Here is a 71,633-nt window from a genome sequence, read left to right on the forward strand (position 1 = left end):
CTTGCTGGGATTTGCGCCCCCAAGATGGTAGAATAGCGAGTCGCACTGCTGCAGCGGCAGCAACTGGAGGAGCACGGTGGAGTGGTGCTGGACGGGAAGGCACGACAGCTGCTGCAACCGGCTGGGGTGATGCACTAGCTGGAGGAGAAGCAGGCGGGGAAGGGTCACGAACTATACCATCTACCAACTCTGGCTGGCCTCTCAGGAAGAGATCATCCCTGTGCCTGTAATGAATGCTTTGCGCCCTAAAACCCTGAAAAGTTAGAAAGCTAAACTTTCAGTTTCCTCTCAGTTGAACACAGTGACAATATTCAACAACTTAAAACAAAAAGGAAAACTCAAGTTTACCCATCTCATCAGTTCGCTCTGAAAGCCTGCAATCGAACGCTGGAAAGCCCTTGAAACACATCTAGCGAAACCTTGGATATGTCCAGATGGAATCCATTTCCATTAACCGCCCAGGTCACGCCTCTTGGGTTTCCGTTGAGAAACGCAGATCTCGGACAAAGTTTTTAGGCACAGATTGAAATTTTAATCAGTTCAGCGTTACTTGGCATTCGAATGAACAAATGGAAAAAAGAAAAAAAATCCAAAACTTTCATAACTTTCTCAGTCTTCAAAGTTACTGCAAAAGAGCCGAAGCTCAATCCAATTCCATCCAAACCTAATCTCACTAACTTGACTCACTGCATTCATTTTCTTTCCCTCCATTTTCTCAACAGCCAAACAGAGAACAAAAGATTCTCTGATTACCGATCAATTTCCAAGAAATTAATCACGCAGTTCATTCATAGCTCATTTTATCAAATGTGTATATTACCTACGAAAAGAACAACTTAATATAGCAGTAAACATTTTTGTTTCGCTCCCTTTTCTCGGCATCCAAACAGAGCACAAAAGATTCTCTGGTTACAGCTGAATTACCAAGAACTTAATTATTCAATTCATTCAAGCTCGTTTTATCAAATGTGTATAAATTAGTGATCGATTTCTTTAGCTCCATTTTCTCGGCAGCCAAACAGACCACTAATTACTAAATTTCCAAGAAATCAGGCAATTCAATCACAGTTCATATTCTATCGAATCTCACAAAACAAACATCAAATGCATGTGCGTACCAATTGTATATTACCTAAATCAAGAACAATTTCACAAAGGATTACCCAAAAAAAGAAAGAACGATTTCACAGAGGATTACCGAAAAAAAAGAAAAAAAATGAAAAGAGAAAGAACGATTTCAGAGCAGTAATCAGTTTTCTTTCAATTCGGAAAATCAACAGTTTATAAGGTTTCAGAGGTGAGATAAATTACCTGATTTGTTGCATGCTCCTGAAGCTTCAACTCCAACTCCAACTCCAACTCTGGCCTTTTGGACATTTCTTTGAGAGAGAGAGCGCGAAGCAGAAGTTCCAGAGTCTGAAATGGTTTTAGAGAGAGAGAGAGAGCGGGAGATGACTGAATTCATAACAGAATATCACACGTGCGAGACACTCGTGTCAGAAAATGGAGAGGGTGGATTCCCTGGGGCACTGACCATTCCAAGGACTTGTGCTCCCTTCTGTCTATTGCGAGATTGATGAGTTTGGGCTACGTGGAGCAATGTGGTTGGTTTAGCTCTGAGTAAAGCTCAAGTCCCACGGTGACGTCAAGGGTCTCACATCCAACTTTGGCCCTCTTGTACTCCGTCGCTGACTCCACACAACTTCTTTCTCTTCATGTTAATATCTTGCTAGCATTCGATAAGTTATGGCAATCGTTCGTTATTTTGGATAATGCATATTCATGCTTTGATACCTTTGTTTTTGTTTTCTGCTAGAAATGCTACGATCAATTGTTCAGGCATGTTTGCGTTTTATGGATCAATGCATGTCGGTTTTACTGATTTTAGATGGTTATGCAACTAATCTTACCAAAATCTTTGTTTACATTGTTATATTGTTCTACTTTGGCGAAATTACGTATTTAAAATTACTACTACCAACACGAATAGAGTTTTTGTTTAAAATATTAGTAATCAATGCTAGAAGCTTGATTTATGATATTTGGAAAATCCCTATCTGAAGACGTGACTAGAGGGTGTGATTAGAGATGTTTTTTTTATTCTTTTTCAAAATCCCTCTCTAAAGTTTAGCTAGAAATTCATTTAGAGAGAGTTCGTTAGAGATGCTCTTACACTTGCAATAATTATGTCACACCATTTGGATATCAGAAATTACTTTAAATGTGATTAATGCAATTTATATAAAAATATATAGTCGGTTCAGTATGGTTTTAGTTGGTTTTAAAAGTATGAAAATCAAACCCAAATAAAAAGAAATCCGTTCAATTTTTGAATTATTTGACATTTTTATTGGTCAAAATCAAACCAAACCAAAATTAATTGATTAAGTTTGGTTTTGGTCAGTTTGATCCCCACCCCTAATTTGTGTGTTGGAAAAAAACATTTACAAGATAGATCATATGCGGTTGGAACCGGTGTTGGTATTGAAAATTTTGACCGGTGCGAGATAGTTTGATATTGTAATTTTCAAGACCCGGTCACCCCTACACCAAATGGTTTCGATTTGGTATGATACCATTTTAGAGTATTCGTACCTTAGCCTCTTCTAAGTAAGAATAACTATATGAAACCAGTTCATCGCTATGTAGCTTTTTTTGTCCAATAACGTTGCTATATGCAATTTTTTCTGCACATAATAGTAAACTCGCTTCAGGTTAGTTTTGCTCATTCGAAATAAGAAATTCAATTCTTAAGCCCTATAACTAAACGACGACGTTGGCGCATAAACACGGGATCAAAGGAACATGTTACCCAATTTAATTTAATTTTTTTTCCCCTTGGCGCGCTCTGTTTGAGACTCAAGGAAATTCAAAAGAATCCCAATTCGACGCCGATTCCAAATTCCAATTCGACACCAATTTCGTTTCGCCCTAAACCTCTCGCCAATGTACTCATCCAAGTCGGCCGAGTTGGCGGCGGCGGCTCGGGCCGCGGAGCCTGAAGGGCCAAGCTTGGCCGAGCCTCCATCCCTCCACCTCTCCCTGGGAGGCTCCAATCCCAGGGGCCGCAACTCAGGCTCCAACACGTCAGCAGCCGCCGCCCCGCCGGCAGTGGAAGAGCAGTTCAGTTTAGTCGCCGGGCGTAACCCACTTGGTTTCTCTGCGATCATTCGTATGGCGCCGGGCTTGGTGGAAGAGATCAAGCGCGTCGAAGACCAAGGTGGTGCGCCCCGCATCAAGTTCGGTCCAGCGCCTAATAACTTCCTCGGCAATGTGAGTTTCTTGGGGGTATTTGAACTGGGGATTGCTTAAATTTTGCGAATTTTGTTGGGTTTTGGATTTCGTAGTGTTTGTGATTTGCTTGTGTGCGTCTCTGGGTTGTGCTTCAACTGTGCATTGCTCAAGGTTTTCGGCATGGTGCCGTTGTTTTATTCTTGTTGCTTTGTGAAGTGTCATAGAGAAGAAATTTTGGACATTGCTTATTTTCTTCAATTTTTCCCTACGTTCTGTACATTTGTCTTAATTTTGAGGGGTATTTTTTTCACTTGGGAGTATTGTCGTTTGTTTTTAATTTTTATTTTTTCTTGGGAACTTTGAGCTCTCTTGTGGAAATTGTACCTTCGGTTTGGTGTTGCTTTTATAGTTGAAATTTTGTTCCCTTTGGGGCAATTTGTTACTCTTATGCAGAATTTTTACTTTGTACACTAATTTCGGAGTTTTTCCTATAGTTTATCTGCCCAGATAATAAAATTTGAGTTTTTGTAAGTCCCTCCATTGGAATATTTGGAAATTTTGTTAATACTAGTTAATCTAGATGCAGAGATTAATCTTAATGTTAGCATTGCTTTGAATGGTCCAATATTGCTTCAGGTTATTGATCTGGGTGGGAAGGAATTTACATTTACATGGGACCAGGAAGTTGGTGACCTCTGTGACATTTATGAAGAGCGTGAAAGTGGTGAAGGTGGAAATGGTTTGCTAGTTGGATCAGGATTTGCGTGGTGCAAAGTTAATGTGCATCGGATCTTAATTGAGTCAACTAAGAACCATGTTAAACAGCAGTCAGAGGAAGCCTAGGCGTGCCCTGAGGCGAGCCTTTTAAAACATCCCACCAATTCACACAAGATGAGTGGAAAAGAATGAATGCGAGTTGTTAGGAGGGTGTAAGAGTGCAGCTAGGAGAGAGAGAATTTAAAACTTTTTCTCCAAGCTAAATTATGTTAAATAGAAATGGTGAGGGAAACGATCAAATAACTTTGGATATTGTGATAGTGCATTTGGAATTCTAAAGAATCCAACCCTGTTATAAAATCATACAGTGTCTTGGTTTCTACTTCTGCCACTTATCTCTCTCAATCTTGCCTTTTTAATAGGATTTTGAGAAAGCTATTGCAGATTCATATCCCAACTCTATAAAGAAATATGAGCCCACTATTAAGAAGTTAAGTGTTAGAAATACTTGATGATATTATTCTAATAACATTAAGTGATATTATATCTTCTCATTCAATTTTGACATCAGATTGCTAATTATCAAGCTCCAGGGAGATACGTTTTGAAATCAGGGGTGGAGTTAGAAAGCTCAAAAAAAACCTGTGTCAGAAAGTGGATGGTAATCTACTTTTTTGCCCAAAGGCTCATTCTGCATGATCAAGTCAATTGGTGGCAAACTTGTTTTCCTGTTACTCTGTCTTTTAGCTCGTACGGAATCTTGGTCCTCAGGAAATAGATGACTTGACACAATAATAAGCCAAAATATCTAAGAAATGTAGAAGGAATAAATATATTCCTGATACACAATAGTATTAAAGTTAATTTGTAGAAATATAGGACAATGGGCATCCTTTAGGCTGTTCAAATTCTCTTTGAGCATGCATAATATCACTAGAGATGCTTTACGAGTTATCTCCTTTATTTATCACACAGAATTTATTTATATCCTGTTGCATGCTAACTCCAATCATTCTGATTTGTATATCTAAGTTTTATGAATCTTTGGTTTTTGTATCTGAATGGTTTTCAATTCTTAATCTGGAAGTTGTAGTTGAGTGTTTTGAATTTTATATCCTTATGCCATCTCTTTTTTCCTATTTAAAGATTTTTAGTGCCTTCATATTTTGTACAATTTGTTCGACATATTCTGATCCCAAACTCCTTTACCTAGGATAATTTAGAATCTCAAAAGTACATTTTTGTCATTTACTTTGATGGCTGAACCTTTACCAATAAAGATCCTCGGACTATGGTTTTTATTTATACTCTAATGTGGTTGTACTTGTATCTGCTTTTATAAAAACTGATTAACAGTGGATCAAGCAAGGGTTTTCTACTATATATATTGATGCAAGTATATCACGGTGTATTATATTTTGATCACTCTTGTCGGTCTCTGTCTGTCATAATGTGCATTTTTTTATTTTCAGTTCTCCCGAGGAGAAACTTCACCAGAAACCTGCTCCTGATGGTAACCGTGATCAATTGCCTGCACCACACTTTGCGGAGAAAGTTTCTCCTAATAAGTTGGAGGAGCAGGTTCACGAATGATTGAATGCTACAGTCGGTCAGTTTTCAAGTGCATTGGTTAAAATTGATAGTCAACAGCATTCCCCTGATTTTTTTGGTGAAAAAAAGGGCTTCGACTATAATGAAGCATGAGTAGAAAGCTCTAGCGATACTGGGAGTGCCAGTGACAGTGATAGTGACAGCAGCCATACTGGAAGTGACAGTGGAAGTCATAGCAGAAGCAAAAGTCCAGCAAGAAATGGGAGTGGGAGTAGTAGTGATGGTGAAAGTGATGCATCAATAGCAATGAAGGTTTTGATGAGGATGTGGATTTTATGGCAAGTGACGATGACTAAGAACTGAAGCATAAATTGCAAGGCTCTGAACCAGGGTTTTCTACTTTGCCCTTCCCATGGAGAACTCCTGATGGCAAGCATGTGCAGAGTGGGATTGATGAGAAGCAAGATGATCATGAAGTTGACGCAGTTGAGATTGAAAAACAGTTGCTTGATGCTGATCAGGTTGCTGAATTGGCTGTAGTTAATAACTATAATCGTAATAAAAGTGAACCTCTAGAAGAAACAAAACCCTTTTCACCTGAGCATTGTGAGCTGCAAGGCCGCCAAAGTTTGGTAGACCTTTTGTATGTAGGGGAGAGCACAGCCAAGGATGACTTCAGGTATGAGCAATCTGACAGTTCTGAGAGGATATCAAAAGGTACATCCAAAAGGGGTTCTGAGGTAAAGCACACTGATGAGAAATCAGAACACAAAAAAAGATTACAAACAGAAATATCACTGCAACCTTCTGTTTCTGCTGGTAAGGGTGTCCATCTCCCAGAGGCTTCTCACAATTTGTCTCCTGATAGACTTGTTGAAGGTTCTCAGAAGGACCCTGTCTCTCAAATGATGGATAGAAATGGTAGGGATGGGAATATTGAATCTGGATCACTAAAGGCGTGCAACCAAGCATTTTCTGGCAGATATACTTCAGAGTTTAAACAATCAAGTCGGAAGCCTTTTGATCATAATTTACAGACAAATGTTCCTAATTCAGCAGAAAGACCAGATAGATATGCCAAGAGCTTAGGGCATGGCGGGAAGTACTCTGAAAAGAGCTCTCAAATGCATGACGGTTTCCTCTTGCAAAAAGATAAATTTCATAGAGATACTCAAAATGAGGATGGTTATGCTAATGAGAGAAAGGTTCCAAGAAATTCTAAGGAAGGTGGTACCCGAGGCAAACAGTCAGTGCCCTTGGATCCCCGCTATCAGAAAGACGGTGATATGGCTGGAAAGATCATGGGAAGTGCACAAGTTTCCAGCCTGTTATTGGGTCCTTAACCAAATGATAACAGCAGAAATGGTGCAGCCACGTCCCCTGTCGTTAATAGCAGAGGCAGTAAACTCCAAAGAGAGTTTTCAGACTTGGACGAGCTTCGTGAGCCCTTGCCTGAGGAAACGACAGTTAATAAGCAATTTGAGAGACAAAGTTCTTTTAAGCAGTCAGACAACAAAATGGGCACTTCAGAGAACCGGGTTTCTGAATTCAGTAAAGTGAAACGTGCAGGAAAGGCAAATTTTGATTCGGGTAGGCCATCCTCTCCAGATTTAAACTCTAAGTTTCCAAGTAATCAGGAAGGCTTGAATAAAAAGAGGAAGTACAAAGATAGCATTGAGGATTTAACAAGGTCTCAACACAGAGCTGTGCAGTCTGAGTGGCAACACCCATCACGAGTAGATCATCCTGATGTGGGGCGTTCGTTTAGCAAAATGGTAGGTCTTGGTAGTAAATCTAGACAGAGTGAAGCTGGAGGCAGACAAGCAATTGGTGTGGTTGAACATGGAGAAAGCAATAAGAAAGCAAGCCCAAGTGCTTCTCAGCAGCATGACTCAAAATGAGGGCTAGTTTGCCACCTCATACAAGAAAGTAAAAGACGTGCATCCAATATAATGGTGGATTCGACTGATGTACGAAAGAAATCAATGGTGGCAGAAGGCAATGACACTGATAGAAAAAAGAGGGATTCTTCTTCAGATGAGAATAGTTGTTCCTATTCTAAGTATGAGAAGAATGAGCCCGAGCTTAAGGAACCAATAAAAGATTTCTATCAGTAAGTGAACATACTCAAGCTTTTACAATAGTGAAAACCATCTGACCAGGCTTTGGCCTTGTTGTATTTAATCCTGGTTTTTGACATCTGAATTACATTATACTTTTTCCTTTTCTTATCTTAGGTACAAAGAGTATGTGCAAGAATATCGTGATAAGTATGATAGCTTTTGCTCGTTGAACAAAGCCCTAGAGAGTTACAGATAGTTTGAAGATTCCTTTCACTTCTTTTAAGGCAATGCTGATTCTCTTTTTAATACTTGTTTGATTAATTGGTTTGTGTTGATTTCATCCAAAATTGTGTCTCAAAACAAGTATTCCTTCTAAATGTAGGAATGAGTTTGAAAAGCTAGGAAAGGACCTTGATTATGCTATTCAAGGCACGGAGAAATTTTATAACATCTTGGGGCAGCTGAAGGAATCATGTTGTCGATGTGGAACGGTATGCTCTGTTCTTGATTTTCTATAGAGTCTGTAGACGATTGAACCATGAAGTAATTCAGCGAGACATTGCCTCACTGTTTTCTTGGTCAGATGTAATATTTTGATTATTCAATTTAAGTTGTACTTACTTTTGTTTTCATGATTCCCTTTGCCCAGTGTTGTTTGCATGTCTTCCAATTTGGCTTGAATAGATATAACAGTGAAGCTTTTTAGATGAACGCGTCTTTTAAGTTTTGAAGTTTGGTCTACCCAGCTCACCCCATAAGCTCAGTAGTGCATGTGTTTGGATTAATCCTGTATTTGATGAATAAGGAAATATTTGAGACAAATATTATGATCATATAAATAGCTAACATTGTGTTGCTAGTGATGTGGTGTTGGTAACTATTATTTTAAAAAAGTATTTAGATACTTATATTATTTTTCTTTCTGTTTTGTGTTTCAAGAGTATTTACAATGCATAAAGTGTTTCAGAATCATTTTTCTTGATTTTGTTACTGGTAACTTTAAACTTAACACTTGTGGTTTAATTTTTATTTCTCTAATAACTAATACTATCTTGTTGAGCTTTTCGGTTTGACTCAAATAATATTGTCGCTTGCAGAAACATAAGAGGCTGAAAAGAATATTTGTGGTACTTCATGAAGTGTGAAGGTGATTCACTCTTTCCTCGTCGTAGTTGGAGTTTCTCATAGAAATTATCTACATTGCACTTATTATTTAAGTTTTTAATTTTTTGTACAAGTGTTGTGAATATTTTCGCGTCTTCCTGCAGCACATTAAGGAAAGGATTAAGGACTTTGCAGTCTCGTACATGGAGGACTGAAGAGGGAATCTCATCCTTCTCATTCAATATAATTGAAACCTCACCTTTCGGGCCCAAGGGTGTGACTAGGAAGTTAGATGTTGAAAACAGCACAACAGAGTCCTCATGCTGAACTCATGTCGCGTTGAGAGAGCGTTTGCAGTTTTGCCATGCCCGCCCACCCAGTATACACCGTAAGTAGCATTTAACTTGTATGTTTCGTATTCAGGTCAGGCTTTTTGTTCTTGTTTTGCGTGACCAGGTCAGCCTATTCGGTTTGTTCGGGCTTCTGCACATTGTGCTTTATGTGCATATATTCGTATATCATATCATAACATACAGTGGAACTCAAAGAGTTAATCAAATAAGACTAAATCAAAGAGTTAATCTCAAGCTGGGTCGGGTGAGTAGAATAGATGTGCTGATGTGGTGACAAAATGCGCTATCGACTTTTGCATTGAGCAACTCTGGCCAAGGAAGGAACACTCTCAGCCTAGGGTGGTTATGCAGTTCACTACTAAGTTCAAGATCTTCTGTACCAGATTAGGTATCTTCAACTATATTTATAAAAATATAGGTATCTTGGAAGTTCATTAAATTATTTTATTATTTTTGGTGTTTAGAGAAACAAGGCTGTCCAAAGTTAAAACTTAGGTGTATACAAAACCACTCATGTTTTATTTTCTTTGATTTATTAAGTTATTTGGTGTCCAAAGTTAAAACTTAGGTGTATACAAAGCCACTCATGTTTTATTTTCTTTGATTTATTAAGTTGTTTTGGTTTTCCTAAAAAAAGAATAGAAAATAAAAAGAAGAAATTATTTAGTGGAGCTTGTTCCATGATAAATTCATAAACTTAACTTTTTTGCAGTATTCCACATGCATAAACATTGCTGTTTGAGAAAAATATATAGAAATAAGAAAGGCTACGGTGCTGTATTTAAAAATTAAAGTATCTTCGACTTAATGACCATATCGTATTTATTGTGTTGATGCCATTTTGGTGCCATATGCGATATCTTAATGGATCTTGTCGTGCCATATCCGTTAAAATGAACGAGTAATATGATCCGACATGAGCTCGACCCGTTAAAACTAACGGGTAAGATGACCCGACTTCTTACCCATTAAAGCAAAAGTACATTTTACTTCAATGAATAATCAAATGAAAAATGTCATACTAAATTAATATCTACATACCACGTTGTCACTAGATTAGTATCTACATTCCCTAAACCTTAACCATAAAATCCAAATGACAATGTAACCATAGTCAAAACGTAGGGGATGGATCACGAGTGTCCGCATAATTTTTTCACATTTGTATATTAATTATTATGAATTATTACACATTTTCAACTCCCCTAAAACATTGTTCATGAGGTTTCGAATTTTTTAAAAATCCAAACGACGATCTATCCATCGTCCAAGTGCATTGGTTAAAATTGATAGTCAACAGCATTCCCCTGATTTTTTTGGTGAAAAAAGGGGCTTCGACTATAATGAAGCATGAGTAGGAAGCTCTAGCGATACTGGGAGTGCCAGTGACAGTGATAGTGACAGCAGCGATACTGGAAGTGACAGTGGAAGTCATAGCAGAAGCAAAAGTCCAGCACGAAATGGGAGTGGGAGTAGTAGTGATGGTGAAAGTGATGCATCAATAGCAAGGAAGGTTTTGATGAGGATGTGGATTTTATGGCAAGTGACGATGACTAAGAACTGAAGCATAAATTGCAAGGCTCTGAACCAGGGTTTTCTACTTTGCCCATGGAGAACTCCTGATGGCAAGCATGTGCAGAGTGGGATTGATGAGAAGCAAGATGATCATGAAGTTGAAGCAGTTGAGATTGAAAAACAGTTGCTTGATGCTGATCAGGTTGCTGAATTGGCTGTAGTTAATAACTCTAATCGTAATAAAAGTGAACCTCTAGAAGAAATAAAACCCTTTTCACCTGAGCATGGTGAGCTACAAGGCCGCCAAAGTTTGGTAGACCTTTTGTATGTAGGGGAGAGTATAGCCAAGGATGACTTCAGGTATGAGCAATCTGACAGTTCTTAGAGGATATCAAAAGGTACTGATGAGAAATCTGAACACAAAAAAGATTACAAACAGAAATATCACTGCAACCTTCTGTTTCTGCTGGTAAGGGTGTCCATCTCCCAGAGGCTTCTCACAATTTGTCTCGTGATAGACTTGTTGAAGGTTCTCAGAAGGACCCTGTCTCTCAAACGATGGATAGAGATGGTAGGGATGGGAATATTGAATCTGGATCACTAAAGGCATGCAACCAAGCATTTTCTGGCAGATGTACTTCAGAGTTTAAACAATCAAGTCGGAAGCCTTTTGATCATAATTTACAGACAAATGTTCCTGATTCAGCAGAAAGACCAGATAGATATTCCGAGAGTTTAGGGCATGGCGGGAAGTACTCTGAAAGGAGCTCTCAAATGCATGACGGTTTCCTCTTGCAAAAAGATAAATTTCATAGAGATACTCAAAATGAGGATGGTTATGCTAATGAGAGAAAGGTTCCAAGAAATTCTAAGGAAGGTGGTACCCGAGGCAAACAGTCAGTGCCCTTGGATCCCCACTATCAGAAAGACGGTGATATGGCTGGAAAGATCCAGGGAAGTGCACAAGTTTCCAGCCTGTTATTGGGTCCTTCACCAAATGGTAACAGCAGAAAGGTGCAGCCGCATCCACTGTCGTTAATGGCAGAGGCAGTAAACTCCAAAGAGAGTTTTCAGACTTGAACGACCTTCGTGAGCCCTTGCCTGAGGAAACGACAGTTAATAAGCAGTTTGAGAGAAAAAATTCTTTGAAGCAGTCAGATAACAAAATGAGCACTTCAGAGAACCGGGTTTCTGAATTCAGTAAAGTGAAACGTGCAGGAAAGGAAAATTTTGATTCGGGTAGGCCATCCTCTCCAGATTTAAACTCTAAGTTTCCAAGTAATCAGGAAGGCTTGAATAAAAAGAAGAAGTACAGACATATCATTGAGGATTTAACAAGCTCTCAACACAGAGGTGTGCAGTCTGAGTGGCAACACCCATCACGAGTAGATCATCCTGATGTGGGGCGTTCGTTTAGCAAAACGGTGGGTCTTAGTTGTAAATCTAGACAGAATGAAGCTGGAGGCAAACAAGCAATTGGTGTGGCTGAACATGGAGAAAGCAATAATAAAGCAAGCCCAAGTGCTTCTCAGCAGGATGACTCAAAACGAGGGCTAGTTTTCCACCCCATACAAGAAAGTAGAAGACGTGCACCCAATATAATGGTGGATTCGACCGACGTACGAAAGAAATTGTTAAGGAAGATATCTGTATTAATTAGTCAATATTGTAAATTGATATTGTAGTTATTTACTTCCTTGTTTAGTTTCTGATCAAGCCTTGTTTATAGGTGATAGTTTAGGATCCTATTGACTGTATCATTGTATAAAGCTGTAAACCTAGTTGTTGAATGAAATATTTCGAAAATCACAATCCTATTCTATGCTTCTTATGATGGTACCAGAGCGATTGATATCTGGGAAAATAAAGAGCAAACACACAGACACCAAAACAACCCTAGTAAAACATAACCATGGGTGATAGCCTCGTTAGGCATGACTTCACATCCAAAGTGGGAGAGTCCTAATCATCCACTTTATCTCCACCATACGGACCAACCCGGTGCAGTCCTTGTGCCGCAGCCATTAGTGGAAGACAATTATAGTACATGGGTTCAATCCATGACCATGGCCTTAACGGTCAAGAACAAATTAGGGCTTGTTGATGGGACAGTCAAGAAGCCAAGTGAAGATGAACATGAAGAATTGCAGCAATGGAACCGATGCAATAATCTGGCTAAGATGTGGCTCTTAGGATCCATGTCAAAAGAAATCTCAGGTAGCGTCATCAACTGCAAGGATGCAAGGCAGATGTGGCTTGATTTGCAAGAAAGGTTTTCTCATGTGAATATTGTTCAATTGTTTCACATAGAAAACGAGATTCATGACCGTGTGCAAGGTAACATGACGGTGAGTTCATATTTCACCAAATTAAAAAGCTTGTGGGACAAACGGGATGTGCTATGTTCTATTCCTGCATGTAGTTGTGATACAAAGAAGGAAATCATCTCTTATGTTGAAACCCAGAAAACAATGAAATTTCTCATGGGTTTAAATGATTCTTATTCCACTGTTCGTAGGAATACCCTCCTTCTTGAACCTTTACCTACAGTGAACAAGGCCTACTCTCTTGTCTTTCGCCATGAGAGACATGCAGAAGTCTCAAGTGGAAAGTATACTTCCCAACCTGAAGCGACAGCTTTTGCTGTGAAGAATGGTGGCCGAGAAATTGAACCAAAGGATGGTGGTCTTTGCTGTGGAAAATGTAACAAGACAAATCATAGCACCAAAAACTGCCGTGCTCATCTCAAGTGCACCTTTTGTGGGTGGAAAGGTCATTCCTTCGAATATTGCCGCAAACGCAAAGCGGCTGCTGAAACTGAACAAGGCCACTAATCCACTTCCAAGGGCAACCAAGTTGCCATACACAACAAAAAAGATGGGATGCGAAACTTCCCTTTTTCCCAGGAAGATTGCAAGTAGATACTCGCAATGTTGAACAAAAACAGATCCTCCTTTGCAAATCAAGTTGGTAATTCCTTGAATAATGAAGAACTTTCAGGTAAAGCTTTTTCCTTCATGCATAATGGCATAAAAAATATTTGGATCTTGGATAGTGGTGAAACGGACCACATTGTTTGCAACCCTCATTGTCTCACAACGTCAAGATCTGCTACAAACCATAATGTTGAACTACCCACTGGTTCTCTTGCCACGGTCACCCACATTGGACAAGTTGTCTTCTCTCCCAACCTTGTGCTTGATAATGTTTTATGCGTCCCATTTTTAAAATTAAATTTGATATCCATTAGCAAGCTTGCACATGATTCCCTCTATATTACCATCTTCCTAAAACAATTTTGTGTTATACAGGACCTACGCTCAAGGAAGATGATTGGGATGGGAATTGAACGGGAGGGACTATACTATCTCAATCCACCAAAGAAAAAACATGCAACACCATTCACACATCCAACCATCATCTTTGGCATCAACGCCTAGAACATCCATCACAAACTGTTTCCATGTTATTTCCTTTTTTCCAACACAAATATTGTGATTCTAATAAATGTGTCATTTGCCCATTAGCCAAGCAAACAAGAACACCATTTTCATTGAGTTCCATATCCACTAAATCATGTTTTGAATTGATACATGTTGATATCTTGGGGGGAGGGGGGTTTATCATGTTCCTTGTATTTTCTGTTGCACAATACTTTCTCACTATTGTTGATGATTACACCAGGAGCACATGGATTTATTTGATGAAACACAAATCTAACACACAACAGCTCCTTGTACAATTTGTCCATTTGGTCGAAACCCAATTCACCACCAAGGTTAAAATGATTCGAAGCGACACCCCACCCTTACCTTCCCCACCTTCAGATATCCTTGCATCTTCCCCATCCCCAGCCATTCCAACCCTAACCCTACCTTCTCCATCCACACCACAACCAGCCTCACCAACTCCATCTGGCCGTGGAACACGACCTACCAAACCCTCTACCTTTTTGCAGGACTTTCATGTCGAGGTCTCTCTCCTGTCCAGGCCTGCTCCCACATCTTCTACAAAAGTGGTCCAGTCCTTGTCAGGTACTTCCCATCCTCTATCCATTTATTTATCCTATGATCGTCTCTCACCTCACCATAAAGCTTATACCACTAATCTCACCCTCTCAAAGAACCAAGAAGCTTTTTGCAGGCTGTTTGTGACACGTCCCGACCCCTATATTCCCCGAATACCCGGATAGGCATGTGCTGGCCAACCCCCGAGGATGATGAAAGCCATTTATTGAATACAAGAGTAATGATTAGGAGGAAATTTACATGAATAAATAATCATAAGGGAAATTAAGTGAATTAAACAGAGTTTAAGAAAATAGCTAGGGTGCACAGAACAAGCTCTAAAACAAGATCACAAAGAAAAGATCATTACAAGATATCACACAAGTGAATGATAGGCCGCTACTGGTAGGGAAATGCCTCATACGTTGTGTCGTAGTCCTCGTTTCTAAGACCTGAATGGGGGCGCAAAACAATGGTGAGTGGACCAGGTTCATATATACAATAATAATAAAACAGTTATCAAGATACTAACCCCCACAGTTTATATAAAGAAAACTACTAGCATAATAAGTGATAGGTTTACTGAAAACCCTAGCATGCCAAAAACATCTCAAAAGACATTTCGCGGAAATCAAAATATCAACCGTCTCACAGATTGTCTCGTAAGCATGGTGTGCTGCTAGTAAGATCACTGAATAAATATAACTCCCGACCCTACGCTAGAACCGTGGTCTCTGCGCCCGTAGCCAAAGATTACCAACTCCCTGCCCAATGCCTGCTCCGTGTCCCTCAGCCCGTAGCTAGGGATTATTTCTCCCGACCTAACTGCCAACACCAGATCCTTGCCCCAGGTGGCATAGTGTCCACTAGGTACACACAAATAGTTACGCCTCTCATAAATAACCACCTCATAGTATAAAGGCATCCATCATCTATACTATAAAGAGGGGTTTCTAAAACATGTTCTAGCATCCTATCATCATCCATCAGATAGTCTACCAGTTCATGGTTTTTATGGAAAATACGATATATTAAAATATAGCTCAATATAGGCCAACAATTAATTCCTTACAAAATAACGAGACGATAATCAACATTCAATAAACATGCTTAACATAAAATCAATCCATAAACTCGTAAGGCATGCTTTTCATTTATGCAATTAAACTATGAAATCATGTAATTTTAGAAGGGGTCTACTCACAGATACTCTGTAGCAGCAGAGTTGTGCGGAAAAAGGATTAAGGAAATCCCCACTAGCAAGTTCACCTAAGCACAAAAATGTACAATTTATCAAACTATGCCCAAACGGTAGAATTCCAGGAAATGGACGCCAAAAACGAATTCGGAACATCGAAATTGACTTAGGAGAGATTTTGGGTTTTCGGGTCCTAAGGTTTTTGGTTAAAAAGGGTTAGGGTGAAAAGGGGTGGTTTGAGCTTAAGCCCAAACCAACACACACACACGCACGGCACAACACACACACGCACGTGCACCACACACACTCACACATCCTTACACACACACACACACACTCACACGGTCACACATACACACGCTACACAAACACACACACATGCACAACATGCACACGCTTGCACGGCATGCACACGCTTGCACGGTCCACATACACACGCACACACTCACGCACTGCACAGCCCAAAAGCCTCACACACGGGGCCGGGCTTTAAGCCTTTTTCTAAATAAAAACGGCCCAAGACCCTTTGGGTCATTGAAATAAATAACAAAAAAATCAATTAAAAAGAAATAGAATGGGCTGGGTTTGGTCTACGGGCCCAAAGCCCGTGGGTGTCCTAAACAGCCTGAAGGCCTGCGTGCTGATCGGAGAAAAACGCCAGAAAATTGTGATCGGGATTTGTCCCGATTCCGACTGGACCTAAAACTAAGTAAAAACAGGAAGTTAAAATCATAAAAATGATGTTGAGGGAGAAGGGAAACAGGATTTTACCATAAATAGGATCAAATGGGGTCGAGATTGGCCGAGTTCGTGTACGAGCTTCGACGGATTTTCTTGTCGAGTTCTGGGGTTTAGAACACAGAAAAACCACAAGTTCAAACTTTGGTTTTCACACGAAGTTATAAACCCAACATGCAAACCCAAAAATTTAAAAGAAAAAGTAGGGATGAACCTCACCTGTGTTCGAGCTTCAGAGAGTTGAAGCTCTCGACTTCAATGGCAGAATGCACAGAGGTGTTCTAATGACGCATGCAGGTTTATAATTGAGTTCCACAAGCCCTAAGGATTCTAGATATGTGGTTAGTTTGTTGGATTTGTTTAGGTATCGAAAAGGAAAGGGGACGAGAGCTCTCGGAGCTCTGGGGAGAGTGGAAGCTTCTGAGAGTTAGAGAGAGAGAGAGAGAGAGAGAGAGAGAGAGAGAAAACTAAGTTTTTCAGAAAATGAGGAAGGAAGAGGATAGGGCTCATGGGTTGGGTCATTGGACCTAACCTTGGGCCTTAAGTTAACACAAAAAGAGGCTGGGTTGGCCCAATAAAATTTTAGATTATTTGGGTAAGGGTTATTACAGTCCGAGATCCTAACTGGTGCGATGCCATGCAATATGAAATTGCTGCTCTTCAAGCCAATCATACCTGGACACTCGTGCCTTTGCCGCTGCATACACATCCCATTGGATGTAAATGGGTTTACAAGATTAAGCTTAAACCTGATGGCAGTATCGAACGGTACAAGGCACGCCTTGTTGCCAAAGGTTACAATCAAATTGAAGGTGTTGATTACCGTGAAACCTTTGCCCTGGTGGCTAAGTTAACCATAGTTCGCATGCTTCTTAGTGTTGCCGCTATACAAGGTTGGCCCCTCCATCAACTGGATGTGAACAATGCCTTCTTAAATGGTGATCTCGACTAGGATATCTACATGACCTTGCCTCCTGGTTTTGGACGAAAGAGGGAGACTCGAGTCTGCAAGTTAAATAAATCTCTCTACGGTTTAAAGCAAGCTTCAAGGCAATGGTTCATTAAGTTATCCAATGCTCTCAAGGCCGCTAGATTTCATCAATCATGGTCCAACTATTCATTATTTGTCCGAAGTCGTCATGGTAACTTCATTGCTTTATTAGCAGGGAATAATCTGCATGAAATTGAAGAAACCAAGCAGTTTCTCTCTCAACGTTTCAAGCTGAAAGACTTGGGGCAACTCAAATATTTCTTGGATCTAAGGGTGAATCATCCACGACCAGTCACGTTGTTTTGTGATAATCAAGCGGCATTACACATCGCTTCAAATCCTATTTTTCATGAACGAACGAAGCATATAGAGATTGATTGTCACCTAGTACGAGAAAAGATTCAAGAAGGAATAATACGCACAGCTTACATAAGGACAAGTGATCAACCAGCTGATATATTCACCAAGTCGTTGAGTTCAATGCAGTTTGAAGTCTTACTTAGCAAGTTGGGTGTCATTAACATACACTCCAACTTGAGGGGGAGTTTTAAGGAAGATATCTCTATTAATTAGTCAATATTGTAAATTGATATTGTAGTTATTTACTTCCTTGTTTAGTTTCTGATCAAGCCTTGTTTATAGGCGATAGTTTAGGATCCTATTGACTGTATCATTGTATAAAGCTGTAAACCTACTTGTTGAATGAAATATATCGAAAATCATAATCCTATTCTATGCTTCTTATGAGAAATCAATGGTGGCAGACGGCAATGACACTGATAGAAAAAAGAGGGATTCTTCTTCAGATGAGAATAGTTGTTCCTCTTCTAAGTATGAGAAGAATGAGCCCGAGCTTAAGGGACCAATAAAAGATTTCTATCAATAAGAAAACCATCTGACCAGGCTTTGGCCTTGTTGTATTTAATCCTGGTTTTTGACATCTGAATTACATTATACTTTTTCCTTTTCTTATCTTAGGTACAAAGAGTATGTGCAAGAATATCGTGATAAGTATGATAGCTTTTGCTCGTTGAACAAAGCCCTAGAGAGTTACAGATGGTTTGAAGATTCCTTTCACTTCTTTTAAGGCAATGCTGATTCTCTTTTAAATACTTGTTTGATTAATTGGTTTGTGTTGATTTCATCCAAAATTGTGTCTCAAAACAATTATTCCTTCTAAATGTAGGAATGAGTTTGAAAAGCTAGGAAAGGACCTTGATTATGCTATTCAAGGCACGGAGAAATTTTATAACATCTTGGGGCAGCTGAAGGAATCATATTGTCGATGTGGAACGGTATGCTCTGTTCTTGATTTTCTATAGAGTCTGTAGACGATTGAACTATGAAGTTTTTCAGCGAGACATTGCCTCACTGTTTTCTTGGTCAGATGTAATATTTTGATTATTCAATTTAAGTTGTACTTACTTTTGTTTTCATGATTCCCTTTGCCCAGTGTTGTTTGCATGTCTTCCAATTTGGCTTGAATAGATATAACAGTGAAGCTTTTTAGATGAACGCATCTTTTAAGTTTTGAAGTTTGGTCTACCCAGCTCACCCCATAAGTTCAGTAGTGCATGTGTTTGGATTAATCCTGTATTTGATGAATAAGGAAATATTTGAGACAAATATTATGATCATATAAATAGCTAACATTGTGTTGCTAGTGATGTGGTGTTGGTAACTATTATTTTAAAAAAGTATTTAGATACTTATATTATTTTTCTTTCTGTTTTGTGTTTCAAGAGTATTTACAATGCATAAAGTGTTTCAGAATCATTTTTCTTGATTTTGTTACTGGTAACTTTAAACTTAACACTTGTGGTTTAATTTTTATTTCTCTAATAACTAATATTATCTTGTTGAGCTTTTCGGTTTGACTCAAATAATATTGTCGCTTGCAGAAACATAAGAGGCTGAAAAGAATATTTGTGGTACTTCATGAAGAGTGAAGGTGATTAACTCTTTCCTCGTCGTAGTTGGAGTTTCTCATAGAAATTATCTACATTGCACTTATCATTTAAGTTTTTAATTTGGGAGACTTTGGATGCGGTCTTTAGTTATGAATATTCTTTGATTGAAACCTTATTGGTTTTTAATTTTTGATCGAAGTCTCTGAAATTAATGTGATAATTTATTTCTATATACGTTATTATATTTTTTAAATTAAAAATTAGAAAATTTAGTTGTTTATATAAATGAGATTTTAAATAAAAAAACCATAATTTGTGAGATTAAAAATATTAAAATATAAATATACTATTGTGTGTGTGTCTATAAACATGGGTACATTCTTCAAAATCACAAAAAAGAAAAAAAAAAGATATTAGGTTTAATAACATTAGTAAATTTCTTCGATTAAACTTGACATGGATACATTTTAAAATCAAAGCAAAAAAAAACTGTACCCATATAAGTTTAAAAATGGATTACAAAAAAATTGAATAGATTATATATATATAAAAGGGGTACATTTTACATATAAGAAATTGGTATATTTAAGAATGAGTACATTTTAAGATTAAAAAGTTTTACATGAATGGGTACATATAATTAGAATGGGTACATTTAGCAAAATAAAAAGTACAAATAAAAAAATATATATGGGTACAAATACAAATAAACTTTAAAAAATATGGGCACAAAAAGAAATTAATATATGGTTACAAATTAAAACTTAAAAGAAAATTGGTACAAGTTAAAAAAGAATTACAAATTAAAAATGGATACAAACTAAAACTAAAAATATATGATAAAAAATTTAGTCATAAATATAAATATACTAACTATAACATTTTAAACATTAAATGAATATATTTAGAAATAAAAAAATATTTTATTATTAAAATAATTAAAGATGTTATTAATACCCAATAACCTTGATCAAAAATTGAAAAAGAATAGGATTTTAATTAATGGAGTAGCAAAATGAAGGATGAGAACCTAATTTCTCCTTTTAATTTTTTGTACGAGTGTTGTGAATATTTGCGCGTCTTCCTGTAGCACATTAAGGAAAAGATTAAGGACCTTGCAGTCTCATACATGGAGGACTGAAGAGGGAATCTCATCCTTCTCATTCAATATAATTGAAACCTCACCTTTCGGGCCCAAGGGTGTTACTTGGAAGTTAGATGTTGAAAACAGCACAACAGAGTCATCCTGCTGAACTCATGTCACGTTGAGAAAGCGTTTGCAGTTTTGCCATGCCCGCCCACCCAATATACACCGTAAGTAGCATTTAACTTGTATGTTTCGTATTCAGGTCAGGCTTTTTATTCTTGTTTTGCCTGACCAGTTCAGCCTATTCGGTTTGTTCGGGCTTCTTGACATTGTGCTTTATGTGCATATATTCGTATATCATATCATAACATACAGTGGAACTCAAAGAGTTAATCAAATAAGACTAAATCAAAGAGTTAATCTCAAGCTCGGTCAGATGAGTAGAATAGATGTGTTGATGTGGTGACAAAATGCGCTATTGACTTTTGCACTGAGTGACTCTGGCCGACGAAGGAAAACTCTCAGCCTAGGGCAGTTATGCAGTTCACTACTAAGTTCAAGATCTTCTGTACCAGATTAGTATCTTCAACTATATTTATAAAAATATAGGTATCTTGGAAGTTTATTAAATTATTTTATTATTTTGGGTGTTTAGAGAAACAAGGCTGTCCAAAGTTAAAACTTAGGTGTATACAAAACCACTCATGTTTTATTTTCTTGATTTATTAAGTTATTTGGTGTCCAAAGTTAAAACTTAGGTGTATACAAAGCCACTCATGTTTTATTTTCTTTGATTTATTAAGTTGTTTTGGTTTTCCTAAAAAAAGAACAGAAAATAAAAAGAAGAAATTATTTAGTGGAGCTTGTTCCATGATAAAATCATAAACTTAACTTTTTTTGCAGTGTTCCACATGCATAAACATTGCTGTTTGAGAAAAATATATAGAAATAAGAAAGACTATGGTGCTGTATTTAAAAATTAAAGTTCTTCGACTTAGTGACCATATCGTATTTATTGTGTTGCTGCCATTTTGGTGCCATATGCGATATCTTAATGGATGTTGTCGTACCATATCTGTTAAAATGAACGAGTAATATGACCCGACATGAGCTCGACGTGTCAAAACTAACGGGTAAGATGACCCAACTCCGTACCCATTAAAGCAAAAATACATTTTACTTCAATGAATAATCAAATGAAAAATGTCATACTAAATTAATATCTACATACCACTTTGTCACTAGATTAGTATCTACATTCCCTAAACCTTAACCCTAAAAATCCAAATGACTGTGTAACCATAGTCAAAACATAGGGGATGGATCACGAGTGTCCACATAATTTTTTCACATTTGTATATTAATTATTATGAATTATTACACATTTTCAACTCCCCTAAAACATTGTTCATGAGGTTTGGAAGGTTTGAAAATCCAAACGACGATGTATCCATCGTCCAATCGTAGAGGATGTGATCACGTGTGTTTGCATATTTGTTTCATATTTTTCACACTTCTAAATTAAACATTATGAATGTTTTAATGTAATTTGATTTTTCCTACAAAATACCAAAGCACATTAAAATTAAAAATAATTAATTTATAAGTGTGAAAAATGTGAAAAAAAAAAATGCAAACACTCGTGATCGCATTGTGACGACATGTCCCTTTTTTCACTGTAATTTCTTTTCCATTAGTGTAATTTGACGATTTTACCCTTCTTCGGCCAAAAGTGGAACCTAACGTGGACGTGATTTTTGACTTTCATTTTCTTTTTCCTGGTTTCGTACTTAAAAAGTACTCGTCATTACGAACGCATGAGCACGTGTTAGACTCGAATCGGATCTGTAACGAAAAAGTTACGCTCCGTTAAAGTACGTTAACCACGAGTACTTTTGTACACGCGCATACAAATTTACAATGTCGGAAACACTGTCAAAGAGGTAGATTTTGTACATTTTAAATTCTACAAAATCCTTCCCTTTCCCTAATTGGTGGATCTGGTCTTCTCTTCACCTCACACATCCACCAATAACTTTCCATGAAACCTTCCTCGCCACCACTCAAAAGTTATCACCATCATTTCATACACCCAATCAGATTTCTTCACTCTCACTTACACTCAACCAATCACAACTTAGCTTTCTCTTTCTCCCCGAAGGCTCTCTCTCACTCTCTTCTCTTTGCAACTCCCTCAAACGACCATCTTCACTCTCATTTACACTCAACCAATCACAACTTAGCTTTCTCTCTCTCCCCAAAGGCTCTCTCTCACTCTCTTCTCATTGCAACTCCCTCAAACGACCATCCCAACACTCAAACGTGATCTGCAACCTACACCATTGAACTCCCCTCAACCCCACAAACACAACCATGTAACCAAATCGCGATTTGGTTGAGTTTTGACTCACCAACTCAGAAGGTCCGACTCAGTGAGTTTTGGTTCAACGAGTTTCAAGCCAAGTCATGGAGTTTTGAAGATTTTAGAAGCTTCCTTACAACTCCCCGAGGTCCTAGGACAAGTTTGAAGAAGAAACAACCTCGAAACACACGGTTTTGAGGAGTGAAGTTTTTGGCTGAACCTTTCGAGCCATTTCCCGTCCATTTTTGGACTTCCAATAGGTACAATCATGTTTTACTCTTCATAAGCTTCATTTCCATATAAATTTCATGAAAAATGGTTGAGAAATGAAGAATATATGAAGGTTTGAAATTTTACCCATAAATCAGCGAAAATTTCCAGATTCCGGTGAAACCAGATGGGGGCTGGCGGTGGTGGCGACCGACAAGGAACACCGAAGAAGAAAACGGAATATTCCGTTAACTTTGACGAAATATCCTAACGACGTCAGGTAACACCATTACCATTTAATAGAATATTCTGTCACTTTAACGAAATATTATTAACGGTCGTTATGGCCTTTATCAGTCTCTGCCCACACATGGCGGCACGTAGGGCCGTGCAATAGGCAGCGCGTCCGGCTTCCGATTGGCTTTCTGTCAATTTGTGTAGGTCCGTGATGTCGAGTAGATCGTTTTCGTATATTCAAACCCTATATTTGAGCAAACTACGGAGATTTTATTTAAGTTTCCATATACGTGTTATTAAACTAATTGAATTAGTAATTTCACATATAGGGGAAATGTACTCCGAGGACATACGGGGCCAAGTAAGGCTCGGAGGCTTCGTTCCTACTACGTATTTGTGAGTGGGCATTTTGTTTTCACACACACACACACACACATATATATATATATATATATTGTATAGTTTCCACAAATACTTTTAAATTGGTTTATGCATTTTATGCCACAATTTAATTAGTCTTAAAAAAATGTTGTTTTGTGGTTGAGATTTATATATTGTCATGGCATATTCTTATGCATTTTACCTGTCCATAAATGTTGTACTGTGGTGAAATGCAAAATAATCCTACGGGATGCGGAGGTAAGTTCTGGTAAGTTTATTGTGTTGATTGGGATTATTTCATCATTATGGTATGCATATATTCATATAGTTAGCTCATCATTGCTGCACCTCGATGTTAGTGCTCCCGCCCTGGGCCAGGTCCAGTCCTTCACGTGATGTTCACCTTCCGCACCGCACGCTCGCCTTGGATCCAAGTTAGGTGCTAGCCTTGTTGTACGGGTCGCATTAGGCGACTCCGACTCGTAGGTGACCGCATAGCGCTAGCCTTCACGTGATTGTAGTACTAGAGCGTACATTATTACACCTAGCCTTGTCGTACAGGTCACATTAGGTGACTCTGACTCGTGTGCTAGCATAGATTAATGAGCAATAAGTGCAATCGTACATGTCACATTAAGTGACTCCAACTTGCGTGCTAGTATAGATTGTTAAGCACATGATTATATTTATCTTGCTATTGAATTATCCTGCTGTTAGATATTTCTGGGTTACTATTGGCATGCATTTGATTTCATACTTATACGTAGTACGATTTTCTGGAAACTATACATGTTTTACAATGAAGGGTTAGTATGTTCAGAAAACAAATGGTTTTTTTTTTTTTTTTTATTTTTATTTTTTTTTTATTTTTTTTTATTTTTTTTTTATTATAAATCCTTATTTTTGTGCCCACCACCCTTTTGTTTTTCACTCATCCAGGTTTAGTAGATGTGCTTACGTTTATACGAGGATTCTGAAAAATCTCAGTTGATGGTTATCTTCAATGGTATAACCTTCACCCTATTTACTATACTGTTTTTATGCTCTGACGTCACGTGTGAAATGAGTTCAATCCCGCTCACCCATGCACTCTTTTAATTAGGCACTTTAGGTTTAAATTTATTCACTTTCTCTTCCACTACACTAGACTTTATGGCTTCGTCACCCTCTAGGTGTCAGCCAGCACAACTTGATTTGGAGTCCAAGTGGATATTCCGGGTTGGGGTGTGTCAGTTTGGTATCAAAGCATAAGTTTGGGTAGTAATGCGTTCATCACACGCATGATGTAAGCATTCTTGGTTCTTGAACCTAAGTGTTGAAATCTTACCCCCTCGTCGAACACAAAAAACGTGCTATCTTTTCCCAAGTTTTGGGTACTTTCAACGACTCATCGTCATTTTAGAAAAATCGTTTTGGCAATCGCCCCTAGACTTTAAACGATGAAACTCTCTGCCAAGGAAATTCCATTTTGGGAATGAGTTGTTAGCCCCACAGCCAAGCAAATGCATCAAAGGTTTAGTATCACCAAGGATTTACCGATGAATCCTCTTGTTTTTCTTCCACTGTTTTTACCAACCCTTCGAGTTAGGAAACCATAAGAAGTTTTGTTTCTTTGGGTAGCACTTATAGTATATCATCTCTTAGAATTCCTGCGAAGGTTACTGCGTCAAGATTCTAGAAATGTCTTGAGCGACAACCTGGTGCTTAAGTGGTAGCACTTGACAAAAGATATTGTGTGGTCCCTAAGAGCATTAATATCTTCAAACGTACTAATGATCATTCTGGATCTTCAGGAGGAAGATCGACTCCCATTTAAGTTCGTTCTAAAGTAAATTATCAGCAAGTTCTTTTTCCAGCCTTGGGACTTTCCAATGAATGTTAATTCCCAGATTTTCCTTTCAATGTTGTACTCATCATTTGGGTGAGTATAGGCTTGCAAGTATGAGTTGTCATACCTTGAGAGTAACAGAATCCCAAAGGCAGTAATCAAATTCTCCTAGAATCAACGAACTACTTCACTTAACCAGTTCATTTCCAATAACCCGAAGCTTTCTACTCAAACGAGCTCTAAACCCGTAATCAGCATACGAAGGCATTACTAATTGACGACGATGTTCGATATCCAGAGACCGTTTACTAGTATTCGATGGTATGATTTCTGATACTGGACACATGTGCTAGTATCTGGGAGTGATACCTTTATGCCAGAATGTTGGTTCACAGTTTCAAAGTAACAAACGATATAAAAATATCTTAAGCACGTTAATTAGCGACGCAGCTGATAAATTAATTAAAAGTGGCTACTTGCGCCGAAGAAAATAGATCGTGAAAACTTAGGAGCAAACTTTGCATTAGAACAGTAAATTTGTGGTCGTGTTAACCACACTACCCATTTAGGTAACAGGAACCTCTTTGACCAGTCACTTTTTCGATTACTTTCATAGGTAGATAACGGAGTCGAAGCTTGAGCAATTTTCCCGCTGTAGGAGCGGAACGAGTTTTGAGAAGTTTACGAAAACCTTGTAGCACGTGGCGTAGAGAGAAGAAGCAGTATTGTACAGTCCAAGGACGTGTACCTTTGGCGTCATTTCTCAAAATTCTTTTGGAGCCATCACCAAGTAGTGAGGTGAGGTACACCTTGATCCATTTTGTGTATTATGCCAGTTCTTCATTGCGTCATTTCGAACAACTCATGCATCCTTAAGAGAAGATGACACGTAACTCTTATGGAGGGCCCTTGTCGTCTATCTAACCAAATACCTTGTTTAAGGAATCTTAAACCTATCCCCGAAGGCGAAAGGCCAAACCTTAGAATTGTACTTGGACCTCAACAGTTCAATCAGTTGACGGTTAAAAACCGTTAGTCCTACTTTGAGTTGTTGGTTTTTCCGATCAACTTTTGGAACCCGCGAGTTCTTTCATAGCCTAACGAAATTCGGAGTAGTCTTACCAACGAATCTCTCCTCAACTTCAGCATAAAAAATCAAGTGTTTGGGAACACCGACACTCAGCCTTATACTGTTCCCTCAAGTAACCATTGTTAAGTTGGTGCTTTCTTGGGAGACGTGATCTTAGTAAATGACATTCTTTTCTTTTCCAAAAAGGATTTAGTGGAAGAAGGTAGAAATTCTCGCAAAGCGTTGCAAAACTGAGAAATCTTTGATCTTGTCGATTTATCGACAAATTTTTAGTGATCTTTTCAGCTACAGTGTTTTTCCTCACTTACGACCGAGGAGAGTTATTTTAGGTTGGGTTGTTGAATATCAGTAAAGTTTCTGACAACCGAAGTGTTGTCTCACCTAACCTCTGTTTTACACCTTTTGATGACTCTAATTATCTCGAAATCTGGGATGATGTGTTCTTAGGATGTTTCAACTATTCAGAGGCAACATGACAGAGTATTGCTTTTATTTTCCAACGGTTAGAACCGTTCGAAACGAACTATATTATTCATGACCTAGAGTCAACAGTCATCACCTATATTTTGAAAGCTAGATGACACTTCTCTGTGGACAAATGTGTTCAGAATCTTTATTAACCTCACAAATTTCTCGAGTACACTTTCATTGGGAAGAGCTAAATTTCTGATAACAACAACAGAAGAACCAAACCAACGTTTACGATTGCACTATCTTGTATTACCCTGGTCGTGCAAACGTATTTACTGCTACAACAACAAAAGACATATCTACACTTGAACGTCTCTAGCTTGTCTTATCCCATTCTAGTCGAGATTCACGAGTATTGGCTTGACAATACCTACAAATGATCAAGTATCATTTGAGTGGTTATACTCACTTCCTGTATCTAAGTAAAGATAGGAAAATATCGCCATATGCTCCTAGTACGAGTATCTTGTACATGTAGAGATTTTGGTGATGTATGGTGATTATTGATTGACTTGACAAGTCAATTTGCTTTCCGTTGGTCCAAATGGACAACATTTTACACCTCTTGGTAAAATTGCCTAGTCTTAAATCTATTAGATTTCCTGGCGTTCGATTAGTATCTATCTGACTGCGATTCTATGTTTACCTCTCTATGTCGGAGGGCATTCCAGTTAACCTTGGGTACGTGACTACCCTACTACATTTCATTTTGCCTTAAAGCATATGCACTACCTAAGAGAACCGTTGACATTGGAAGTGCAGTCGTGACCATTAATTTCTCAATCATCCAGCAAATACTCGGTTGAACAAATCTTTACCGTGGTGATTGTAGTTCGATGTTATGATGTCGATCCAGTTATCTCATACTCTAGATTTGATGAACTTGCTTTGACCCTCAAATTCTCGAGTATTCTTCTAGCCCTCTCGACTTACTTTCTCACTAAATTCGGGAGAAGTTTCACTATGAAGTTGCTTGCTAAGGAGTTGCAGACTACATGATTAGATTATGTGGCAGGTACGTCACTGCAGTATCTCATTGTAATGTGTGTTTTACTTCCAATTTTTGGGAAAGCCTTCTTAAAGGCCACGTCTCGTAAGTTTTGTCACCGGCTACATTTCTTCCTCAGACTAACGACAAGTCTGAACAAACTACCCAGACTTTCATGGTGTGTTACGTTTATCTGCTCTATAGTTGTAGCATGATTGTATTAGACACTTATTTCTATTAGAACTACTTGTAACTACGGTTACAAAATTTTGGTCTTGGTTGTGACACTGTTGAGACGTAGAATGGAGATTGTTTGCTCAACACTTGTATGACAGAGGAGTTTTACAAACAAGTGTTCAATTGTGAGAGTTCACAATATAGAATTTTATTTTGTTGTTGTTGTTGCCCAAGTGGGTAGTGCGTGAGCACGGTAGAGGCTTGACCAAACATTGTTTGTGTATTTCCCAATGGGGGGCATGTTGGTAATATTACATCCTCGAAAATTTGTTACCTAGTTATCGTGACAACAGTGAGTTGTCGGTATTGCGGGCCGCAGACCGTAATATCAATAACTTATTCGTTGGATTCATTAAGTAAGTAAAAAGATAGGTCATTTTACGTTAGTGTACTTATTGTAGTATTTGTTGCTTGTACCTGTTTATTACTTGGGCTTGACCCAAGGATACTACGCATTTACTTTCGGAGTACAAAACTCTCGATTGCGTAGTTGAAAATTGCTATTTTCAGTTTTAATATCAATACAACTACTTTAACTTTATGTTCTTATATATATATGTGTGTGTGTGTGTGTGTGTGTGTGTGTGTGTGTGTGTGTATTTTCGATGGGATGTACATATAAATATTTTCGACGTTTTGTTTTTTGTGAAACCTATTATATTATAGTATTGTACTAAAGAAGAAGAAGAAGGAAAGTATGAGTTGGAGGCATGAAAGAGGAATCGTTACATTCCAATCACAACAGAATGTCATTTTCTCTTTTGTGCAACCGTTCTGACTTGATTTTTTCGTTACGTACATATATTTTATTCTCCTATCTTCGAGTTTTGTAACAAATGATTTCAAATTTCAGGGATGAAATTTTCTTAAGGGGGGTAGGTTGTGACGACCCGTCCCTATTTTTCATTGTAATTTCTTTTCCGTTAGTGTAATTTGACGATTTTACCCTTCTTCAGACAAAAATGGAACCTGACCTGGATGTGATTTTTGCCCTTCAGTTTCTTTTTCCTAGTTTCGTACTTAAAAAGTACCCGTCGTTATGAAAGCATGAGCGCGTGTTAGACTCGAATCGAATCTGTAACGAAAAAGTTACGCTCCATTAAAGTACGTTAAGGTGTGGGGTGCCTTCATAAGATTGAGGTGGTGTTAATAGAATTACCCCAAAGAAATTTTATTTTTGAGGGATGTGCAATGATTGGACCTATACGCGCATTGTCTGCAGCGGAAAAATAGTTTTGTGCTCCATATTGGTGTCTACGTTAAAATCGTCCATCTCTGTGGTCGTGCATTGTCTATCTTTGTTTGGCCTCTTTAATTTCTTCTCTTTGCATTGTTATTTGCATTGTTATTGTGCGAGTGGCAGGTTCATTTCAACATCATATTCATATCAACCGAACTACCAGTTTCATCCAACCAAACTAACAGTTAGACTACAAAATCCATTGAAAAGCAAACAGTCGATATCTTGTACGTTAAAAAAATTATTTCCTTACTGTTACATTGACCAGTAATTAACAATGCTATGTCTTAAGTATAAAATAGTAAAAAATTTACATATACATGATACGAGTAAAGTGCTTGTGACCGAATGTTGTCCGACTTCCGCTTCCTTGATGGGCAGGCAATGATTAAAGACTACGATTTTTGTTTTCCCATAAGCAGAAAGAGAATGATGGTGAACTGAACAAGGAAGACGCACAAAGTCTCAAGTGGTTCTTTGGCTGGAAAAAAATGTTCAGAAGGAGGGTACGTATTAGTAAAGAAGCTGAAATGCCTCTCACCATCGGGTCAAGACCTAAGGGCAAGGAGGGTTTCCTGGCTGAAAATCAATGTCAGCTACCGAATGGAATTGCAAATGAGAGACCAGAAACTGCTGCACAAGAAACCGAGCATGGTAAGAATATCCCCACCATGTCACTTCTTGTTAAATGAATCCTGCAAATGAGAGATCCAAGCACGAAACAGCCTCTTCAGGCCCTGAAGTTCAGGGTAACCCTTCAGGCGGCCCTTGGTTGTTGCCTGCAGATCCAGTGACCAAACCATTTGAAAAACAATAAACTAGCTGACTGGAAATTGATAAAACCCTAAACGGTTAATTAGATGGACGTTTAGGGATAATTACCTCTGGTAAATCATGGATAAGATGGGTGATGGTGAGAGCCATCAGAATCTCTTCATCATCGTTGTCATCGCCTTCGTCTTCACATTGGATTTCTGAGGCCAGGGATGATGATCTCCTACACATATCACTATCAAACACGAGTCGAGAGAGCTAGAACTTGTGTTTGAGTGTTTGTCCACTGCGGCGTGTTCGCTGAGTTTATAGTGCCTCGAGAAGGTCGCAAGGGTTAGGTTTTAGGGACTGATCTTATCTAGTCCAGATCATTTTGTATTTTTTCTTGTTTTTATATTTCTCTTTTTTTTTTATCAACTTTTTTTTTTCCTTTCGAAAAAGCTGATATAATTATTCATTGCGGATCTATTTTCGTTAAGAATTTTTTCAATTGGTCCCGTGCGTCAAAGTATCAAATTGAAAGAAGAAAATTTGTATTTCGGTTGTTATTTGTTATGTCAAAAAGAAAATAAGACAATGGGATATCTGGAACCAACCAAAAAGTGGATAGTTGTAAAAAAAGATTGAATAGTTGAAATTTGAAATTTTTTTTTTTAAAGGAAAACTAATGAAAATGATTTGAAAACTTTGAGTTTTAACGATATAGACAAAATAAAGAGTAAAGTGAATAGTACCTAGATTGACTTTTTAGTAAAAAATTGTGGTTTTTCATTACAATGAACAATACCGGGAGTTTTTCATTAAAGTTCCGTTTTTTTAAGGGACTACATGCATGGATATAAACGCTCTTTTTGACAACTTTACAAGGAGATTACGTGCATGCTCATGTACGTTTTTGCTCATTAAAAGCCTAAGGGAAAACTTTGATTTTAACAGTAAAAAATCCAAGGTGAAAATAGACAGAAAAAACTTTGGTGAAAGCATATATATGGTTTGAAAGTACATAATAAGCTAAAACACTTCGTCTGAACGGAGGCAAATCAACATAGGGACCCAGTGGTCCTAGTGTCACGGGCCGTATGTTGCAAACAAAGAAAATGCCCAAGACATCATATATCCAAGCCCATTAAGCCTTGTCTTCATAGAAGATTCTGGAACGTCCCGGAGAAATCAAGAACATGGCGGAGCATTCAAGATGATCTAGGGCATTCCGGAATAATCCACACAAGTGTAGATATTTAAGCCTCACCTAGAACAATCTAGATTAGGCAAGTTGTATCTAGAACTATTCTAGATATTTTTGGATGTAAGTAGGGAATTCTAGAACCCTCCATTGAGGAGGTTACTTAGGCCTATAAATAGGAGGCAAGGCCATTTGGCCAAACCATCCAAGAATACAAGAGTTGTAAGCAATTGTAAAGCTCTCCTAAGTTTCAATACAAAGCTTCCATTCTCCCATCTTCTAAGTGATCTTAGCATTCTCCAAGCTATCTTAGCTTTCTTTGTGATTCAATCCGGGGAAGCGAGGCTTCAAAGGCTTACTTAGCTTGTTCATCGAGGTTTCAAGTCTAAGTGCCGCACGGGCGGAAGGCTTAAAGAGTCATCCCGTGACAGCTGGTATCAGAGCCAAGCTCGTGAATCACTTGAAGGGAAGTAAGATATGGCAAGTGGAGAGATGGTGTCCGGAGTCTCCGACCCAAGGGAGCGTACTGCCGAGGTCCAAGATGTTGCCAAGAGCAAGCCAAAGTTAAAGGACTTGCAAGCATCAATGGAGACCATGGAGGAACGACTCGAGAAAGTGGAACGAACCATACTCGAGTTCGATACTAGACTTGATGAGGACGTCGTCGACAAGGAGGAAATCCAAACCATGGTGGAAGATGGTAAGGATGAACTGCGTGGCTTGGTGGAAGGGCTACGAGATGAGCTCCTTGGCGCCCTCAACACCATGGCAGACAAGATGCGGAGGGAAGTCCAGGTTCACCTTGACAATATGGAGGCAAGGATTGTGGCGCTTCAAGAGGAGATAAAAGACACAAAAGAACTTAAGGGAGATGTGGCGTTTTGTAAAGAAGCAGTCGTGAAGCAATTCGTGCAAGGGCCGAGGGAAATCAAGGCGTTGGACTCCAAGGTAATCGACTCCTTTAAACCCAAATCCTATAATGGGAAAAGGGAAGCAAAGGAGCTCGACACATTCGTGTGGAACGTGGAGCGATACTTCAAGTACCTGAAGCTTGAAGATGACGAGTCCAAAATCGCAACAGCAACCATGTTCTTAGCTGACAATGCCCTTATGTGGTGGCGTCGCCGGAGCATGGAGATTGAACAAGGTACGTTCTCCCTCACCACTTGGGATGAATTTAAGAAAGATCTTATGTTACACTTCTATCCCCAAAATGCCAAGTATGAAGCCAAGGAGAAACTAAGGTGGCTCAAGCAAACGGGGAGCGTCAAAGACTATGTCAACACCTTCGTGAGTTTGTTATTCGAGGTGCCCAACATGCTAGAGGAAGACAAGCTCATGTACTTCATGAGTGGACTGCAAAATTGGGCCAAACTCGAACTACAAAGGAGACACGTGCAAACATTGTCTGATGCCATTGCCGCCGCCGAATCCTTGATTGAGTTTAGATCAAGCCACCAAGGGGATTCCAAGTCCACGGGGAAGAGGGGTAACCATGAGAAAAGTGGGGGAGCACATAAGCCGAAGGATAAGGCTGAGACAAGCAAAGGGGCTGAGACAAGCAAACCGAAGGAGAAGAAAGTCGATAAGCATGACAAAGGCAAGGGTAAGTCTTGGCAACCCACTTGTTACTTATGCAACGGCCCTCACATGATGCGAGATTGCCCACAAAAGAACGCCCTTAAGGCTATAGCTTTCAAGGAGGACAAGGCCGAGGAGAGTAACGATGCAAGGATGGGATGCATCCGTCTGCTGAATGCCATCCAAACAACCCTTCCACAACCTAAGGCTCAAGTTGAGGGAGGATCATTGTTCGTCGACGTCAAGACTGGTGACAAGACGACGCGTGTGTTGGTGGACACGGGAGCCACCCACAACTTCATGACGTCGGAGGAAGCTATAAGGCTTGGCCTCCGAGTCACAAAGGAGCCCGGTAGCGTGAAGACGGTAAATTCCGCTGCCACCCCCATCGTCGGAATTGCGCGCAATGTACAAGTAGACATTGGCGCATGGAAGGGAAAAATCGACTTCACCATTGTCAAGATGGACGACTATGGCGTAGTCATTGGGTTAGAGTTCATGGACAAGGTACGAGCCTTTCCCATTCCCTTCTACAATATTTTCTGTATCTTGGACGAAGGAAGACAACCTTGCCTGGTGCCATTGGAGAGGCAAGCCAAGAAGCGTACCCAGCACTTGTCGGCAATGCAATTTGCCAAGTCCTGGAAAAAAGGCGAGGCCACATTTCTTGCAACCCTAATGTTGAATGAACGGGAAGAGAAGTACGGGCCTTTGCCGAAACAAGTGGAAGCAGTCCTTATGGAGTTTGCGGACGTGATGCCTAAGGAACTGCCAAAGAAGTTGCCACCAAGGAGAGAGGTCGACCATGCGATTGAGTTGGAGCCTGGTGCTAAGCCTCCCTCCAAATCACCTTATAGGATGTCGCCACCCGAGTTGGAGGAATTGAGGAAGCAACTCAACGAGCTACTTGATGCTGGCTACATCCAACCCTCCAAGTCCCCATATGGTGCACCCGTCTTGTTCCAACGCAAGAAAGAAGGTAGCCTAAGGTTGTGCATCGACTATAGAGCATTGAACAAGATTACCATCAAGAACAAGTACCCACTTCCGTTGATCGCCGACTTATTCGATCAACTTGGTGAAGCAAGGTACTTCACAAAGTTAGATCTTCGATCGGGATACTACCAAGTGAGGATAGCCCCTGGAGACGAATCGAAGACGGCGATGGTGACCAGATATGGATCGTTCGAGTATAAAGTCATGCCATTTGGTCTAACCAATGCCCCTGCAACATTCTGCACATTGATGAACAAGGTATTCCATCCTTATCTTGACAAATTTGTCGTTGTTTACATTGATGATATTGTTATCTATAGTAAGACATTGGAGGAGCACGTCAAGCACTTGCGCATAGTGTTCAAGACCCTTCGGGAACATGAACTCTATGTCAAGAAGGAGAAATGCTCCTTCGCCACACAAGAAGTAGAATTTCTTGGCCACAAGATAAAGGAGGGGAAACTTATGATGGAAGAGGGCAAGATCAAGGCCATTCAAGAGTGGGAACCGCCGACCAAGGTACCAACACTACGATCCTTTCTGGGGCTAGCCAACTACTATCGGAGATTCATTAAAGGGTACTCAGCTATAGCGGCACCCTTAACAGACCTTCTTAAGAAGAACAAGGCATGGGAATGGACGGACAGGTGTCAAGAGGCCTTTGAGAGGTTGAAGAAGGCCCTAATGGAGGAGCCTGTACTAAGGTTGCCCGACCTTAGTAAGCCATTCGAGTTGCACACTGATGCTTCCGACTTTGCCATAGGAGGAGTGTTGATGCAAGAGGGACATCCAATAGCCTATGAAAGTCGCAAGCTAAACAGTGCCGAGAAGAGGTACACGACCCATGAAAAGGAGATGACCGCCATCGTCCATTGCCTTAGAGTTTGGAGGCATTACTTGCTTGGTACCCCCTTCATCATCAAGACGGACAACGTTGCCACTAGCTACTTTCAAACCCAACAAAAGCTCACACCTAAGCAAGCAAGGTGGCAAGAGTTCTTGGCGGAGTTTGATTACAAGCTAGAGTACAAGCAAGGAAAGGAGAACGTGGTGGCCGATGCTCTAAGTAGACGAGTAGAGTTAATGGCTACGGTACTCAAGCCGCAAAGCCATCTCTTGGGCCGTGTCCGAGAAGGTTTATCACATGACGTCCAAGCCAAGAACATTGTGGAGTTTGTCAAGGAGGGGAAGACAAGAAGGTTTTGGCTTGAGGACGGCTTGCTATACACCAAGGGCAAACGGATCTACGTCCCAAAGTGGGGAAGCTTAAGGAGAGAAATCCTGAAGGAGTGCCATGACTCAATGTGGGCAGGACATCCTGGCACTCACCGCACGTTGGCTTTGGTGAGCGACGCTTATTATTGGCCACAAATGCGGGATGATGTAGATTCCTACGTAAAGACTTGTCTTGTGTGCCAACAAGACAAAGTGGAGCAAAGGCAACCGGGAGGACTGTTGGAACCGCTTCCCACCCCATCAAGACCATGGGAGTGTTTAACCATGGATTTCATCACGCATTTGCCCAAGTCTGATGGATGTGGATCTATCTTCGTCGTGGTCGATAGATTCACCAAGTACGCCACTTTCATACCCGCACCGGTGGAGTGCACAGCCGAAGTAGCTGCACGCTTGTTTCTAAAGCACGTGGTGAAGTATTGGGGAGTCCCGAGGAGCATAGTCAGTGATCGAGATGCTCGCTTCACGGGTAGATTTTGGAAGGAGCTCTTCAAGCTACTTGGCTCAAAATTAGACTTCTCCACCGCTTTTCACCCCCAAACTGATGGACAAACGGAGCGGGTTAATGCATTGCTGGAGACTTATTTGCGGCACTATGTTAGTGCCAATCAACGAGATTGGGCTAAGTTACTTGATGTTGCCCAATTCTCTTATAACTTGCAACGTTCGGAGTCGACGGGGAAAAGTCCGTTCGAGTTGGCTATAGGGCAGCAACCCTTGACCCCGAACACGGTCGTGACTGGCTACACGGGGAGTAGTCCAGCCGCTTTCAAAACCGCTAAGGAGTGGCAATTAGCCCACGAACTTGCTCGAGCTCATTTGGAGAAGGCTTCAAAGAAGATGAAGAAATGGGCGGATCGTAAGCGAAGGAATGTGGAGTTCCAAACCGGCGACCAAGTCTTTGTGAAGCTTAATGCGTCTCAGCACAAGAGTACTCGTGGCTTGCACAAGAGCTTGTTGCGGAAATATGAGGGACCATTCCCCATCATCAAGAAGGTTGGCAAAGCCGCTTATGTCGTGGAACTCCCACCCCGTCTCAAGTTTCACCCGGTGTTCCATGTGAGCAACTTGAAGCCTTATCATGCAGACAATGAGGAACCAAGTCGAGGCGAGTCTCATCGAGCACCTCCTTTGATGACGGAGGCATTTGACAAAGAAGTGGAGAGCATTGAAGCCAAGCGTGTCGTGGTGCGACCAAGACAACCAAAGCATGTGGAGTACTTTGTCAAATGGAAAGGGCTACCATACTCGGAAGCGACATGGGAGAAGGAGACGTCCTTATGGCAATATAAGGACTTGATTGATGCATTCGAGAGGCAAGAGTCGACGAGGACGTCGACGGCTTAAGTGGGGGAGGATGTCACGGGCCGTATGTTGCAAACAAAGAAAATGCCCAAGACATCATATATCCAAGCCCATTAAGCCTTGTCTTCATAGAAGATTCTGGAACGTCCCGGAGAAATCAAGAACATGGCGGAGCATTCAAGATGATCTAGGGCATTCCGGAATAATCCACACAAGTGTAGATATTTAAGCCTCACCTAGAACAATCTAGATTAGGCAAGTTGTATCTAGAACTATTCTAGATATTTTTGGATGTAAGTAGGGAATTCTAGAACCCTCCATTGAGGAGGTTACTTAGGCCTATAAATAGGAGGCAAGGCCATTTGGCCAAACCATCCAAGAATACAAGAGTTGTAAGCAATTGTAAAGCTCTCCTAAGTTTCAATACAAAGCTTCCATTCTCCCATCTTCTAAGTGATCTTAGCATTCTCCAAGCTATCTTAGCTTTCTTTGTGATTCAATCCGGGGAAGCGAGGCTTCAAAGGCTTACTTAGCTTGTTCATCGAGGTTTCAAGTCTAAGTGCCGCACGGGCGGAAGGCTTAAAGAGTCATCCCGTGACACTAGGACCCTCTGAATTTCAGGAGAAGCACCTATGATCGACCATTGGGGACCCCTTAGTGGGTTGCGCGTGAACATTTATTTTTAATATTATTTACATTAATGGGAATTAGGCTAAGCATATAATAGGTCAGCTATAATAATTTGATTCGAATATGCTTTTGGAGAGAATCGAACATAAGACCTCTCATAACATCTTCAAAGGAAATGTTAAAATGTCCAAATCGGCAATAACAATAAAAAAAAACAACTGTAATGTTTTCCAACCGAGAAGTCCAATATAATGCAGCATGACATGGAATAGCAGCCCTTGCTGTCAAATTTGACAACAACGTTAAAAAAAAATTTATTAATTTTTTTTATCAAATCTGCAACTCCACCTCTCACTCGAACCTGAGAAGCGCCGCTCGTTCTTCTTCTTCCCTTTTCTCATAACCAAACCCAGAAACTAACCTCACGATCTCAACCTAAAACCCAAATGTAAGACTCCATTTCGAAGGATGTCAATCCTTGAAATGAAGAGTTTGGAGGAACTCGGATTAAAAACAGAGGCATTTAGACCTTGGTCACCTCCTTCAATGGCGTCCATGGCCACCCTTTTCGTCAACATCCAATACCCCTCTCACTCTTTCCCCAAGCCGTCATCTGCCCATTTCGTCCCCGTCTTCAAGCTTTCAACCCATCTCAGGTCCAAGCCCAGAACCCGCCAAAGGCTCCGAATTTCAAACGGGTTGATCGAGTCGAACGGCTAAAAGCTGGTGGAGCTCTTCGTCGAGGAGTTGAAGAAAGGTGAGACGAAGAAAGAGGCGGCGGCGGTTCCCAGGATCAAGCTTTTAAGGATCAACCTCCAATGGGTTCACATGATTAGTGAAGGCTGGTCGAGCCCTCTCCGCGGATTCATGAGAGAATCCGAGTTCCTCCAAACTCTTCATTCCAAACCCAGAAAATAATAGTTTAATAAAATAAAAAGAAAAGAAAATAGTGTAATAAAATAATATTTAATTTGACATACCAAGTGGAGATCAACATTTTGAAAGATGTCAAAATGCCACATAGGCTGTCAAATTCAAATTTTATGTTTAAAATTTGACATCTCATTTGGAGATGCTCTCACTGTCTCACTTATTGGTAAAGAAGAATATCAATAGAACGTAGTTCTAAGTGTTGGAAAATATTAGTATGTAGGTTTATTTTAGTATTTGAGTTTTGCTTGTTAGTTTTGAATTTGGGCCTAGCCCATTCGAGTTAGGGTTTCTTAGTTTTAGTTCTCTATAAAGATAGTTTGTAATTTAGTTTAAGAACTAAGTTAGTCACGATGTAGCTCTTGGAGTTTTGTAGCTGTTTCGGCATTCTTGTTTGTTTAATAATATTCTTGTTAGTCTTGTTCGTCGCGCACTTTGATATTCAACTTGGTATCAGACCAAGTTTGATCCTTCGGGATCAATCTGCTTTGGTTTGGTATCAATTTGTTGGTTGATCTAATTTAGGTTTGTCAAAATTGTTCGGATTTTAATTTGACTTCCGCTTATGTTCGATATGGAACTGAAACGGCGGCTAGTCGTGCTGTAGTCTAGAGATTGAAATCGTGAATTGAGATTTCATTGACCTGCTCTGACATACCCCAACACCGATATCCCCAAATATCAGGGTAGGCACGTGCAGGCTAACACCTGAGGGTGACGAAGCCATTAAAAACATGCATACCGATACAACATGTAATTAGAAAGATATAAACTGATACAGAATCGTGTTCAGAGCATACAACTACTAAGAATAATATGGAAGGATTACTAAGAAAAGATATGAATAATGAAATGATACCTATACTGAGAAAACTCGAGAATAATTAAGCTGAAGTGCCCTGATGCTGGAATCATGTGCCTCAATCCTAACTCCTGAGGGGGCACAAAACTAGAAAAGATGAGTGGACTAGAGTTTATAATAATAATACTAATAATAAGAAAACTGTTTTATTTCTGAACATAATAACCCCCTGTTTTGAAAACATCTATAATACTACATATAGGTTTTAGAAAAATCCTAGCATGCCACGCAAAACCTTTGTAAAACATGTATGTGTAAAACCATGCTCAATAATGCTGAAAACGTCGCCCAAAGGTAAATTCATAAATCACATCAATGAAGTGCTCAACTAGGGTTATCATAGTCGTCCGAAGGCAGTACCTGTCGATCACCTGAAGGTAAAGCTGTATAACATGTCCATCACCCGAAGGTGAAGCTGAATTACCTACCCATCACCCGTAGGTGAAGCTAAAACAAATAGCATAACATCCACACTGACACTAGCCGTGGCTAGTGAAGCTGTCCGACACCGCTTTCAGCCGTGAAGCTGGGGGTATAATATATATATATATATATATATATATAGATATATATATCATAACTCTCTCCTCCATCATCTGTGTCCTATGGCTATAGACATAATACCCGTGGTGTGTGGATGTGCCGTATGATAACCCACTAGATAAGTACTAAAAACATGTCTCAAAAACTCATATTAGATCTCGGAGTTCAAAACCTCATTTCGTAAATCCATAGTAAATCATAATCTTAAATCCCCAAAATAACTTATATTCATATATAAAACATATTTGTAAATCCAAGGAGTTTCATATACGCAATTCTAATAATTCATCATCGTTATTAAATGTAAATTCGCTAAATGATAAGTATTCTGTAAAGCTATTTTAATTAAATCATGAATTCCATATAATCCATAATTATAGAAAATCCAGAAAACATATTATAAAGCAAATTTAATGCATGAAATATGAAATGCATGCTAGGTTAATAATTTGAAAAAATATATAGTTAAGAAGGGGTCCACTCACTAGTTTTCCATTGCCGAAAGTCGCTCGAACTATCGAGAATGTGATCACTTCCTGCCAACGCGCCTAAACACAATTAGGAACCTTTTAGTGAGACTCTACTAAAACATTATAATTTGGGAAAACAGACGACGGATTCAGATTCGGCACGTCGAGGAACCTAAGGAAGGACCTCGGATTTTTTCCCCATGCGCCGCCGCGAGCGGCGGCCAGCCATCCCGACTCGTCGGAAAATCCAACAACTCCAAAATTTCCCAAATTTTACAAGAATGAAGATCTCGATGAGAGGAACAACTTTCACACCTGCGACTAAGGCCAATTTGGCCAGGAAAAAGCCCCAATTTCACTAGAACCCGTCGGAAACCTTAACAAGGGTGTTTCTTGATTCGTTCTCAAATCGACTCTGATGCTCCAAAAAATGATTAGGCATTGTTCCTGAGCTCAAAGGAAGTATATTGGCGGTGGCAATCAAAGGAAATCGTTGCAGGAATGGCAGATTCGCCACCGTGGGTGCCCTCGAAGCCGTGCATTCCATCTTCACGAATTAAGGCCTAATTCTCTCGATTTTAGGTGAAACGTGAAGAAGGGAGGTCGTGGGGTTGATTCTAGGTGGTGGCGATGGTCAATTCGTCGGGAAATCACCATAATCACCACCAGGTTGTGTAGAAACTGTGTTGGGTAGGCGGGGAGGAACCAGGTCAAGGGTGATCCGGTGCTCCTCCTCTCTCTCTTTCCTTTCCCCTCCTTTTTCTCCTCTCTAATTGGTCACTCGCCCTCTCCTTTCTCCCGATTGGTCTTCACCTCTCCCTCCTTTCTCTCCTTTATCTTCTCTTCCATCCGTCCATTTCTCCTTTCCTTCAATTTGGGCCACACACATGACTTTCCAGATTTTGCTCCAAAAATCTAGAGCCTTCCAGAAAATGTTCAAATGACCATTTAGTCCCTAACTTCGTTCATAAATAACTCCCTTGTTATAACTCCGAATTGCGTTCCGTTTACGCGCCACGTGTTTGTAGCGACGAGTACTACCCAAATACGTCAAGAAAACAGATTTTACGTGACACGACAAGACGGTCAACAAAAGTCAACATATTTTCCTCGAAGGGTATTTTTGTAAATTCATATTTTAAAATTATAATAACTATAATTTTTAAGGACGGGTCGTTACACACTCACACTACACGTACCGCACCACCTGTTTCACCTGCCCACGAGCGGTGCTCCCACCTTCATCTGTACCCACTCTTGACCTACACCTTGACTCGTACCGTACCCGCACCAACTCCTACGTGTCGCAATCTGTATGCAGTCCCCTTCTGCAGTTTGTTTGCTGCAATTGGCTTTGCACGAATTGAAGAAAGGCCACAGGAAGAAATAAAAGAAGTTGACAGTGAGAAGTTAGAGTGAAGAAGAAAGAACAAAAAAGAAAATAGAAAAAAAAAAACAGAAACAGAGAAAAAAAAAAAGGAAAAATGGAGCAAAGGAAGAGAAGAAAAAAAGGAAAAAGGAAAAGAAATATTTGGTTTTTTGTTTTGAGAGGCCCACACGGGCAAGAAGGAAAAGTGGTGGACTTTGTTTTAAAGGCCCACACTGTTTGGGTATTTGCTGTTGTTCTTTATTATGATTACTCGAGTGTTTGGATTTGTGACCACTTGAGTGATGTTGTGTACATGATGAATTGGATTTTTTGCTGGTTTGTTCGGAAGTTCACAATTGGCGCTGGGAAAGTTTGCACTAGCATTGGTATTTGTCTTGCACTGGCACTATTATGGGAATCTTGCACTAGCACTAGCATTGGAATCTTGCACTAGCACTGGCATTGGAAACTTGCACTTGCACTGATGGAATTTCATATTGGAATTGGCATCGAAAATTGGCATAATGGAGCTTGCATTCGCATCTGCTTGTTGGCAAACTCATGTTGTTTACCGCCATGAGTTTGACCCGGGGGGGGGGGGGGGGGGGTGTGGTTGGAAAATATTAGTATTTAGGTTTATTTTAGTTTAGTATTTGGGTTTTGCTTGTTAGTTTAGAATTTGGACCTAGCCCATCCTAGTTAGGGTTTCTTAGGTTTAGTTCTCTATAAATATAGTTTGCAATTTAGTTTAAGAAATAAGTTAGTCACGATGTAGCTCTTGGAGTTTTGTAACCATTTCGGCATTCTCGTTTGTTTAATAATATTCTTGTTAGTCATGTTCGTCGCGCACTATGATATTCAACTTGGTATCAGAGCAGGTTTGATCCTTCAGGATCAATCTACTTTGGTTGTTCTAAGTGGAAGACAAATTCTCCTCCCCATGTAGCATCGGTACCACATGAGGCGACATCGTACATTTATCTACAGTTAGACGGTATACCGAAGCAAAGCGGATGGCCCCAGGAATGCATATGTAGAAGTTCAAAATCAGGTTGGGAGTTCCAAATCTTTGCCTGCTTTCAATAGAACAATCCCATGGGATTTTAAGTTTCAGTATTTGATTTGTAATAGTTTTGTTTCGAGGAATGGTTGTGATTGTTATAAATTCTAAAGTTGGTGGATGATACAACCACAACCATCCTTAACATTTCCATGTAACCTATGGTGTGTAATTACATGTAACTTACGACCCCCTTAAGTTTAAATATACACAGCTAATGATCATCCTAAATGCTTGTAACATTTGCCTCTACATTATTTATTATGGTTTTTAGTCTATAAAAGAGCTCTTGATACACGAATAAGATAATATTTGGGAGAAAATTACATTATCTTTCTCTACTCATTTCTCTCTACGAATTTTTGTCATTGAACTTCCCAAAGAAAATGTCATGGTAAGGAGCTCTTTTCAGCAAGTACCTTAGAAATTCAAACAAACTTGACTCACTAGAAAACATCAACGTTTCTGCAATGAAAAGTTTCCTTGCCAAGGTGGTGTGGAATTTTTCCTTGCTTCTAACCTCGTCCGTTGGAGATGCTCTAAAAACACTCAAAAAAAAAAAAAAAAAAAAAAAAAAATCAACCAATTCCAAATGCAGTTCTCAAAGAACATTGTGATCTTTCACCAACTAGAAATATTGGAAGGTCAGGATGTCAGTCGATCCTCCTAAACTGGTAGGTTTACTTACTCTTGCACTGTGGGTGAAACAATATAACCATGGAAGATTCAACAAATGGAGAATTCCGGGACTTCAAGACAATGGTCAGTTTGATTTCAAGTTTGAACCTTGCAGTTATAAATAGAAAACAATGACTCGTACATGCTTTCTAGACAATATCTTTCTTAATGGATTTCATTACTCAAAACAACTCAAAGTACACATCAATAAGACTTTTGGAAAAGAATGTGTATACAGTGAGTAATACAGTACTCTATTTTTACAAACAAAAATCTTTTACATCGAATAACTGACACCAAAAGGCGAATGAGAGATATAATATATTGCAGATGGATCATTTATTTACAAAACAAAAGGAAGAGACATGCAAACCCATATATATATATATATATATATATATATATATATATTATATGCATATCAAGTTACCTAACACCATCTCTCATGCGTAGTAGTCCCCGTGTGTGGGCAGATCTGGACTGTATAAGTGAATAGCCCTGTTCGCTAACTTGATTAAATTGTAAGTGAAGGAAGGTGTTTGGAGTCTTCGGACCACAACCTCCTGGAACCAAAGCTCCTAGATGTCCGAGGACAGTTCAAGATGTCAGAGCTCTCATCAGCAGTTGTTTATGAGATTGCCTACATAGTTAAATTAACAAATGGAGCATCTGGATGGGAACTCCCTGTTACACTCAAAATCAAACTCCCAGGGCATGGCAGAACAGAAAAGAGGCGCCAATAAAGTCTACTCGAGAAGCCAAGTGGAGTGTGGATAAAGCTTATTGGTGGCAGTTTTCAGTCCATGGCAGGAGAAACTGGAGAAGTGATCTTTGATCTTTATAATCGTGACACGCCCTAGAAATGGCCTACTGTTTAATCACAAATGAAAGCTTTAGCTAAAATTCCTAAATCCTAAGCATTATAATAATTTACATGTTGCAATTTGTTTGAGTGCATTTTGCTTATCTGGAAAAGGATGCAGTAAACATACCCACAAAAGGTCAGAATTATTCTGGTCATGCTACGTGAAGCTGATGAAGATCTTAACCAATGTAACCACTGCCTTCACGGGTTCACCACCCTGCAGTATAATTGACAATAACTCTTCCTTGGCTGCCAACCAACAAAGAGGAGCATACTACTGTTAACACTATAACACTACGATACATTACTTTTCTAAAACAAGATAGAAAAGAAAGAATTTCCTTGAATACCTCAGACTCAAAATTCACATTTGCTCCAGTATCCTGCTAACATGTATGATTGATGTCGTTCAACTTAATTACATCTGATCTGCAGGTATATGAGTATTTACTAGAGAGGAACCAAACTGCGTAAACAAACACCTTAAGGTGAGATTAATCTATGATAAGAAAACAAAACAAAAAAGCAACCTACAGATTAAATCCTGCATGTTCGATCTGTTAAGAGCACCTACCAAAAGATTTGTACATGGACGCACAGAAACTCATTTAGATCCCCGAGAACCAATTTGTAATGAAGTTATGATTGACTTATCAAGTCACCGGATGGAAAATTGACTTCACGTTGTAGTGCAAGCCTACGTCTACTAACTGACAACTCGCTTGCGAAGAAAACAAAGATGATGTCCTTCCCTATCTTTTTACGTCTTTAAAGATCCACTTGTTGGTCTCGAGACATAAGGTCGTTGACCAATGACTGCAAAATATGTGTAGCTTCAGATGCTCTCCCTTGATGTAAGTAATCATCTATTATACGTGAGAATTTGACAGCAGTTTGGAATTCCTGATCCTTCAAGTTAAAAGGGATGATACTCTTCCATTCCTTGGATCTTCCTTCCAAGCAAATACCATGCAGCAGACCAGCAAAGGAAAAAGAATCTAGAAGGATGCCATTATTAACATACTTTTCACACAGCTGTAATGCAGTTTTAACCATCCCATGATGGCAAAGGCAAATGATAATGGAATTATAAACAGCAGCCTTTTGAAACCATCCATCTGATATCATCCTTCTGAAAACCCCCAGAAAAATAGATTTTTCATTTTGTTGGGACTCGTTAACTTCCTTTGGAATCGCACCAGGTTCATTGTTTGTGAACCCATTTACCAGATAATGGAAGGTGACGTCATTAGGAATGCACTTGTTCTTCAGCATTAGTTCAAAAAAGGAGGCGGCATTTACAAGGTTACCTTCCTTGCAAAATGTTCCAATAAGTATGCTATATGTGACTACATTTGGCTCCAAGCCAATGGATTTCATCTCTTTGAAAGTTTTTACAGCTCTGCAAGAATCTCCCTTGTGGCAAAACCCATAGATCAAGGAGGTGTATGTGACCACATTTGGCTTGCATCCCTGTTTGACCATCAGTTCAAAGAAACTTAGAGCAGCATCCAAGTTATGCTGCTTGACATACCCATCAATAATTGTAGAATACGTGAATCCATCAGGACGATGATGCACTTTCCGCATTTTCTCAAAGCAAGAAAGTGCATCCGTCATCATTCCAAATTTGCAGAAACCCTTAATCATAGCATTGTACCCCACAACACCGGGGTTTAGACCCTTTTCAATAGTTAACCCAAATATTTTTTTTGCTTCCTCAAGGTCACCAATTCTGATTAGCCCGTCCACCAGAGTGGCATAAACATATGCATCTGGTGGTACATTTTGGTCAAGCATCTGACCAAGCAGCAACTTGGCAGTAGGAAGCCTCCCCTTCTTACAAAGGCCACTCATCAAAACATTGTAAATGTGAGCATCAGGGACTACTCCACTTTCCATCATTCTGTCCCGAACTGTCATTGCAACATCGACTTCCTCAGAAACAACAAGTCCATGGATGAGAGCTCCATAAGAAACCAGATCAGGTTTGTATCCCCTTTCTGAAATCTTAGTAAACAAATCCAAGGCCCTTCTGTGCTCCTGTTGTCTGAAATAAGCATGAAAAAGAGGAGTATAACTAAACTTATTTGGCACCAATCCTCTCTCCATCGCGTGGTTTATAAACTGTTCAGCTTCCTTAACCTTCCCATCCTTGCATGAATTATGAATCAAAATATTGTAGGTTGTAATATCTGGCTCACAACCACTCTCAATCATCTGCTTTACTGCCTCCACTCCTTTAACCAAGCTACCATGCTTACATCTAGCATCGACAATATTATTACGTACTTGAACATTAATATGCAAGCCTCTCTCCTTCATTTCCATGAAAAGCCGATCAATCGCTTTAAACTTTCCTTCTTTGCAATACCCATTTATCATAGCTCCATAAGTTTCCAGAGTGGGCAAAAACCCCTTCGATTTCAACTCTTTAAAAATCACATTAGCACTTTCAACATCACCTTTTTTGCAATATCCATCAATAAGCGTATTGTAAAAAACAACATTTGGAACACAACTCTTTCCCCACCTATCCGCAATTAATTTTCTACCTTCCTCAACCTTCCCTTCCTTACACAACCCCTTCACCATTATACAAGTACTATAGTTATCCATACACAAATGCTCACCGCCACCTCTCTCAGCCATTTCGTCATACACCCGGCGTGCAACGTCAACTCTCCTATTTTTCACAAGAACATATAACAACGAATTACACGCGAAAACACTCGGAACTACACCATACACCTTAACCACAATATCATACAAGTCAAGAGCTTTACCAACCATCCCAGAATCCGCATAAGCTCGAATTACAAAGCTCAACGCATCATGGGTCGGCTTTACTTCTTCCAATTTCACCTTATCCATCACCAAATCGATCTCCGAAAGCATCCGAAACCTCGCCAGAAGCTTCAAAAGCGAAGAATACGCAGACCCATCTGGAGAGCAGCAGTAGGGTCGCTTGAATGCCCAGTCAAAGAACTTCAAACCCAAATCTACATCGTGCACTCGGTCCAAAACGAAATGGGCAACGTCGGAAACAAGCGTTTCGGTTTCGGAGAATTGGGTTTGGAGAGATTGCTCCCAATGATGTTGGGTTCTGAGGATTTGGATGGTGTCATTGACTAGTCTCTTGACGTGGGGAGGTGGTGGAGAAGAAGAAGAAGTGGGCTTTCGGTTGTGAAAGGGTTTGATGCGAGAGAGAAGGGTTTTAGACATGTGAGAGTGAAGAGGTTTTGGATTTCTTGAGGCTTTCTGTGAGTGAGTTTTCAGAGGTTTGAAGGTGACGCTGCTCTTGGATTGGAATTACAGTCGCTGCACCCTTTCGCTTCAACAAAAAGGCGCTAAACTTAATTTTCATTTCAAATACTAATGCTCCTGATATCAAAAGTCTCCACGACACTCCGGACACGGGACTTCGACGGAATGAATTCATAATTTTATTAACGTTTCTATTTAATAATATAATGTCACGTAAATTTTTTATTTTTTTTATTTTTAATAATATTGTATTATTAGATTAACATGCCACATTGAATTCGTTTTATATAAATTGTTCTCAACACAACATCTCACGTGGCATGGTTGAATACCTAATATTGAGTCATCGACAAGCATATCAACTATCCACACTTGCATAGCCGTTGAAAATAATCTATGTGAAGAGTGTGTACTAGCAGCCTATTGAATGGTTGGACAAAACATATGTTCAGGCTCGTCTAACCGAGAATGCATCTTATTGGCAAACCTTAACTTCCGAATTTTTTGTCCAAGTATTGTCTAAGTTAAAAAAATGACATGTGTTTATACAACTCGTGCTATGTTTTAACTGGACAATCCCTTCCATGCAGCTTGCAGTGTGGCGTGGAAGTCCACACCCAATCGGTTTCTAACAACTAAAAAACACCACTAACTACATTTAGCATAAGGACTGATTCTTCGGGCAGTTCTGAGTGCTTCAAGAACTTCAGTATGCTTTTCTAAAAAGCACTTGGTTTTTTAATAAAAACTTCAACATTTTTTTTAACATACGATATTATTTAAATTAAGAATATTAAAGTGGATTAAGTCTCATAATGGACTAGCCATAATAATTTGGTTCGAATTTGCATTTGCAAGAATCGAACCTAAAACTCTATCTTACAAGTGAAGATAAATACTACTAGACCATAGTGCTTATGAGTTATGAAATTCCAAACAAGCCTACATTCTCAAAGAATTTATTCCCCAAACCAAACAGACGGAGATATAAATGGAAAATTTTGGATAGGCAGAACACTTGTTCAGAATTCAGTGTGATAACTTAAGAGCAATCAAACAATCTTCTCATCTTCTCTGACACTCAAATTCCAAGAGCTGAAAAGAGATCTACGATTTCATGCCAAGCATACAAGCGTAATAACTTCGGAAGGACAAGATCCAGCTCATGATGCAGCAACTCCTCATCCTCTTCAGACTTTCAACTTCTATTTCTTTTCCCCGGAATGCACCAAATCAAGTGTTATGAATCGACGCCCTGCCTGCTGCGCTCTGCTCCCCATTGTTGCCTACGGCCAAGATTTTAATCAGATACATAATCCACTCTACCCAGAATATGAAAAACTCATCTACCAATCATTTCGCTAACTGTTACACATTTAACACCAATTCTCAATCAAATGATCCACTCGATCATAGACGCACACAACAAACGAAAGCACATGTACACGTACACTCACCACCAAATCAAAAACAAAAATGAAAACCTGTACATTAGATTTATTAACCTTACCCAAAGAAACTGTTCAGCACCTCGAGAGGCAGGGTGGCAGATGATTGGATTTTCTGTACAATAAAATCATATCAAATAAATAATTTGATTATATTTTCGGAGAGAATAAAATGAAAGTAACAAATCGGAATTCATGTACAAGAAAAGTCTAGCCAACTAGCCATGTGAGTTATTTCCTATCGACTCCTTTTTATAAAAAGATCTTGACGCTTTCATGTCCAGCTAATCCACATTATACAATGTGCACCATAGTAAAAAGCTTTCTCAACACAAAGTTTGGAATTTCAATCGATCTTTAAATGTTCTGAGGTGATGTCTAGGTGCCAGATCCGAACATGGAAATGAACTTCTACAGCAGGGGGAGGGAAGAGAAAAAGGTTTTCCTTCACATTTGTGTTAATTTTTTAAAGGGATTAGAGAAATATACACACTACGAACAGGGCTTAGAGAAATATCTGTGTAACAAACACGTTGTACTCAAGTTAAGGCAAACACTACCAGTCCAAGAAATAGGAAATACGAAAAGGTAAATACTAGCTGTAAGGCGAACTCACACCGTATGAAAATCATGCATCAACGTGCTAAGGAGGATACGCAGATATATATCAAGTAAACATACACAACAATAAAATCAGCATGCAGACAAGTGGGTAAGCAACATTTGAGCCAGCATTTTTTCATTAGTGTGTGAATAGCATATCCTCTTATCTATCTTCCAAATTTAGGGTATTCTCAAGCCACTCCCCGGCCACATCAGATAAATTTTCGTTTTACCTTCCATCCATTCAGCATGTACTATGTTAAGTCATCAAAAGATCTTTTTTCTTATGCATTCTGCAGTGTAATATAAAACCTATACATGTTTCTAATCTTGTGGTTCATTAAGAGCTTGAGAAAATGGTCGAGAAAACATGGCAAGTTTGGGACATAAGAACAACACTCACAATTTCCCAGAGGTTAGTGGTTCAAAACCACCAAAGCTTCAAGTTAAGATCAACTAATGGTTGTGCACCTAAACAACAACAACAAAGCCTCATCAACTAAGTGGGGTCGGCTATCTAAATCCTAGAACGCCACTGCGCTCGGTTTGTAATGGTTGAGCACCTAACTAAATAAATTATCCAATGGCAAATCTTATATCCTTATGTGTTACTCCGAAGCTGCATAAGTTATAGGCCTTAATATAATCAACAGCCTCTGATAATATATGTAAAATTAATTATTAAAATACTTGTTTCATCAAAATTAAATATTTTAAATTACCCATACAAGAATTCTATGACATCTAATGGGGATGACTTTGGCATTATTCCCTGACCATTCTGTTCTTCACCACCAAATCTGAAAGCATTGAACAAACAATCAAAATCATAGACGCTAATTACCCAACAGTATGCAAAAAGGGCTAACTACAGCATTAGAGGAGAGCCATTGCATAATGAACTTACAACAATTTTGGGTGACAGCTGTCCATTCAAAGCTCCATTCAACTGAGGTGGTAATACAAATTATTGAACATTGAAGAACCAGGATGTCACTTTCATATGACTAAAAAAATCATGTCAATTGCTCTGCAGTTTCACAACTGAATAGGTGAAAAGAATACTAGCTCTTGTTGAGCTGTCCAGTTATGTAATCAACCACTTTTCAGTTTTCCCGTCCACCATCTTATTTCAACTCTTGGTCAGTATGGTTTGCAAAGCACCCAATTGTTTTGAAGAAAATGGAGGCGCCCTTTTTCGAACCAACACCATGATTGCCTTAGCCTTACCAAGCTGGTTTGCCTTCTTTAGGCCTTCAAGCAATGTATGAATGGTATCCACATTCGGAAACCAATTCTTTTGCATGCAATCTTTACACATAGTATATGCCAACTCAAAATCTCCTCCTTTACAAAGATAATGAATCATGGTCTGATAAATTTTGACATTGGGCTTGTATCCCTTTCCATGTAGAGCAGAATACACCCTTTTGGCCATTTCAAGATACCCCGCCTGACAAAAACCTTTGATGACCAAATTATAGGTAACCTCATCGGGTGTTATCTCAATATTCTGCATCAAACCCATCAATCTATTCGCTTCCCAGGCTCGTCTCCTATATACCAGATACTGGATTCTAACATTGAAAGTCGCAAGATTAGGCAAACAGCCCTTCAATATCATAAGATTCCACAAACCATTACCAATTTCCCACCGGTTGTCCTTATAAAATGCTGACATCAGTGTTGTGTATGTAATGACGTCTGGTTTTATCCCCAACTTCTCCATCTGTACCATTATCTGATATGCTTTAACCAAAATACCCATTTCGCAAAAAGCCTTTATGACAATATTGACCGAATATGTATCCAGTTCAATGTCAAACTTCTCCGGAATCTCACTCAAAAATGCCTCTATGGCTCCTAAATCACGGGTTTGAGTCAGAACCTTGAGTGCAGTGTTGAAAGATTTAACAGTCCTAGAACAACCATATAAATGCATATCACAAAAAGTATCAATAGCATGCTTAGTCATCCCAGCCTTACCATACAATGTTATAATCCTCATTATAAACCCTTCTCGCCGACCTTGGGGAAGGCTCTTCTGATGCTCAAGCAAATGTTCAATGTAATCAAACCGGTGAGCTCCAGCAAGCCGAGACACCATGTCTTCAAATGCAAACCGGTTCTCAATGACAAGCCTATTGTGCGCGTTGGCCTTAAACAAATGAAACAGCTTTTCCGGGTCTCTCTCAGCTTTAAGCTTAACCAGGGCAGGCTCTTCCAACGGTTTCGTATTCAAAACGCGATTGGAGGCAGCTGCAGGGCAATCATTCGAGGTTATGGCAATGGCGGCATTACAGAATCTGCGACTTGTTCGCAGAGAGAGCATGTTTCAGGAGTTTCCCAATATTAATGCACATCCATCCATCAACATCGGCATTCTACACAAACCATTACGAATAAATATCGAAAACCCACTTCAAAATTTGAGGAACCCAGAAATACAAACGCCCAAAAGAACCAGAAATCACAGACTTTATCATATATTGTTCAAATTTTCAGAAACTGGAACATACCCATTTGCTGAAATTGAAGGGTTTAGGCACCCACCTGAAAGGAGCTTCAATGCCCGCGTGCAAAAGCAAAAACCCAGAAATGCAAACACCATCAATGAATCGTATATCCTCTGTAACCAATTTAAATTACCAGAAGGTTAGAGAGTGAGAGAGGGAGGAGGTTTTAGCATTGGGGATCTGAGGGGGACGTTATTTGGTTAAGTGATTAGAGTTGGCTGGGATTCTCTGTCGGGGTGGGGGTTTTGGCCTTACTGGGGGTTTAGGTTTTCTATAGGTTGGGTTTGTGTTGTGCTTGTGGACTGTGATGGTACAGCGTGCGGCTCCATGGTAAGGGAGCGTGGACTGCTCAAGTACACATTTTTGGTGATTGGTTGCTAGGACAGCTAAATTAAAATTATTAATGGGAACAAAGAAAAATGAGAAAAATTAGAAAAATAATTTCCCTATATCAGACATCGTGACAAGAATTGCAAAGACTCAATATGTCTAATGGTTAGAATCTTTCTTTTTAACCTACTGCGTTTCGAATTCAAACTCTCTTCCCTAGTTTTTAGTGTTGATTAATGTGGAATCACGTTTGTATTCAAAGAAATATTATGACATGAATCCTTCAAAAATATAAATTGTTCATTGTTTTTTTCCGTGAAAGACGATATGTATTTCATAATGCCCATGGGGCTAATTAGTACAAGGTAGAGAAATGTCCTCCATAAGAAGATCATTTATAATGACAGGAGGTTCGTCAAACCAAGTACAATTTCCTCCCCCATAGAGGGCAAAACAAGCCAATTTATGGGCTACTGAGTTAGCTTGACGGCAGACATGGGCAACCAAAGCTTCAGTGACCATAGACAGTAAGACTTTGATGTCCTCGATGATAGGTCCAATGAGAGACAAATTCACCGAAGGCTCCTTCATTGCCGATATGATCTGAAACGCATCACTCTCGATAATAATCTTGTTCAAGTCCCTTTCAACCACCATTTCAAGACTCACTCTCATGGCCAAAGCTTCCACCTGGATGCGTGAGAACACGTCTATGAACACGTAGGTAGCCGCACCCATAAAAGATCCTTCATCATTCCTGATGATAACTCCTACACCTCCTACGTAATTCTCCTTCTCCCATGCTCCGTCGACATTTAGCTTCAGTCTACCCGACGGTGGGCAAGACCAACGCGGAGAACCAGCATGAACAACCTGTTGGGACGGAGAATTGTTCACCTCCTATGAATCCTTCAAAAATATAAATTGTTCATAGATAGGAAGAATGTTGTTGGTAAAAGCATTGTCCATCCATCTTATTGATCACTCATTGATCTCGATTTCCCGATGACTTGTTCATCCATTATTTCGTATCCTCGTTGCATAAACAAAACATCATGTGAGGAGATCAATGATAGAAATAACACATGGACGTGTAGATGAAACAAAAGTGTGCGAAAATCCACTTTCAAAATAAAATATTTAATGAGATTGGTGGTACCTATTTTAGGTAGGAGGGCAACTGGATACTTGATACTCAAGTACATGTTATAAAATACGTTCAATGTGGCATTCAAAAATTGGAACACCGTGATGTGATATTACAAATTCATGTGTTATAACTTAAACGGATGGTGGACTTATAAACATTGTGGATCAGTAACATCACTTGATGGTGCTAAAATGTTACCGAAAAATTACTTGAAGCCAAATTTTAGTTGAGGAAAGAAGAAACTTCAAATGGAAGTTAATAACATTAACCAACTATTCTGCTGTAATATATCATGTAAAGGTGTCTTGTACAGTTAAGAACTTTAGCAGATTCGAGGGGAGGATCAGAGCTTCTGGCCGCGACGAACGGTTCATTTGAAGATCGACCACCCCGGGAGTTTGATTCATTTAGTCCTTTGATGTTATAACAAGCAACCCCAACGCGCCAATTAGAATATACTGAACAAAAGAAACAGAAGGGATTAATTGGTGATTTGAATAAAATCATTTGTTTCTGCATGTTTAATAAGACCATTTTCGGAGGAGAAACAAACCTTAATAATAGGCTTTTCAGTCATGATAATTGTCACCCACCCGACATAAGGTAAAAACCTGAAAATGATAACGGATTGAGCAAAAGTGCGATAACAACATGAAAATGATAATCACTTGACTTCTATTTTCTTTTTAAGAAGACGAGGGAAAAAAAGGGTAAGAATAAAGACGATAGAATTAGTCAATTAGGTATGGCTTAATTCGTTTCGCTAATCACTTTGGGTGGCTTCATTATGAATACAGTGAACGAAGCAATTAAGCTTCAAGACTATCACTTCAAATACTGATCCAGCAACAAAATATGATAGTTTACCCATGTTCCATAGAACAGAGGCAATAACTCTTTTTGTTAATGGGAAACAAAAAAATGAGGCAATGGTAGAGTTCTTACCCTACAGCTCTGCCCATGATATGATGCCGTTGTAGCCACAGCTGACCGTTAGCATAAAGAAGCCTGTCATCCCCATAATTGTTATCTCCTGAGGAAACAACAGATAGAGAGGGGGTGAACATTTGAGTGAAAAAGGCAAGTAGCAAAACATAAATCGGACAGCATGTTTGAAACAGCAGAAGTACTGAGGTAAAAGAAAAAAATATGAATAGTTTGTGATACACTTTAAAGAGTTTTAATTATCAAGACTTTTAAGGATTATATCACACGTAACAAGTATTTACATCTATTCAAGAAATTGGCACCTTTTGTTAGGACATCAACTTCTCCAGTATCTTTTCGTTCATGAACCTGCAAAATCATTGATCAGCAATGTTTACACGACCACAGATGGTTATAATCAACTAATTGTGGGAAAAAGCAAGCGGGGTCAATCTGGGAACCATCTAATATACTAACTCTACATCTGGTCTGCATGTGTGTGTGTGTCCGTGTGTGGACCTGGTTCCTTATTTGGTATGGTCCTTTTGCAGAAATCTCAACTTAACCTAATTAGGTCCAAGGTGTATGCCATGAAAGACTGATACTATGGCTATCATTTAAACATAATGCAGTAAACAAAATGTCCACTCTTTGAGTTAATATTGATGCTTTTGATCGTACAACATGTTTCCTTGAGATATAGAGTAGTATATTTGCTGCCAATTTCATTATTCTATTCACGAAACTCAAAAGTACGACACCTCTTATTTCAAAAGCCAAAAGTCAACATGATTTAGCAATGTCAAAAAGTGTATTATTTACCTTAATGACGCGATGGACAATTGGAATTTCACGGCCCTGGATAAAATAGACACGGGAAAGTAGAGCATATTAGTATTTGCTTCTTGAAAAAGGAGAAAACAATACCATTAAATAGAGACACTCCATTATTTTCTAAGGTTTATTGATAGCACACATGCTTAATCAATATCAAAGAGAAAAGATACAAAAACAAGCACTAAAATATTCATAGTTAAAAGATAGGGATCAAAATTGTTTGAAAGAAGAAAATTCCAAAATTTGTGTAGATAACTGGTTGCTTGCTTACCAAGCCTGATAATAACTAGGCATAAAAAGCTGTAATTACAATAAAACAGAGTGACACCAAGTTAAAACAAAATCAACAAAAGGAACTTACATCAATATTAAAAACAACAATTTCTCCTGCACGAATGGGTTCTTTACTCATGTGCAAGAACAAAATGTCCCCCTGCAAAGCATATGAGTTATTACCATTAGTTAAGCAGCACAAGTAACCTAAGTAACATAGATATAAAATGATAAACCACATTGCTGAAAAGATGAATCCAGGGACAACGAAGAGGAATATCACCGATCGCTTCCTCAAATATGATTACCATAAAATAAGATGAATCCAGATAAACAACAACTGGTGATCAAAATATTATTTGGTACCAAACCATTGAAACATTATACTATCTCACCCTCTTGAAACCAGGTTCCATACTTCCAGACAAAACAACAACAACGGGAGACTCACTGCCAGTAACACACATTAACGCCTTCCATATTATAAGTGCAGATGTGACAATCATACCTGAAACAGAAATCACAAACAAAAAAGAACCATATAAAGTATTTGCCGAAAAGTTATGAAACCACAACTACTGATCATTCTTCCAAAATCCAACTTTGATAACAGAGTGAGACTATCAGATATAAACTACTGAGTCATAAGAACTTGAACACATAAATTAAAAAGAAAATTGAAGAAACAACAATAATTGGCATTAGTTCTAAAACAATTGGCATTAAGTAATCAATAAAACCCACAAATAATTCATTCACAACAGTGATTATTAAGACATACCATTTAATTATGAATAATCTCAGTAAAGTGTCAAGCTTTACTCTCCTAAACCCCAGAAGACAAAACAAATAAGAGGTAAACGTTGGAAACATCGCAATTTGATTGCCACCCACATTTTCTCATCACCCAAACAGATAATAGGAAGTATGAATTCCGAATCATAAGACCCAGAAAGAGAAAACGCTAAAACCAGAGAGAGAGAGAGAGAGAGAGAGAGAGAGAGAGAGAGAGAGAGAGAGAGGGGTTTAAGGGTTGACGAACCGAGACTGACGGCCTGAGTGAGGACCTGCCGAATCTGCAGGGATTTGATGGAGTCTACGCTCTCACCGATCCAACCCATTCCTTCTCTCTCTTTTGCCTTTTACCCCCTTCGCGGTCGTCTTCTCAATTTTGCTTGTCTGAGAGAGCTACTGCAAATAGACCGGGCTAAAGGGGCCGCTTCTTCGTATCCATAAACTTGGAATTTAATAAGCCGTTTCTTTTATATTCTACGAAAGAAATAAATTTAGAATTTTAACAAAAATTAAAATTTATAAATTAATATGTACCAATTCTCTTGTTTGGATTCATAAGCATAGAAATTTAGAATTTCCGCATGAAAAAAAAACTTGGAATTTGGGACCTCCAAATCCCAAGTTCAAATTCCATGTAAATAGGTGTCATTTCTCAATTTCTATGATTGAGAGTTTAAAAATAACAAATTCTGTATTCAATTCCATTGTTCTTTTAGGTTAACCAAACAAGAAAATTTACAAATTCTAGAAAATAAAATCTCGTCATTTCAATTTCCGTCATTTTTAAATTCTTTAGTAATCTTAAATTTCTTCACCCAAACATAACGTAAAAGTTTACCATTTTCTCGTGGGAAGAGAATTTGAAATTTGAAATCTCCAATTTCCAAATTTAAATTTCATGTAATATATGTCATTTCCAATTTCTATAAATGAGAGTTTAAAAATACAAATTTTGTAATCAAATTCTATTATTTTTTTAGATTAAGCAAACAAGAAAATTCACAACTCCTAAAAAATAAAATTTCTTCATTTCAATTTCGTTAATTTTAAAATTCCTTAATAATCTTAAATTTTCTCATCAAAACACAAAGTGTTAATCTTCTTGTTCCTTTTCAATCTTTTTCTCAAGTTATTTTTGTTCTGCACTAAAATAGAAATTTCAATTTTTTTTTTCAAAGATTTGAACCGATAGGGATGCCATATCAGCAAAATGATGTAGCAAAACATGCGAGTACCTTCTACACTCTTTCTAGTTGGGCGGGATGCCATATCACCAATAGGGATGCCATAGCGTTCTTCAATTTATACGAACTAAAGTTTTAAGCGATTTATCATATTAATTTTTTGAAACGAACTTAATTCTTTTATCTATTTTTATACAGATGTCCCCATAGATTGTTCTGATCCCAGCTCCTCGTGTTTGGAAGGAACTTTGGATTGCAGCGTTGTTGCCGGGAATATTGTGATTTGTGACAGTGGTATTAGTCCCAGAGTGCAGGAGGGACAGGTGGGGAAAGATGCAGGAGCCATTGGTATGATTTTAGCAAACACATCTGCAGATAGAGAACAAACGTTTCTGTTTTAACACTTCATACAACCGCCACTAATGTCGGCCCAGCGGTTCCGAATTACCACGCCATAATTTCGCCGCTCAGAGGTGCTTGCTTATGTGAAAGTCGAGCTTCGGACGCTGAACTTCACAAGAGCAAATCAAAAGCTATCTTATCACCTTCATTACGAAATTCCTGCGGGCGGTTCCGGAATTCGGAGGGTTGGTGCAGGAGCAGCGGTGGATTCAGGAAATAATATTAGGGTCAGCACGAATAGCGCGCAAATTTTTTTTATCAGAAATAGCATGCATATTGCCATTTCATCAAGTCTTGGTAGGTTTGAAGTCATTTGGAAAGGCATACTACACACATGTTAATGTATGCAGAGGCAACACCCAAAGTATCCATGGACATTCACCGAGTCTTCGTAGGCCTGAAGTTAGTTGAAGGGCATGTATGAAGTCAACTCTAATCTTCAAAAGAGCAACACCCAAGGTATTGACATTCACCAAAGTTCAGAAGATCAACACCCAAGGTAAGTTCGAGAGGTCAGCTGACCCCTTGCCTCTCAATGCATCCGCCCCTGTGCGGGAAGATAAAGTGCACAGGGTGAGAAGCCTTGCTGTTGTAGCGTGGCTACCTCCACCGTGAATCATGCACCAGAGTTGTTTTTTTTTTTTTTTTTTTTTTTGGCATGATTTAGTTTCAATATGTGCTTTATTATGCTTTTGAATAAACAAATTTTTTTGTAATAAACAAATTTTTAATGTAAAGTAATGCATTTGATATTTTAGATGCATAGGCAGTGATGAAGCCAGTATGAGGTCATTGATTACTTTTGATCCCAACAACTTCAAAAAACTCATGTATATTTGTTTGTGTATTGTATTTAACCTCTATAAATAGTTAAGGCAAACTAATTTACAACCTTATCCTTTTACTTCCTCTATTTTCCTCTGTCATACTTGTCTTTCTTTTCTTTCTTCTTGTGGGCGACTCTATTGTGTGCACTATGTGCTCGATGAAATACCTTAGTTGACAAGCCTTGACAGTCTTCAACATTACTCCACAGTATCTTGCATCCACTGTCGACAAGTCTCTAAAAATAATAGTAATCGTTATCGACATATGTTAGCATAAGCTTTGGGCATATATTGGCAGGAATTGTGTGGGACCATGATTTTCTGGGCCCAAGACATGTGGCACCTTAGGTGGCAAGAAATACCGGAATTCCCATAGCACATAATTGGAGTAGCCCTAGTCAAATTCGGACTAGCCTTAGATTTGGAGTAACCCTAGTCATATTTGAACCAGCCTTAGTTATTTCTGGACTAGTCTAGGTATTTATCAGGATACAATCATTTTATGCTCTACAAGACAATCTACCATAGATATCCACCTACATTCATATTATTTCTCTTTACAAATCACAATACATTTATCCTTTTTATGCCTAATAGAGGTCCTTACGCCATTGTCTACGAGTAGACACGTCCATGGAGAACTCATCTCTCAACGCCCGACCATAGGCTATCCGTCAATAATGGTTACTCCATTCTTTCATAGAACTACACCCATGGTTTGATTCTCCTTCCTGGAGATATATATGCAGTCATTTCCAGATTCAACAACACCCCCTAATCAACCTTATTCTCCCTTCACTAGTGATCATGAGCATTTTCAACTTAGTTCTCGCCTCCGCCCACAGATGTCTGCGAATTTGGTTCTAAAAATTGGTGCTTTTATTTAGAGTGAATTCATATTTCCCATATAAATCACTCTATCAATATATCATGTCAATCTACTTGGGGTAAAAAGCATTCAAATGAAGGAATTTTGGAATAATTTTAATTGCAATGGATTTATGTGTCTCTCAAGATGATTGTATCAAAATTTTAGAATTTAATTCCAAGCCGTTTAAACGTGGCGAAGAAAAGAAGACCCAGCGCACAGCTTTTCCAATTTGACGTTTTTGGACGTTTGGGAAATTTTGAAAGCCAAGATGGCATATTTCAAGGAAGGTTCCTTCTCAGGATTTGTTGAGGTATCTTAAAAAAAAATTAAAAAAATAAAGGCCTTTTGGAACCAAATCGGAGTTGATTTAATAGTAAAAATCATACATGTAATACCTTGAAAAATTTAAGTATATGAGTTTGATATTCATAGTTATGAATATTTGGAGAAAATCAAAAATAAATCGATTTACGGTTATGAAATTTTAATTGAGGAATTTTAAAATTTTGTTATCGAAAATTATTGTAATTTACGTTGTAAAATGTATCGATAAGCGAAAAAGATGAAAATGACCCTAGTTGGTTTTACTTAATTATATGAGGACATATTTTATACTCATACATATTAGATTATCTCTTGTTAAATTTGGGTAGAGCTCGGTCCTACGAGCGCATAGGCACAAACCGTTCATGAAACAGAGTTATAACAAAGGAGTTATTAACATTTAAAATCAGGGACATTTTGGTAATTTTAATTCATTTTAAAAGGTTTCAGAAAATCTGGAGCAATGAGTTGTGCTACGTGTGTGGATGGGATGAGAGGAAAAGAAGAGAAAAGAAAGAGAGATGGATGGCTGAGATGGAAGGAGAGAAGAGAAAGGAGAGAAAAGGGTGGAGAAATAGTCGAATGAGAGGGGGAGAAAGGAGAGAGAGGAGGGAGAAGGAAGAGGAGAGGAACACAGACCATCTTCGATCTGTCGACCCGACCCGGCTCCATTTCTTTATTTCGGTCACAGTTGATGACAGGGCCGGTGTTAAATTACTCCTCGCTTCGAACCCAGTCGTTCCCTCTCCCATTTGCACCCAAAAAACTGAAGAAATTGGTTTGATTTTAGGAGAAACCGCACGGTGGGTGCGACGGGTTTGGCTTCGATTCATCAAAATCTAAAGCTAAATCCTCAATTACCACCACCTATGGACTCTCCTTGAGGCCTGGAACAAAGCCCATGCATTGGTTAGGGCGTCGAAGTTGTTTTGGAGTCGAGTCAAGAACACCCAAATCAAGGGTTTTCGGCGGTTCAAGGGTGATTTGAGGTGTTTTTCGGCCGAATTGGACTTCGGCTCAGGTATGAAAGTTGTTCCTCTCATTGAAATCTACTTGCCTGTAAAATTTGGTAAATTTTAGAGTTGGTCGGAATTTGGGATTTCAGTTCACTATGCATGGCTAGTGTGTCGATGCTACCATTTTGTGCAAATTTTGATATTATAAATACGAATTTGGTATCCATTGGATGTGTTTCAATCATTAGAACTAATGTTGGATATTTCGTTTATTTGGAATATAATAAAAAATGGATTAAGATTGAATGGTGAACTACGAAAAGTTTGATCTCGTTCAACGGTACGTAGGCAATCTAACGGGAGTTAGATGTAGCCTTAAAATAACCGAGATTAATCTTTATCGAAAATTAGGAAGAAGAAAAGGGATTGGGTGTTTAGTATAAAGTTTAACCTTATGTTTTGTTAAATAAATCTAGCTATAGGTTACGTGAGAAATTAAGAATTTATTAAATAAATTGTGATTAGTGTTAGTTAATTAAACAAAAGTTTAATATTGGCCTATCACCGAAATTAGTTTCCGAAATAAAATTTTCAGTAAAATTTTCGGGTCGGGGCGTTACAATACCCTTGAGCAAAAACAAAAATAAGAACAACGACACAATTACTTGACGATCAATTGAAGAATCACAAACCCCAACTCCATATGATGTGAAGAAGAGTTTTATCACAAGGCCCAGATTTTTCCAAAGGAACACAAAGAGGGAGGGTTTCTGATACTTTTATTTATTTTGTTCTAATATCTCATTGATTTGAAAAGTTTAAACCACTTTACCATAAAACAAAGAACACAATTTGACTATTTGTTATCGTTTTGCGAAAGGGGATGTGCAGATTGCACATCCCTTCTTTCTTTTCGATCTTGCGGCATTTGACTAACTCAGTCCAACACCATCTAGGTGGAGCCAATAACTCCGACAACAATACAACCTTCTTGACGAGCATGGCAAAATCTCAACATGGGAAGAAGTACGTTGGGGGTGAGTCATCCCTAGGAAAGACATAAAGGTTAAGTCCAGAATCTTGTCCCAAGTTCCTTCAGGGTTCCAAACTCAGATATGAACCATGATTGTTCTATAAACGCTGCTTAGCGATCATCCTGCAACACGAAGATATATAGAAAATAGATGATGACCCCAAGACTCGGGAGAAAAGCGTATCCAAGGAAATTCGCCCAAGACAAACTTGGTTCACAAGAACTCTCAAGCTAGGAAAGCGAAGACATATTTAGCTACATGTTGACTACCACCATATCGCAAGGTTTGACTCGTAGAGCTTTCACCTAAAGTCTACATGCAACTCAGTTTGAGTCCGTCAACACTCCGACTGGGCAAGTCCTCACGCAAAGCTCTGGGGGCAATGTAATCGTGCCTAAAACCCATTCCCCATGCCTAAATGATTTTCAACGAAAAATTGGTTTCCCAGATGAACTTCGACTTGTTGGAGATGAAACCAAAGACTTCCAAGATCGTTGTATCAAATTTTAGAATTTTGTACAAAAGCCAGTCTTTCTATTTTTACGTACGAAGATAGTCAAAGATGCATTCCCGCCAGAAATGCGTAGCTGTGGGAAAATGAAGATCTCAAGGACTTCTAAATTTTTCCAAGTGACATACACATAAGCCTGAAAGATAAGAAGTCGAGCTACAATATTCTTATTTTTCCAAAAATTTTCGAAGAAAGAACGGCCTCAAATCTGGCACACAAAGCAACTAAACAGAAAGACAACTCAACCAGCACGTCACAGCAGCACTGCCTACTTCCCATATTAAACTGTACCTCCTCGGAGCAAACTGAATTTCGTACTATACATCATTGGAAGGATACGAAAGTCAACTTTCTGTAGAATTTTGCGGAACTTAATTCCTAGTTACGTGGAAGACGCCATTGATGTTTTACCACTGATAGGGCAAGCTGAAATTCTCTGGGGGATTCCTCAAGTTCTTCCTTATAACTCATATCAAAAGATGTACAACGTGTTGTAACGACCTACGAGTTCAGGATGCACACAGTTATGATCAAGCTAACGGTTAACCTAAAGGTTCCAACAAATTCAAGTCCGCTCCGATAACTAAAATCAAAGATCACCTGTAAAGCATTGTACGATAACTCCACATTTGTCCTCCTCCACTACTAGCTTGTAATGGAAAAGGATAGGTGGCATACTATATGAAGTAAGAAGAAAAATTTCATGAATCTGAATGACTCCTACATCACATGACAGTTATGGATCCGGATTCCTACACATGAAGAAAGCACATCCCACGTTGAACAACTTTGGTCTAAACCATATTAGCGCTCCAAGAGATAAGTACTCTTAATTATTTAATTATAGATTAAATGCGTGCCCGGTACTAGAAGACCCAAAGTTGGGAATGATCTCTTCAAATTTCTTGGATTTGTATTTGCATGAGCTTTGTATTTGTATGAGGGTCTTCAAAGACTCCATGTAATGAATCCAATATGTGTATTCCTTTGAGGCCGGTTTCATATATAACCATTTGGTTTTCATTTTTCAGTTTTTGTTTAGATTTATTATTGGATATTTTCAATAACTTTACTGTAATGTGTGTGTATTACAATTTAGTATAGATTTATATATTATCTTCTTCTTAGGTTCTTCAAGCATTTACCTTCTTAGAATATCTTTTTTTGGAAAAAAACTGAAGAGCTGTATTTTATAGGCCTAACTTTCTTTTCATTGAAGTGAGATGTACGGGAGGAAACTGATGGATCTCTGGAAGGAAACTCGGTGGGAATTCCATAACACACCCTCTTTCTCTAAAGCTGTGGCTTACATCCAGGTATCAGTGTTATCTTAGATATGTCAATGTTTCAAGCAATTGACTCATTTTATTCCTGTTATGTTTCAGATTTTACTTATGTAGATATTGACTCTTCATTCTTTTAGATGATTGACAAATTGGATGATGGTCGGCCTCAATATATTAGATTTTACTTATAAGGCAATATGGTCGGCCTCAATTTTATAGACCTCTGCCATTAATTTTTTTCTTCCTCCTTTTGAATTGTTGACGTGTTTTTTTTTTTTTTTTTTTTTTTTTTTTTCTGTCTAAGTTAATATTTCCCGCTGCTACTGTCTGAGCAGTTAAAGATTGGGTGCTGCCCTTTTAATAGTATAAAATCAAGGGAGCTTTAATGAAAAAGACGTAGACCAAGATTATTTTAATAAAAAATCATCCTATAGTTTTTTTTTAACCAAAAGTACTTCAAATTTAACCATAAAGAAAGAGGCCTCCAATTCTACATGGGCTAAATTACAGAACCCAACATAAACAAAAATAAGTTTCCAAAATTACCCCAACAAGGAGGCGCAGGTCTGAAACTTGTTTGTTCTCATGAAGGAGAAAACTCACGTCAACTCCAAGCAGAGCGTCGATCAGCGCTTTGTTTTCTGGGTTTTTCTTCCTTCATTCTTGGTGCATATATCAGTTTTTGAATTTCCTTGTCCAAATTAGATTCAGATTTGGAGAATAACCAGACTTTGAGAAGAAAAAAATCCCAAATTATTGAATCCAATCTCCAAAAGTACAATTAAAAAGAAACGAACAGGAAAAGAGCTGTGCAATTGAATCAAAGAGGAGGACACTCAAACTGAATCCATTTTCCATGGAACAAGAAAAAACCAAAAATTCCAATTCCTTGCACCCATTTCTCCATAAAACTAGAAAGAAAAATATATCTCTACCTCTAATAGAACCACCTTCCCCAATTGCAAAATCTGGAAAATAAAAAATAAAAAAAGCAGACGAGAAAGAGAGAGAAAAGTGACTTCAACCATGGCGTTGAACTTTCATAACACTGTTAATGTTAAACATTTCTAGGAAATAGTATGATTTTTTTGCCACTTTTTTAGAAAACAATGCGACCAGTTATGTTTTGAATTCGTAACTGTTTCTGGAAAAGCTAACACTGTCTCTGCAAAAACTAACACTGTCTCTGAAAAAACTAACATTGTCTCTAGAAAAACTAAGACTGTCTTTGGAAAAATTAACACTGTCCCTGGAAAACTAACATTGTCTCTGAAAAAACACTGTCTCTGGAAAAATTAACAATGTCTCTGGAAAAACTAACACTGTCTCTGGAAACAGTGACTTAGATTCCAGAAACAATGTTACTTAAAATCCAGAAATAGTTTATTTTTGCAGTCCAGAAACAGTGACTCATCGTTGTTATTGAATAGCATGCAGATCTCAAATTTATTTTCTGGAGAAACAAACGATGAACTCCACTAACAAAGAAAAATTGAAAAACATTACCTCAAATCCACTATGAATAATAACGACGATCATGTTTCAAAGAAAAACAAGAAAGTCTGCAAAACAACGATGAACTCCATTAATGATGAAAATCTGGAACTCAACCTAAAGAAGTTAAGGGTAAAATCGACAAATCATAATTTATTATAGTTGGGCCATTTTTAGTTGGACTACTTTAATATAAGCCTTGTACTAATCATTAAACAAAACTTATAACATGGTTTTTTTATTAAAACTAAAATTTTTCAAGCCATTTTCATTAGTTCTCTTTAAATGAAAGCTTAGATTAGAACTTTCCAATATATTAGGCCTTCATTATGCGATATTATGATCTACTATTGTGATCTTTTAAAAAATAATAGGCCGCTTAAAGCATCAATAATATGCATAATATCTAAACATATAAAACTCCTTTTTATATATGAAACACACATTTCTCATATTTTAGACGTGAATGACAAATTTCTCAGTTGGGCAATAAACCTAAAGCAGTTCCTTTGCAACAATGATATGATGGATTAAATCATTGGTTTAGGTCTATTTTCATTAAATGGTTGGATTAATATCCGTACGAGAATTGTGTGTGTTTTTGTCTTCGAGCTGGTTGAGAGGAGTCTTATTCAGGGTGAAAAGTATTAACATTCCACGTATTGCTGAATACATCTTACATACTTAATACACCTCACAATTGCTTTTTTAATTAAAAATTATCTTGAAACACCCCATATAATTCTTCATTGTACCCTCGCACCCCATAATCTTAACATACACCTTACATTTTTACATACATCCCACATTTTCTACATACGTTATACACATTTTCTTTGAGTTCTTCGAGCAATCCTACACCGACAACAATTTCAAAATACTTAGACAAGCATTAGCCTCTCCAGGGAACGCTCTGATTTACTGAGCGTCTCAACATTTATCAACATGAACTCATTAGAGAAGTTATACATTTTTTAACAATCAGTATGCAACTAAATTCTGCGACATGAATTAGTTTGTAGTTAGTACCTATTGACAAGCTCAAAACCCTCTCTGAGCAACTGAGATGACCAACTCAAAGCTAAGGAAGACCATTTCAATTAGTTAGCAGTTAGTACCTATTGCAATTCCATACATTTCCAAAATGCGGTTTCCAAAATTTAGACATATTTTCATTTCTGTGGTCTTAAAATAATGGCCATCTCATGGCCAAGGAAGACCATTTCAAAGTCAAGTAATGGCGATCCACCGAGGAGGTGGAGCATCGTAAAATGGTGACAAGAGAAGGGAACAGAAAACTACCACTTATAGCTTTAATAACACAGGTATTTTGGGAAGCAAAAGTAGGCTTAAATAAATATCGATGTCGTTAAAATCACTAAAATAATGAAATATGAAGTCTTACTTCATATGAAGTTTCTAAAACGTCGATCTTGTGTTTCAATCAACGTGTTTGTAGTTTCATTGGTTAGGGTTTTGTCCTATAATGGAGGTTAGAGTGTTTTGAGAGTTGAATAAGCTAAATAATACGTTAAAAGTAATTTATGATATATTTAGATTTTTCTTTTTTAACTTATAAGATCGAAATTGTCATTGCATAGTAGAGTACATAAATCATTTAAAATAAATTTTAATGTGGGGTATATTAACCATTATGTGGGGTGCTAATAAAAAAAAAAGCCAATCAAATATCATAGGAGTTTTAATGAAAGGGCTTGAGTTAAGTTTATTTTAACTAAAAACCATTTTATAACTTTATTTAATAAAAAAGGCTTAAACCTTAATGAAAAAAACTTGAATTTTAATGAAAATGACAAAAGTTAATAAAATATAAAGGCCTATTTGGTATTCTATTTGAGAATTTTTATCTTTTCTCAAAATATTTCTTAAGAATATTTCTTAAAAATAATTTTTTTTAAGGCTAAAAAACTTGATTGGTTTGCGATTTAAATTTTTTTAATCTTATGCATAAACTAGACAAAGAGATCTAAAAAGAGAGATCGCAGAAGAGGGAGAAAGATGAGAAAGAAGAAAAGAAAGTAAGAGACGATTGAAGGGAAGAGAAAGAAGAGAGGATCGTCGCAGCCTTTGTAGTATTAGCATGTGTAAGTAGCATCAACCTTTATAGCTCTTTTGTTGCTCAATCATCAATACAAATATACAATGATAAAAATTTCACGTCTCTTTTTGTGAACCAGGGAGAGCGAGAGATATTTGTAAGTGGGAGTTGGGTGCTTCTCTTTCATCAAGAAGGTTTGTTGACAGAAACCCAAAATAGCATCCATCTTTGCATAACGCATATTCCCAAAGCCTCACACAATCTCTCTCTATCTCTCTGAGTGGCTCAATGGCTCCTGAGACAAAAGACTCCATTAATAGAAGGAAAGTAAGGGAGGTGAAGCCATGAAAAACACAAAAAGGGAGATCAACAAGGGAGCTTGTAATCACATGCGGAGAATCATCGCCATCCCTTTCACGGCATACAAGCCTTCAAACGAACATGAGAGCGCAGTGAGCTCTGGAAACAAAGGACCCAGGGAGGAGATCATCAGGAGACGATCTCAGTCAGGCGTGCGCCTTGCATATTGTTGGAGTTTGTGGCCAAGTGGACAAATGTCCAAAATAACTTTCGGCTAATAAAATAATAAGGTGGACAAAATCATTGTTGCTTTCCTTATTTTGAGGAGAAAAGGAAAAGGCTAGCAAGTAGCCTTATTATTTTTTGTATTTGGTTGTTTTTTAAAGGGAATGAAGGGTGCATCCGAGAGATGGAAAAAGAGAAGGAAGGGCACCATTTGTTTTAGAGCATTCCTTTTGGAGAGAGCATCCAAGGGGGAGAGCATTCGGCTCTCCCATGGAAAAGGTTGAACATGGGTTGAGAGAAAATCAAGAGAGCTAGAGTGAAAAGTATTCTAGTGAAAGAACTCTTGGGGTAGAGTGAGGCTCTTGGGAAAATTCTGTGAGTGGGTGTACAAGGGATATGGGATTGGGTTATGTCGATTTAACTCATGTATACTTGTACTGTTATTCTCATAGTGAAGAGCAATATCTCTCCGGGGACGTAGGCAGTTTTTTGCCGAACCTCGTAAATTTCTCTGTGTCTTTATTTCTTGTATTTTATTTTGTTCAACTGTGTGTGATTTTTGGTGAGGTTGTAATCTGAATCTCGGTTCCGTACTAACGAACAGGCCAAGGCACAACAATTGGTATCAGAGCATCGTTGGGGGCTTTGGTTCGTTGGAGGTCCAGATTTGTTGTTCACCATGGAATTTTCAGTTGAGCAGTTTAAAGGGAGAGGCGGTTTTGCTCTTGGTAAAGGAGAGTAATGGAAGCCTGAAGAAATGGAAGCCGTGTTTAGGGATGCTTGGATCAACTGCGAAAGTTGATGTTGAGGAAGAAGACAAATGCCTCTTTCTTCTTACCTCACTTTCAGATTTGTACGAGAACCTTGTGAAACTTTACTGCAAAGAAAGAAACAGTAAGTTTGGAGCAGGTGCAAGCTTCTTTGGTGTGGAATGATACACAAATGAGACCATGGATGATGGTGGCCACAAGACTGCTTAAGCTATTCAAGGTTGAAATCGTGGAAGAAAATTGGAAAGAGGATCTGAGAGAGACAGCAGGTTCAGATCCTGTTCCGGAGGCAAGGGTCCACAGTGCTACGGGTGCAAGGCCGGGTTAGCAAGTTTGTGGTGGAAGACTTTGAGTATGCCCTCTAGGTACTCGAAGCAACACTTCTCCTGGTGATGTTTAGTCTCAAGTGTTGCAGGGTTTTGCAGCAGGTGGAGCTATGGGATTCACAGGTGATGAGAAGGTCCTGAGGTAGGAGGAAGTGTGGGAATTTTGTCTGGCTCGATGGGTTGTTGCTGGAAATGGGCGCGCTGACGAGTTTCCAGGTTGCAGACAATGAAGAGGAGGAAAACCTGCTGGAGGAGACGAGAATGTGTTGAGATCCTGTCTGAAGCTAAATGGTGATTTTTAGCTTGCAGCAGCTGCACATGCATTGGCAGTGACTGAATCGGAACAGGACCAACGAGGTTGATTCAGAGTGTGCATGCTGGTACGTAAGGCCAATGGATTTTGGAACTTGGCCAAGGTGGAGATTGTTGGAGTTTGTGGCCAAGTGGACAAATGTCCAAAATAACTTTCGGCTAATAAAATAATAAGGTGGACAAAATCATTGTTGCTTTCCTTATTTTGAGGAGAAAAGGAAAAGGCTAGCAAGTAGCCTTATTATTTTTTGTATTTGGTTGTTTTTTAAAGGGAATGAAGGGTGCATCCGAGAGATGGAAAAAGAGAAGGAAGGGCACCATTTGTTTTAGAGCATTCCTTTTGGAGAGAGCATCCAAGGGGGAGAGCATTCGGCTCTCCCATGGAAAAGGTTGAACATGGGTTGAGAGAAAATCAAGAGAGCTAGAGTGAAAAGTATTCTAGTGAAAGAACTCTTGAGGTAGAGTGAGGCTCTTGGGAAAATTCTGTGAGTGGGTGTACAAGGGATATGGGATTGGGTTATGTCGATTTAACTCATGTATACTTGTACTGTTATTCTCATAGTGAAGAGCAATATCTCTCCGGGGACGTAGGCAGTTTTTTGCCGAACCTCGTAAATTTCTCTGTGTCTTTATTTCTTGTATTTTATTTTGTTCAACTGTGTGTGATTTTTGGTGAGGTTGTAATCTGAATCTCGGTTTCGTACTAACGAACAGGCCAAGGCACAACACATATGTCTTTGTCCTTATCATTAATTAAAGTTATTAGATGACTTTTGGTTAAAATTCAAAGTTTTAAAGCTTTCATTAGTTTCCTAATATCATATTGTAATGTTATTTTGTTCTCATCTACAAAACCATACTTTTTCCTCTTTGATGTTGACGGATTCGCATGTTCTTTCCAGATAACATCGCCTTTTTAGTTTTCATATTTATATCATGCCTCCGCGACTCTCGAAGGAGGGATGATAGTTGTTATGACCTTTCTTGAAGCAACTGTTATGACCTTTATTTTCAGGTGAATTGGTTGTTGCCATTGTACACATAGAGTATCTTCTTTTCAGCTAGTCTGGATACATGGCCAATTGCATGCCTGCTCACCTAGGGGTTCAATTGAACATCTAAAAGTATGAGTCGGGATGCCCCCACCGAAAATATACTGGCTCCACACACTTTAATGGAGCCAAAGAACACTTTGGCAATATCGGATTGTTGAATCTATCCTTGGACCATTTGCGTCGCTCATTGGATACATTTAACAATTGCCCTACTGCCAAGGGGCTCTTTGGTTCCGTTATAGCGTGCTGAGAAGGTATATCTTTCACGGGTGCATCTCGATTTATGCTTTTGGGTGTTCAACTTGGACCCTTGGGCGAGCAGGCATGTGATTGACCATGCATTTAGAGTAGGTGAAAAGAAGAAACTCTTTGTGGATGGATTGATGGCAGCCCATTCCCCTGAAGAGAAAAGACAGAAATGATGATTATTTCACGAAATGATCCGTGCTGAAATAACTCAGCGGATTATGTCTGTGACTCATAGACGCATCAACCTGGGTATATGTGATCCATCTTTCTACACTCTTTTCTTTCATTTTTAGAATATAAAATTGACTTTTGTGTGTGGACGTCTGCTTATACCCGATGCTTATTTTAATTACGGTGAAAATGACTGTAGACTGTAAAAAAATTAGTAAGTTTAAACGACAATATAGATTGCGTGATTGTCTGTTTAGAATGTTGCCCTTGACTGCATTCCAGGTAAATGAAGTTAAAATCTAATGTGTTGATGCTCAGTTCAGGCCAACAAATTGAATGACAGTGCCTAACACCCTACAAGGTGAATCAAAAAACTTTCGGTGGCAAAAAAATGACCTTGATTTGCAGTTTTGTTTGCTGAAAATGTGCCCTCCTTCAACAATAATAAGCTTCTGCTATACATGAAGAGATGGCGCAAATAGTTTCGCTTGAGCAATGAGAATCTCATTTAGAGAAATCCCTAGGAAATACCAATTCATGCTGCCCATCAAATTAAGTAGACCAGTGGCCACTTAAATTTCCTTATGTTGGTGCTTAGTTTCTTGTTTTTTTTCTTATGTTTGTGTGCATAGGAAACTAGGATGGCAGTTGGAGGTTACATAACATTGTATGTAGGGTGATCGGTGCTTGAAACCCTTTGGCGGATCGAGCGTTAATCTGTCAATGCAAATGCGCATTGGCCCAAACTAATTGTTAAATGTTATTAAGCAACTATATGTGCTCATTACCAAGAATCAAGTTAATTTTTTTTTTTTTTCTATTGATAGAGAAATAGAATCAAGGGAAACTTACTTAGGAAATTCAAGAAATTAAGAAACAATTGGATAGGAATTTTCTTTTTTTTTTTTTTTTTTTTTTTTTTTTTTTGTATTATATATTTTCATAACGACTTTGGGTTCAACCACATGGCACCTAAAAGTTTGTCTTGATGATTAGAAATGTCATGGGCGCCCTACCCGCTTTCCTTTTTGGTAAATCTTAATACTTAGTTTGTCTTGATGATTAGAAATGTCATGGGCGCCCTACCCGCTTTCCTTTTTGGTAAATCTTAATACTTACTTTAAATACGTTAGGGTA

General features: G+C 38.7%; 4 protein-coding genes, 1 long non-coding RNA gene and 3 pseudogenes across 14 annotated transcripts; 3 read left to right on the forward strand and 5 right to left on the reverse strand.

The window, feature by feature from the left end:
• The first annotated feature begins 2,460 nt into the window (after nt 1–2,460).
• Nucleotides 2,461–8,993, forward strand: LOC148689615 (uncharacterized; annotated as a pseudogene).
• On the forward strand, nt 8,990–20,522 carry LOC148689616 (uncharacterized; annotated as a pseudogene).
• LOC148689617 (uncharacterized) lies at nt 12,787–13,886 on the forward strand (annotated as a pseudogene).
• A 9,192-nt stretch (nt 20,523–29,714) lies between the features above and the next one.
• Nucleotides 29,715–30,633, reverse strand: LOC148689618 (uncharacterized). Its single transcript, XR_015958811.1, has 2 exons — nt 30,395–30,633; nt 29,715–30,291 (listed from the first exon to the last, which is right to left on the reverse strand). It is a non-coding gene; the product is annotated as an uncharacterized LOC148689618 (long non-coding RNA).
• A 12,729-nt stretch (nt 30,634–43,362) lies between these two features.
• Nucleotides 43,363–47,402, reverse strand: LOC137709476 (Pentatricopeptide repeat (PPR) superfamily protein). Of its 3 annotated transcripts, XM_088688651.1 has the most exons (4): nt 44,569–47,402; nt 44,345–44,460; nt 44,122–44,243; nt 43,363–43,999 (listed from the first exon to the last, which is right to left on the reverse strand). In XM_088688651.1, exon 1 carries the CDS (start codon nt 47,217–47,219, stop codon nt 44,763–44,765), a length of 2,457 nt encoding a protein of 818 aa, XP_088544777.1. In that variant the 5' UTR covers nt 47,220–47,402; the 3' UTR covers nt 43,363–43,999; nt 44,122–44,243; nt 44,345–44,460; nt 44,569–44,762. The 3 variants fall into 3 exon arrangements, with proteins under 3 accessions (XP_088544777.1, XP_088544778.1, XP_088544776.1); XM_088688652.1 differs by having other exon boundaries at nt 43,363–43,996; nt 44,345–47,402; XM_088688650.1 differs by having other exon boundaries at nt 44,345–47,402.
• A 738-nt stretch (nt 47,403–48,140) lies between these two features.
• Nucleotides 48,141–52,135, reverse strand: LOC137708389 (pentatricopeptide repeat-containing protein At1g80150, mitochondrial). Of its 7 annotated transcripts, none has more exons than XM_088689882.1 (5): nt 51,866–52,135; nt 50,220–51,696; nt 50,041–50,112; nt 48,772–48,824; nt 48,141–48,547 (listed from the first exon to the last, which is right to left on the reverse strand). In XM_088689882.1, the coding sequence occupies exon 2, from the start codon at nt 51,642–51,644 to the stop codon at nt 50,445–50,447; it is 1,200 nt and encodes a 399-aa protein (XP_088546008.1). In that variant the 5' UTR covers nt 51,645–51,696; nt 51,866–52,135; the 3' UTR covers nt 48,141–48,547; nt 48,772–48,824; nt 50,041–50,112; nt 50,220–50,444. The 7 variants fall into 7 exon arrangements, with proteins under 7 accessions (XP_088546008.1, XP_068303550.1, XP_088546009.1 ...); XM_068447449.2 differs by having other exon boundaries at nt 50,035–50,112; XM_088689883.1 differs by having other exon boundaries at nt 51,832–52,135.
• Nucleotides 52,136–52,509: 374 nt separating this feature from the next.
• On the reverse strand, nt 52,510–53,715 carry LOC137708954 (uncharacterized). The gene is made up of 2 exons (XM_068448111.2): nt 53,620–53,715; nt 52,510–53,058 (listed from the first exon to the last, which is right to left on the reverse strand). The coding sequence occupies exons 1-2, from the start codon at nt 53,713–53,715 to the stop codon at nt 52,510–52,512; spliced, it is 645 nt and encodes a 214-aa protein (XP_068304212.2).
• Nucleotides 53,466–56,573, reverse strand: LOC137707847 (Peptidase S24/S26A/S26B/S26C family protein). 2 transcript variants are annotated; one of them, XM_068446775.2, is made up of 8 exons: nt 56,388–56,573; nt 55,741–55,853; nt 55,434–55,505; nt 55,058–55,093; nt 54,559–54,604; nt 54,254–54,341; nt 53,862–53,919; nt 53,466–53,766 (listed from the first exon to the last, which is right to left on the reverse strand). In XM_068446775.2, the coding sequence occupies exons 1-8, from the start codon at nt 56,464–56,466 to the stop codon at nt 53,716–53,718; spliced, it is 543 nt and encodes a 180-aa protein (XP_068302876.2). In that variant the 5' UTR covers nt 56,467–56,573; the 3' UTR covers nt 53,466–53,715. The 2 variants fall into 2 exon arrangements, with proteins under 2 accessions (XP_068302876.2, XP_088544750.1); XM_088688624.1 differs by lacking the exon at nt 56,388–56,573 and adding an exon at nt 56,127–56,263.
• Between the last annotated feature and the right edge of the window lie 15,060 nt (nt 56,574–71,633).

This window comes from Pyrus communis, chromosome 17, assembly GCF_041283825.1.
Source record: "Pyrus communis isolate YQ-2024b chromosome 17, ASM4128382v1, whole genome shotgun sequence".
Classification (NCBI taxonomy): Eukaryota; Viridiplantae; Streptophyta; class Magnoliopsida; order Rosales; family Rosaceae; genus Pyrus; species Pyrus communis.

Bases quoted from the DNA above. Each gene is read 5' to 3' on its own strand.
- LOC137708389 (XM_088689885.1), bottom strand. From the start codon at position 51,644: ATGCTCTCTCTGCGAACAAGTCGCAGATTCTGTAATGCCGCCATTGCC.
- LOC137709476 (XM_088688651.1), bottom strand. From the start codon at position 47,219: ATGTCTAAAACCCTTCTCTCTCGCATCAAACCCTTTCACAACCGAAAG.
- LOC137708954 (XM_068448111.2), bottom strand. From the start codon at position 53,715: ATGAATCAAACTCCCGGGGTGGTCGATCTTCAAATGAACCGTTCGTCG. The intron at 53,059-53,619 runs GTACAAGACACC...AAGGATTCATAG, and splicing joins ATCTGCTAAAGTTCTTAACT to GAGGTGAACAATTCTCCGTC.
- LOC137707847 (XM_068446775.2), bottom strand. From the start codon at position 56,466: ATGGGTTGGATCGGTGAGAGCGTAGACTCCATCAAATCCCTGCAGATT. The intron at 55,506-55,740 runs GTGAGATAGTAT...TATGCTTTGCAG, and splicing joins TGGAACCTGGTTTCAAGAGG to GGGGACATTTTGTTCTTGCA. The intron at 53,767-53,861 runs GTTTGTTTCTCC...TCTTTTGTTCAG, and splicing joins CTGAAAAGCCTATTATTAAG to TATATTCTAATTGGCGCGTT.